This window comes from Spermophilus citellus, assembly GCF_964194105.1.
Source record: "Spermophilus citellus genome assembly, contig: SCAFFOLD_39, whole genome shotgun sequence".
Lineage (NCBI taxonomy): Eukaryota > Metazoa > Chordata > Mammalia > Rodentia > Sciuridae > Spermophilus > Spermophilus citellus.
In genome coordinates this window covers 1007915-1080003 of record NW_027672813.1, presented here as the reverse complement: position 1 = coordinate 1080003, position 72089 = coordinate 1007915, and the positions used below count along the sequence as shown (strand labels likewise).

The following is a 72089-nucleotide window of genomic DNA, read 5'->3' as shown; positions in this document are numbered from 1 at the left end:
ATTAGGCAACCTGGACAAGGATGTTTTTAGTAATCCATGCTCACTTTCCAATGAGGCTTTGGTACAATCACAAGTGTGACCTTTGCATTTTGTGTCCAGAATATCTCTGTGATAAAATGTATATGGAGATCAGGTGACATGAGTATTTCTTCCACCATTTCTGGGAGTAATATGTTGAAGACATATAAATTAGCCTTTGGGGGTACAAATAGGTGTACCCTGGGTCTATGAATATAGAGATAATGCATGAATAGACCCTACTGTGAATAAATATTATAACAGGTTCCAATTTAAATAATGGATTGAATTGATATCTGAAAATATATAGGAAATCTAATATTGATACACAACCATTCATTCCAACCAGTTATACATCTAATGGTGATATTAGGGTTATGGTTTACCATGAAGGGGGTGTGAGTTTTGCTTCACAAGGGATTATGGAAATGGAAAAGAATGTGTTTGGAAAGAAGTCTCATGAAAAGACCAGTCAAGAAACGTGGAGGAATACATGTGTTCTGAAGCAGGAAGTGATTGAAAGGGAACCAAATGCCTAGAAATTTGTGAACTTGAGGATGAAATACATATCCTATGATGTGCATCAACTGAAGAAATAGTAATGTACCAGTGTTGAATAAAAATGAACGTCAAAATACACATCATGTCCCATAGGAATCTGCTTGCATTGATGTTAAACTGGGTCAGTTACTGTAGAAATATTAGGATTTCAGCACTAGGAAACAAATATGTATTTCAGGTGGATGACTATTTCTGAGAATAATCTTGTGAAAGTTGATTATAAATCCACATATATGAACATGAATGAATTTGGGGAGTGTATAATAAGACACATACATTTCATATTTTGAAAAATCTGGAGAGTGTGTGTATGTGTGTGTATATATATATATATATATATATATATATATATATACATATACACACACACACACACACACACACACACACACAAAACACACACACAGACATTAAAGTGTAGAAATATATATGCCAATCGAAATTCACCATGAAATATTTATCATCCACAGATCCAAAAATATTTATTTTACTGAACGTGTATTTATGTATCATGTTGTTCAAGTAGGAAGCTCACCTGGAGGTTGAATTTTCAGTTCCAACAGCGTTTAGGGGGAGTGATCTCTTCTCACAATTTGTATCTGCCAAGTCAGCCACCTCACAAGAATGTACGTGGGATAGGAGGTAGGATTCTATATGTGCATGTAAAAATGCATGTTGCTGAATAGGCTACAGAGAAAGGGAGACAGGAATTCACATATTTGTTAACTTTCAAAACCCATGGAGAACTATTTCTATCAAATTGGACTAGATTTATAACACCTACCCTTTATAATGCAAAAGGCAAGTCCAACTATACACCAGGCCTCCTCTGAACTGCCTGTATTTCTATTCTGTTTGAGTTATTTTTCTCCATCCTATTAGTATTCGTAGTCACAATCTAGTAGGGTATGGGTTAGTGTCAGGGATTCAGTATTTCGAACGGAAAATAGGAAAATGAATCCAATGTGTAGGCAAATATGTGCTACACAAAAATCTTCCCACTGTCATCCAGAACAATGCCTTGACATTACCTTCGCAATAAGTAAGACACAATTTGAGGAGAAGAGTTAGAAAAGCTGTGAATACCTATGTGGATGGAAAATGCTCAGGAGTTCACAACCTTGGAGGTGGTAGAGGAGTTTCCATGAGTAAGGGACAGGGTAAACACTCCACAAACATGGAGCTCTGCTGGCCTAAAGACTTTGTGAGAAACTGCCTCTGAGGTTGGGCACTTGAAATATATGTTGTTGTCAGGAGCTTTAGCTTCCTTTGTAGTGAGACCATCAAACCTGGTCTGCATCTATGTGACCTGGAGGACATGGTTTCTGATTTTCCAATGAACATGAGGCAGAAGTGCTGAATTCTCTCTTTGCAGGTAAACTGTGGCCACTGGGGTCTAAGTGTCTCCCTGTGTGGACTGTGAAGCCATTTGGTCATCCTCCACTTTTCGTGGTGTTTCTTGCTGCTGCACTGGGAGTTTGGAATTTGCTTCAGGAAATACAAGGAGTTCAACTGGGACACAGTGCTGGAGGGAGTTCTGTCACGTGTGGTGGGTCAAGGTCCTAGGAGAATGCACCAGCCAGGCTTCTATCCCACAGAGCTTGCCCCCTTGACCATAGCAACCTGATTCTGAACATTGCCCTGAAACCTCTCCATATAACAAGATGCCTTTACATAGAAGGGTCTGCTCACTGCACCATGTCAGTCACAAGCCATTTGGAAGCCAATGGCAGATCCACATGGCCCCACCACAGATGTTTTATCACACACCTGCACACCACTGCTCTAGGCCCACTACTCAGCAGGCCCCAACTTACTGGCATCTCTGTTTTACACCATTTTCATGAAACCCAGTCAATCAAGGCACTGTCTGGTACACTCATGATCAGCAACAGGACATCCAAATGTTCTCCAGTGCCACCTGGTCATGGGAATTTCAAAAATTTCATGGTATTTATCTAGCTAGCCATTTTTAAAGGATGAAGTTGGAGGCACTGTGGGTTTTCATTCCTTCAAGAACCATTTATGTGGTGCTGAGGATTGGATCCAGTGCCACATGCAAGGTCAGCGCTTTACTACTGAGCTATAGCCCCAGCCCTCTATGTTTATTTATTTATTTATTCAATTTATTTATTTTTTTTAAATGACAGTCGAAAGCATTACAATTCTTATTACATATATACAGTATAATTTTTTTATATCTGGTTGTATATAAAGTATGCTGACACCAATTCATGTCTTTATACATGTACTTTGGATAATGATGTCCATCACATTCCACCATCCTTGCTATCTCCCTCAATGCTTATTTTTAATGGATTTTAATCCATGTATGATTTTGCAACATCATGACTTGGTCATTTGGAATATATTATTTCACTGAGTGTATTTTTTTTAATATTGGTATATTTTATTGAGTAATATGAAACATTTATATTAATTGATTTCTCATTAGAAAAATCTTTTTAAAGTTTTGAGAAGTTGTCAAGGTGGTGGTGGCAGACACTCATATTCCAAATTTCAAATTTCCATTTTAAAGTTTGAATTTTATCATTGGTAACAAATGTTATTACTGTTTTCTTGAAGTAAAGGTTTACTTAGTTCATTTTTCAGAAAATGTCTGCCAAATATCTAAATCTGAATAACGGCAGTTTGTCTGTTATTTTTTTTTTTTTTGTGGTACTGGTTATTGAACCCAGGGCCTTGTGCATGCAAGGCAAACACTCTACCAACTGAGCTATATTCCCAGCCCCTGTGAGTCATTCTTTGCAGTAAAAATGGAGTCCCACAAAACACGTAGCTAGTTCAAATGATAGCTCAACTGTACAAGTGCTTTTTCTTAAAGTAACCACAAAAAGTCAGCAACAGAATTGCTTTTCATCACATATATATATATATATATATATATATATATATATATATATATATTAAAAAGATATATATGCAAAGGTTGAGATTTAATAAAATTAACAAAGTTTGCTGCTTCATCAAGGACACTCTAAAGTGAGCCTGGTTTCTTTCTTTTTTGATTCCCTCTACAATGTGTGAAAGATTTCCTTGCCATCATTAGTTTGATGCCAAGCTACCAGCAGTTTCCTCATCACTGCCTTTCATGCCATCAGTACAAAAATTAACTGAGTAAAAAAGAAAGTGGTGTTAATATTATTATTAAAATAGTTATGACCTTGAAGATTCTTTGAAAGGGTATTGGGGACCATAATGATCCACTTTTTAAAGAGCTTATGAATAGGAGCTCTTATTGTATCAATTTATAGATGAAGAAACTAAAGCTAACAGAGGTTAAATAATTTGTTCCAAATCAAATTTCCAAAACGGTCTTTCCATTGTGAAAGTTACATGAGAATTCTGCAGTTCTAAAAATATATAGCAAATGTAAGCAGGATGCAAAAGAAAGTCAAATCAGCAACAATTCTTTATATTTATTGACATCTCATCTCCTCCAATAAAACTAAATTTCCTGCTATACCTCACATACTACTAACACATAAGAGGAATAAAATAAGTATTTTTGATTAAATTTACTTAATTTTCAATTTTAGATATCACATGATATTGAAAGCCAAATATAAGTCAACAGATGTTACTGACAAAGAGAAGATTAAAAACACCTTAATGTTAATATGGAAAATACATGTACTATTTTTTTAAAAAAAATTTCTGGATGGGGTTGAGAACTAGCTTCTGCCAATTTAGTCAAGAATAACATTATTTTATGTGACTTATGTTAAAATAATTCTGAAAACACATAGCAAATGTAGGTGTGGTATTGTATTGTCACTAAAAAGTACAAATAATCAGAGAGGCACCATAAACCTATATCCAAACAGGCTTCCAGGTGGTGTAAAGCAAGGTCACAGAAACTTGTGTGTACTCAAAATACTCTCTGTGGGCATTCTGTCTTAAGCTTTTAGATGGCTCTTCCAATCTCTTGTAATTCCATGAAACTTAAAATTCCTATGAATATTTGAATTGGCAGGGCTGGATGCATGAGTATGTATACAGATGGCTTACTCAATTATCAATTGCATTAGCTAAATCCCTAGCCCTGCATTTCATTTTCTATGGTTGAACAGTGGGTATTGACTGGCCTGGAAAGCTGATTTTTCTTGTCCAAAAGTGAAGTGACTAGCAATTGGTGCTTTGAAGAATGTTTCTTTCACACCCAATTCTTCTCGTTTCAATTCCAACACACATTTCAAATCCATCCCAATCATCTGATACTAGTGTAAGAGCTCTGGAGTTTCTGGTAAGTCTAAGTAATTCACTTCCATCATATGAGAATCACACTTTACAATTCTCAAATTACTTTAACAATAATTACCTCACTCTACATGTATAATTCCGTAGCCTTACCTACCTCATGGTTATCTCTATATCTATTCTGAGGAATAAAGAAGTGAAAAGTAATATAGTAGAAAGAATTAAGATTTTGAAGTTAGAAGACCATGGACGTAGGTCAAGTCCTTGCAAATAATAGCCTCTTTTGAGTTATGGATTATTATGAAGCTTATCTAAGACAAAATCTGAAGAAGTGGATAAATGAATGCTATGTTTGACATGACCTAAGGACTCAAAAATTTTTAGTTCTTATTCTTTCCCCTATCCTTTCTGAGTTCCAGTTTCTTTATTCATAAAACAAGGACAATTACTGTAAATCCCACAAGAGGTTTGTGAAATTTAATGGGATAATTTATCAATGTCTCTTGGGACCCCACACGAACTTGGTAAATGTTAACTTCTTATTAAAATGTTTAATAGTGCTCATTAAACATCTTTCTAAACAATATTAGAAAAGGAAATTAGCTTAGCCAAATACTAATTAGGAAATAACAAAAGGTTAATGTTTTAGTCAGCTTTTTTGTTGCTGTGATAAAAGTCCTGACAAGAAAAATTTTAGAGGAGAAAAAGATTATTTGGGGTTCATACTTCCAGAGGTCTCAGTCTATAGATAGCCAACTCCATTGCTCTGTGCCCAAAGTGAGGCAGAATATCATGGCATAAGTGTATAAAGGAAGAAAGCAGCAGAAAGAGAGAAAGCTTTGTCTTTGTATTGTCCCACACATGAGCTTGGGGTACACTTAATTCTAAATCATAAGAGTTAGAGATATTATTATGGTCTTGCCCAGTGACCTTCATTCTTTCCCATGAGGTATAATCTGATTAATGAACCATATATATGTGAGTGAATTCAGTGCTAAGGTGGGCTTCCATGTTTCTACAGAGAAAATACTCTATCTCCCTCTGATATGAATGAAGAGAAATTATCACAGAAAAAACAGAAAGAAAACTTTTATATAGTGAAGTTTTTACTAAAGAAAACATTTGGAATCAATGATAAAATAAAAAATAGAAGCTACTCCAACACCTGGAGACTAAATAATATGCTATTGAATGAACAATGGATTGCAGAAGAAAGCAGAGGAGATTAAAAAATTTTAGAGGTAAATGAGAACAATCATATAACATATCAAAACTTCTGGGACACTATGATGGCAGTACTAAGAGGAAAAAGTTCAATGCATGGAGTTTAATCCTTAAAAGAAGGAAAAGTCAACAAATAAATGACCTAAATCAACACCAAAAGTAGTAGAAGACAGGAAATAATTAAAATCAGAGCTGAAATCAATGAAACTGAAACACAAGAAATAATTGGAAAAATTAACCAAACAAAAAGTTGGTTCTTTGAAAAAATAAATAAAATTGATAGCCCCTTAGCCATGCTAACAAAGAAAAGGAGAGAGAAAACTCAAATTACTAAAATCAGTGATGAAAAAGGAAATATTATGATGAACAATACAGAAATACAGAAAATAATTAGAAATTATTTTGAAAATTTGTACTACAATAAAATAGAAAATATTAAAGACATCGACAAATTTCTAGAGTCACATGATTTACCCAAACTGAATCAGGACGATATACACAAGTTAAACAGATCAATTTCAAGCAATGAAATAAAAGACACTATCAAAAGTCTACCAATCGGGCTGGCATGCATGCCGCCGGGGTTCAAACCTCAGCACCACATACAAACAAAGATGTTGTGTTCGCCCGCCAAGAACTAAAATAAATAAATATTTAAAAAAAGTCTACCAATCAAGAAAAGCCCAGGACCAGTAGGATACACAGCTGAGTTCTACAAGACCTTTAAAGAAGAACTAATACCAATACTCTTCAATTTAGTTCATGAAATAGAAAAAGAGGGAGCACTTCCAAACTTATTCTATGAGGTCAATATCAACCTGATTCCAAAACCAGGCAAAGACACAAAAGAAAGAAACTTCAGATTAATATCTCTAATGAGCATAGATGCAAAAATTATCAATAAAATTCTGGCAAATTGAATACAAAAACATATCAGAAAGTTAGTGTAGGGGCTGGAGTTGTAGCTCAGTGGTAGAGCGTTTGCCTAGCGTATGTGAGGCACTGGGTTCAATTCTCAGCACCATAAATAAATAAATAAATAAATATCCATTGCCCAACTTTAAAAAGATATGTATACACATAAAGATAGTGCACTACAATCAAGTGGGGGTTCATCCAGGGATGCAAGGTTGGTTCAACATACGGAAATCAATAAATGTAATTCATCACATCAATAGACTTAAAGATAAAGATCATATGATCATCTCAATAGATACAGAAAAAGCATTTGACAAAATACAGCATCCATTCATGTTCAAAACACTAGAAAAACTAGGGATAAAAGGAACATATCTCAACATCATAAAGACTATCTATCCTAAGTCCCAGGCCAACATCATTCTAAATGGAGAAAAATTGAAAGCATTCCCTCTAAAAACTGGAATAAGACAGGGATGCCCTCTTTCACCACTTCTATTTAACATAGTTCTTGAAACACTGGCCAGAGCAATTAGACAGATGAAGGAAATTAAAGGGATATGGATAGGAAAAGAATTCAAACTATCACTATTTGCTGACAACGTGATTCTATACTTAGAGGATCCAAAAAATTCTACCAGAAAACTTCTAGAACTAATAAATAAATTCAGCAAAGTAGAAGATATAAAATCCATACCCATAAATCAAATTCATCTTTGTACATCCCAAACAAATCCTCTGAAAGAGAAAATAGGAAAACTACACCCATTTATATAATAGCCTCAAAAAATAAAATATTTGGGAATCAACAAAAAAGGTGAAAGACCTCTACAATGAAAACTACGAAACACTAAAGATAGAAATTAAGGAAGACCTTATAAGATGGAAAGATCTCCATTGTCCTTGGATAGGCAGAATTAATATTGTCAAAATGACCATACTACCAAAAACACTATACAGATTTAATGCAATTCGAATCAAAATCCCAATGACATTCCTCATAGAAATAGAAAAAGCAATCATGCAATTCATCTGGAAAAGTAAAAGAAACAGAATAGCCAAAGCAATCCTTAGCAAGAAAAGTGAAGCAGATGCCATCACAATACCAGACATTAAACAACACTACAGAGCAACAGTAACAAAAACAGCATGGTATTGGCACTAAAACAGACTTGTAGACCAATGGTGTGGGACAGAGGATGAAGAGACAAACCCACATAAATACAGTTATCTCATAGATAACTGCACTTAATAGAAGAAAAAGTAGGCCCAAATCTTCATCACGTCGGATTAGGCCCCTACTTCCTTAACAAGACTCCTAAAGTGCAAGAAATAAAATCAAGAATCAATAAATGGGATAGTTTCAAACTGAAAAGCTTCTTAGCAAAAGAAACAATCACTGACGTGAATAGAGAGCCTACAGAATGGGAGCAAAGTTTTACCATATCCACATCAGACAGAGCAGTAATCTCCAGGATATGTAAAAAACAAAACAAAACAAAACAAAAAACTTAACACTAAAACAAAACAAAAAACCCCCAAATAACCCAATCAATAAATGGGCTAAGGAACTGAACAGACACTTCTTAGAAGAAGATATACAGTCAATCAACAAAGATATGAAAAAAAAATATTCAACATCTCTAGCAATTAGACAAATGCAAATCAAAACTAAGATTTCATCTCACTATAGTCAGAATAGCAGTTATTAAGAATACAAGCAACTATGAGTTTTGGTGAGGATGTGGGGAAAAAGGCACATTTTTACATTGCTGGTGGGACTGCAAACTGATGCAACCAATCTGGAAAGCAGTATGGAGGTTCCTTAGAAAACTTGGAATGGAACCACCATTTGACTCAGCTATCCCACTCCTTAGTCTGTACCCAAAGGACTTACAATCAGCATATAACAGTGATGCAGCGACATCAATGTTTATAGCAGCACAATGCATAATAGCTAAACTGTGGAACCAACCTAGAGTTCTTCAATAGATGAGTGGATAAAGAAACTGTGGGATTTATACACAATGGAATATTACTCAGCATTAAAAGAAAATAAAATCATGGCATTTGCAGGTAAATGGATGGAGGTGGAAAATATCATGCTAAGTGAAGTAAGCCAATTCACAAAAAAGAAAGGTGGAATATTTTCTCTGAAAAATGGATGCTGATCCATAATGGGGGTGGAAGGAGGAGCATGGGAGGAATGGAGGAATTTTGGATAGGGCAAAGGAGAAGGAGAGAAAGGGAGGGGGCATTCAGGTAGGAAAGATGGTGGAACAAGATGGACATCATTACCCTAGGTACATGTATGAGACATGAATGGTGTACAGCCAGAGAAATGAAAAATTGTACTCCATTTGTGTACTATGAACGGAAATGCATTTTGCTGTCATGTCGAATAAATTAGAACATACAAACAAACAAACAAACAAATAAATAAATAAATAAAACATTTGGTTTACCAAACCAAGGTAGTGTGATAAAAGATAATTTAAAAAGTACTATCCAGGGATGGGGTTGTAGCTCAGTGGTAGATTGCTTGCCTGATATGTGTAAGGTACTGGGTTTGATCCTCAGAACCACATAAAAATGAAACAAAAGTGTATTGTGTCCATCTACAACTAAAAAAATAAAAAATAAATAAAAAAGAGCACTATCCAAATCTTGTAAATTATCATCCCTACCTGATAGTAGAAAATATAAAATCCTCTTATTTAACATGACTATCATACTCTAGAGTTTGGTTTAATTTCAATGGCTGGAGAAAAAAAGGGCCTGGAGGAACAAAATTATCAAACACTCTAAAAAGGTTTCAGGTGAAACAAGAAACAAATTAGAGCCAGAGAACAGATACTAGGGGAATGCATATTTTTATCTCCAAATTAAAAAATAGTATTTTACCCATTAGAGCTATCATAAATGGAAGATACTCCTTTTGGAAGGGTACAACCTCTCTCTTTGTGAGTAAGAATTCAAATGAGGGCAAATGAGCATTTGTAGGGTATGTTTTCAATGGGAATTAGGGAAAGGTTGAATTTGATGACCTCTGAGGTTCCTCTAACCCTGAGATTCTAGGTTCCACCAGTATATAGAGAGCTGAATTTCATATTCAATTTTAAGACAACCAGCTGCCTTAACCAAATAACTTCTAGGTGGGCAAGAATATGGTAAAGAGTGACTCTGAAGTCTTTATGCATTATAAAAATGTGAAATTCGAGGTGGATACAATTTTCCAAAATAATGTTTTTTATCTGAAAGCTTAATAAATTTATCATTGTCAGCATATACTTACAAGTTGTCCTTCTTGATGTGACCAGCTCATTTAATTTTGGAGAAAATGCCTGCCAAGTATTTAAGTCAGTTATTCTTTTAAGATAATGTTTGATTAAAAAAAATGTGGCTAGTTCACCTTGCGACTCAATCACAAAAGTGCTTTTTCCTGAGACAACCATCACACTTGGGTATTTCAAAATGGAGAAACCAAACTTGGAAGGAGCATGGGAGGAATGGGGGAATTTTGGATAGGGCAAAGGGGAGGGAGAGGAAGGGAGGGGGCATTCAGGTAGGAAAGATGGTGGAAGGAGTCTTAAAAGACTCGCCAAAGGCCACATGGCAGATACTAAGATTTGAATCTTTCAGTCTCCAAAGTCTATGTTCTTTCCACAATGTTATCAATTAAACCAACAGGTAAATGTGGGAAATGCATCCAAATAAATAAGATAAAAAAACTAAACATGCCTGATTATAATAATGAAGAACATTAAGACTCGGCTGCCTTCTCAGTTTCTCTAAATAATCCTTAGCTGTCAGTCTTGGCTGCTCCAAAGAATTCATCATCAAATTTATCCTCTCTGCAGCAACAATAGAGCATATGGAATTGGAAATGGAATCATAAAATGTATGACAGTCTAGTTTGTGAGGATATGTGTCTACATGACACAAAACATGGAAAAAACTATAGAAAAGAAAAAAAGAACAGGGGAAACCCAGTTCATTTACTGGTTTCCTGAACTGGAATATAATTTTCATTCATGGAAATCTCTCATGGGCCTTGGCATAGTAATTTAGAGGATGTGTTCTTTATTAGCTTTGCTCATCTTGGCTGGGTTCAGTTATATGCTGCCAGGTGGCCTGATGCCAAGGCTGAAACTCCACTCCTCTAAATTCCAGTTTGTTTAATAAAGTATATCTGCTTCCTGCTTCTAGCTAACTGACACATTTGGTATTCCACATCCAGCTTCCTTTCCCCCTCCCAAGTCTTATCCCTACAGTCTGTGGATCTGTAACTACATCTGTGACTACAAAGACATGTCACATTTTTTTCAAAGACTTTGGGCTGAGATATCTGTAGAGTGGGAAAACAGAAAGATAACTAAAATCATGCATGATGGGACCACAAGCCAACTTTAACAAAAGACTCATATTACTGAAACTCAAATGTGTGACTTAGTTGCCTAAAGCTAAAGGTAAAAGGAGCAATCTAGCAAATGGAAGGCTGTATCTTCTCAGAAGAGGTTCTGCAAATGTATCTGATCAAACCCACGCCACTCAGAGAGGTGACATAAAAGTACCCTGTGAGGTAGTATCTGCTAGTCAGTCACAGTCAAGTGGATGTGTTCCAGTTTTCCTAGTATAGGACCAATAAATTTTTAAATGATTTATATTTTATTATTTATCTATATTTACTCTCTTTTTTTTGTTATAAACACCACCAGGATACTTCCTGATATTATCACAAGAGCATGGAACACAACCTGCTCCAATTTAGTCCTAGCACTTCCCCATCCTACTCCCCTCCCTCCACTTCACTGATCCCTCTTCAATCTATTTACAGTTTCATTTCTTTAAAAAATTAGTGTCTGTGGATACAGATAATGATGGGACCCACCATGCCACATCAATGCATGCATATATGAAAGTTTGGTCAGATTCATTCCATTTTCCTGTCCCTTTTCCCCCCTCCTCAGTCCTCTTCATCTACTCTACTGATCTTTCCTCTATTTTGATGAAATCCTTCTTTTTTCCCCCTTTCTCTCCCTCTTTGTTTGGTTTTTAAATTTCTGCTCTCCCCCTCTTATTTTGGATTAGCTTCTGTATATTAGAGAAACATTTGACCTTTGTCGTATTGGGACTGGCTTATTTCACTTAGCATGATGTTCTCCAGTTCAATCCATGTAGCAGCAAATACCACAATGCCATTCTTCTTTATGGTTGAGTAGTATTCCACATCTTCTTTATTCATTCATTTGTTGAAGGGTACTTAGGTTGCTTGGATATTGTGAATTGTGCTTCTAAAACATTGATGTGGCTGTATCACTGTAGTATGCTGATTTTAAATATTTTAGATATATACTGAGGAATGGTAGCTGGGTCATATGGTAGTTCCATTCCTAGATTTTGATGAATCTCCATACTGTTTTTCAGAGTGGTTACAATAATTTGCAGTCCTATCAACAATGCGTCAGTATACCTTCCCCCCGCATCCTTGCCAATTTTTATTATCATTTGTATTCTTTTTTTTTTAAAGAGAGAGTGAGAGAGGAGAGAGAGAGAGAGAGATAGAGAGAGAGAGACAGAGAGAGAGAGAGAGAGAGAGAGAGAGAGAGAGAGAGAGAATTTTTAATATTTATTTTTTAGTTCTCGGCGGACACAACATCTTTGTTGGTATGTGGTGCTGAGGATCGAACCCGGGCCGCACGCATGCGAGGCGAGCACGCTACCGCTTGAGCCACATCCCCAGCCCCATTTGTATTCTTGATAATTGCCATTCTGATTGGAGATGAAATCTCAATGTAATTTTATTTTTTTTAAATATGTATTTTTTAGTTGTATATGGACACATTATCTTTATTTTATGTGGTGCTGAGGATCAAACCCAGGACCTCACACGTGCTAGGCGAGTGCTCTACTGCTGAGCCACAACCCCAGCCCCTCAATGTAATTTTCTTTTTTTGTAAATATTTTTTTAGCTGTTGATGGACCTTTATTATTTATTTATTTATTTATATGCAGTGCTGAGAACTGAACCCAGTGCCTCACAAATGCTAGGCAAGTACTCTACCACTGAGCCACAACCCCAGCCCTCAGTGTATATATTTCCCTAGTTGCTGAAGATATTGAACATTTTTTTTCATATTTTTATTGACCACTTATTTGTGTTTCTTCTTTTGAGGAATGTCTGTTTAGTTCTTTTGTCCATTTATTAATTTGGTTATTTGTTTTTTGGTGTTAAGTTTTTTGATTTCTTTGTATACTCTCGATATTATTGCCCCGTCTGAGAATCTGGTGGCAAAGATTTTCTCCCATTCTGTAGGTTCTCTTTACTCTCATTTCCTTTACTGTGTAGAAGCTTTTTAATTTGATGCCATCCCATTTATTTATTTTATTTTTTGCACTTTAAGAATCTTGTTAAGGAAGTTAGTTCCTGTGTTAACATGTTAGAGAATTGGTCCTACATTTTCTTCTAGCAGTTGCAGGATTTCTGGTCTAATTCCTAGGTCTTTGATCCATTTGAGTTCACTTTTGTGCAGGATGAAAGGTAGGGGGGTTAAATTTAATTTTTCTACATAGCACCAGTTTTCCTAGCACCATCTGTTAAAAAAGCTATCTTTTCTGCAAGGTATGTTTTTGGCACCTTTATCTAGTATCTGATAACTGTATATATGGGGCTTTGTCTCTGTGTCTTCTATTCTATTGGTCTTCATACCTGTTTTGGAGCTAGTATCATGGAGTTTTTGTTATTATAGCTCTGTAGTATAATATGAGGTTCAATATTGACATGCTTCCTGATTCTCTTCCCTTGCTAAGGATTGCTTTGGCTATTTGGGTCTTTTATTTCCCCAAATGAATCTGTATAGTGCTTAAGACAATGAGTTTTAAAAGTTACAATTTAACTCCTGCCTTCTTGTTATATCATCCTTATAACCTCCTGTGTGTCTCTGCTCCGTTTAAGAGTTGTGGACTCTGTGTGCAGTTCCAAGTTTCTTGGATACGTGAGCATCCAAATTCTATAATTTATATATTATATTGTATCTACAGATATAACTAACCTATATTAGCAACTATTATATATTACATAGTACTATGTATTTGCGCACCTATTTTTCATTTCAATAAATCAACCTGGAAGGTAGACACTCTCTATAATCTCTACTGAGCATAACACTGCTAACATGGGCTGCTCTAAAACTGTTGGAGAGATGCACGAGTAAAGGCCAGAGTTACCAGATATAATTAGATTACAAGGACAAAGCTAGAAGCTGGAATAAGGAGGGAGGGAGGGAAAGGAAGAGAGGGAGGGAGTAGGTGTGAAAATAAACTTTAAGAGCTTACTGTTCAGTTTCATTAACCAAGAGTAATGTGGCCCCAGTCTTATCTGTCCCACAACAATGTCACTGCTTTAGTTCCCTCTCTGACCTGGAGTGATACCAGCTGGCTAACTGATGCTTCTGGCCTCTGGACACCATTTATCCTTTTGTTGCTATTGGGATGGTTCAAAACAGAGCTCTGGCTTGTAATTCTACCACTTAAAATCCATTAAATGGCTCTCACTGCTCACCAGGTTAATACCCAGTTCCTGAAAAGAGCCCTCTAAGGAAAGCTGTGCCTTTCCTGTGCCTACCTCTCCAGACTTCTCCTTGTTTAGTTCTCTCCTTACAACTCATCATCTAGCCATTTAAACACATTTTGTGTTCTTAACTATACTTCTGTTTAAATTTTGGACTTCCACTAATCTGTTCCCACTGCTAGCTAGCGATCTGTCTCCCATCTCTGAAACCATCTTCAGGTTTCATTTTGAAGGCTTCTGTGATCTCCAACCTTCAATCTCTCCATCTAGATTAAAGGTATTCTGCACTTTGCTCTTCCAAAATTGTAATTCTCTATTGGTCTACACACTCAAAAAACTATGGTGTCCTTCTTGATCCATCCAATGACTAGTATTCAATCATGACTTGATGGTTAGAATTTCAATGATCTCAAGTCATGACCTACAAGCCTTAGTTGTGTCTACCCCAGTTTCCCTCTCTGTACTCTAGGATTACAGTTTGACCAATGCTTTTTTTATCCTAGAATCCAAAACTGAATGGAGCATATTTTCCTATTGTAGTTTTACAATGAAAGAGAATATTCTTAAAAGTGTAGAAAACACTTTCCATGGGGGGGGGGGCAGAGATATTCTAAAAGTTTAGGCTTTTAAACACCAAATTCTTACCCTACATACAGGCCAGGATAATATTCCATTACATTAGCCATAACATTGGGTCAGATTTTGAAGTTTTATCTTTGTAAAGTGAAATCTGTCCCAGACAAAAATAACAGACTGAGAGGGTAAAGAAGGCCCGATTGACTATATACTCCAACAGGTGTACTGAAGGGCAGCACCTGTACTGGACTCTCATATTTGAATAATATGTAGAAATCAGACAGATCCAGTTGATACCATTTAATACAAGCCTAACACTGTTTTACATCTTACAGGGGTAGTTAGTCATTAAATAAAGTCATATGAGACTGATATATAATTTGGAATAGCAATAAATTAATTTTAATAAAAATAGAAGTACAAAGTAGCATGGGTCTCAAGCTCACTTCTTCTTGTAAAAGTTCAGAGAAATATAAGCTATAATCTGAAACTGGCTTTCCCATCTGAAATCAGAGCAAGGGAAAGTTAAGTGCATAGCTATGATGGCTGAAGATCTCATTAGGATTATTATGCCATATGCACTGGATTCTTTATTTTGCTTTTTAGTTTAAAAAATAAACATGCATCTATTTCAATTACTTTTGCATATTTTCTCTCCCTATATAATTGTAATTTTAATATCTTTAATAACTAATTCTCAACCTATTCTATAACATTACTATCTGGATTAGAGGAACTGTAGAGAATATTATCAACAAGGTTTTGTTTTTCCTAAAGCTGGTTAGTATGTAGCTTTGCTCTGAAGTGATTGTAATAAATAGGGTTTAATATATTCTCTCAAAGTGGTGCTGATATTAGGAATAGCAGAGGACATACACTTAATGAAAGTATGAATACTTGGATATTTGCCTAGTCTGGGACTCTTAATAGAAATAAGTTCACCATATAGTCTCTTACATAAAAGCAGAAATGATAATCATACTAGCAGATGGATAGATATACAAGCAATATGAAAAAATCAAGGGACGAAATCACCCCAAATAACCCAAAAAACTTCAAAAACTGATCCCATTGATACCATAGTGGAGGAAATGTCAGAGAAAGAACTTAGAAAGTTAATAATTAAAATGTTCAATGAGCTGAAAGAAGATTAAGAATGCATTCAGAGAGAAAATATAGAAAGTGAAAGATCATTTCAATAAAGAGAGAGTCTGAAAAAGAACCATATGGAAATCCTAGAAATGAAAGATTCAGTAAGTCAAATTAAAAATTCAACGTACAGCTTGGGAGACTGAAGCAAAAGCATCGTGAGTTCAAAGCCAGTCTCAGCAACATAGTGAGGCCCTAGGCAACTCAGTGAGACCCTGTCTCTAAAGGAAATATAAAAAAAGGGGCTGGGGATGTGGCTTAGTGATTTAGCACCTTTGGGTTCAATCTCCAGTACCAAAAAAAAAAAAAAAAAAAGGAAAGGAAAAAAAAATCAATGGAAACTATCACCAATCAATTAGATCACTCTAAAGACAGAGTCTCAGGCCTTGGAGACAAACTATATAACCTTTAAAATAAAGTTGACAACAAAAATATTAAGAGACCATAACCAGAGTATCCAAGAAATCTGGGATAATATTAAAAGACCAAATTTAATGCCCTTCAATAAATGAATGGATAAAAAAAATGTGGCATTTATACACAATGGAGTATTACACAGCACTAAGAAATGACAAAATCATGGAATTTGCAGGGAAATGGATGGCATTACAGCAGATTATGCTAAGCGAAGCTAGCCAATTCTTAAAAAACAAATGCCAAATGTCTTCCTTGATATAAAGAGAGCAACTAAGAACAGAACAGGGAGGAAGAGCATGAGGAAAAGATTAACATTAAACAGAGACGAGTGGGGGGAAAGAAAGGGAGAGAGAAGGGAAATCACATGGAAATGGTAGGAGACCCTCAATGTTACACAAAATTACATATAAGAGGTTGTGAGGGGAAAGGGGGGGAAACAAGGGAGAGAACTGAACAACAGCAGATGAGGTAGACAGGGAAGATTGAGGGGAGGGGAGGGGGGATAGTAGGGGATAGGAAAGGTAGCAGAATACAACAGTCACTAATATGCCATTATGGAAAAATGTGAATGTGTAACTGATGTGATTCTGCAATTTGTATTTGGGGTAAAAATGGGAGTTCATAACCCACTTGAGTCAAATGTATGAAAGATGATATGTCATGAGCTTTGTAATGTTTTGAACAACCAATAAAAAATAATAATTTGATTAAAAAAAAGACCAAATTTAAGAATTGTTGGTACAGATGAAGGCTCTAAAATACAAAGTAAAGGAATGTAAGACCTTTTCAATGAAATGATATCAGAAAACTTTCCAAATCTTAGGAATAAGAGGGAAATCCAAAAATAAGATGTATATAAGACCTAAAGGGCTGAGGTTGTGGCTCAGTTAACATAGAGATAATGCCAATAAAATCTACCTCATAGAAATCAGATAGTATTCCCTAGCTCAAAGGGATACCTGTGCCATTATAAAAATTAAATGTTGTGCTTCTAGAAAATCTACTAATGTTTCTAAAGCCTTGAATGACCTCCACTCACAAGTAAATGAAGTGTCAGACCACACCCTAAGCTCTAATAAGTTACTATCTTCATAGTCTTCAGAAGCTGGCTGATAACACTGATTATTTTTGTGCTAACTACAGACAATAATGCTTTGCTGCATTGCTTATTGTTGTCCTAGCATGGTCTTTCCTCCATGTATACCTGGTCCAGCCACCTGCCAATTGCTATTATGGACCTCTGGACTGCCCTGATGCACAAGATGCCAGAGTTCATTAAGCTCCAGATGATGATGAAAATATGACCCTCCATGGAGCTGTCTCCTAGCTTCTCTTGAGGCAACTCCAGACAGATCCTCTAGAGGGATTCCTTGACTACCATAACCAATGCCCATCATCAGCTCAAAGACACTAGAGCAGTTACTGACCCTTTTCCCTGATAGCAGTCAAGGACCTCTTCAGAGAGGGGTTGAGGCAGGAGATATATCCTGTAGACAGACAGAAATGGGGACCTCAATGAATAAGATCCCACCACCCCAGATTAAAACCGTAGGCTAACATCATTTTTAATTTTTTTTTTAATTAATTATTATTTTTTTTTTTTTTAGGTTAAAGTCTTTTTGTGTGATTTTGGCTGCTTGACTGGAAGGCTCCACACACGCTTGATGCCCAACTCCTATCCTTGGCAAAGATATCTTAACCAAGTTTAATGTCTCTATTCATTTTAATTCCCACCATAGCTTCCCACACTCCTCTCCTTAATCCTTGTATACCAACAAAATGTCTTTCATTCCCCTCTAACATCCCGATCAGTGCTTCTCCCTGAGATATTAACCATAATATGGAATATCTCCAAACCCATCATGGTCACACACCACACTCCTGTTAAAATCTCCCTACAAGATCCCACCTCCAGCTAAAACAAGTTGCCTCCTATCATTGCTCTGATTGTCATGACTATAACCTGGGGATCTTCTTCCTATGTGGAAATAATACTTAAATCTGTTTACCCACCAATGAGACAAGAACTTGCCTAGCCACCTTTCTCTTCCCAATTCTCTGTTTAATTTTTGGCCTTGCCATTAGGACCTCCCTGTTTTGGCTATTCACCTCCTTTTCTACAGGGGGTCATAAATGCCATTATTGATCAGAGTCCAGAACATTCTCCTGCTAAGCTCCATTATAACTTCTCAATACCAACATCTACAGGCATCCTCAACTGATAGCACCTTTCAATGGGAATTAGTTTAAAATATATCACCACCCCTTCTCCCATCATCACTTTCTTATCAAAGAAAAAGGCAGGAATGTTATCAAAGAAAAAGGCAGGAATATTAGGTAGGACTTAACACAAGCATTGTCATTTTGAAACATATCCTCCACCTTAGAAAAGGAGTCACCTCAAGGTCACTCTGACTCAGCCCTGACCTAAATCCCAGACAATACTCCAACATCACACAAAGAAACCCCAAACACTCCAACAACATAAGAAAGGAAATTGTTATCTGGGACTAAAATCCTGAAAAACACCTGGTTCCTTATGAAGTTGACACCACAAGGACCCTTCCCTAACAACCCCTTAGCAATGCCTAACCACAAAAATTTCCCCCTCAATCCCCAGACTGTAAAGGTAAGGCGGTCTCAGTCTTCACTGGGTCCCCTTCTGATGGTTTGTCCAGAACAAAACTGTGTTACTGCTAAAAAACAAACAAACAAACTAAAAAAACCCCACCACCACCACCAACAAAAGAGAAATATGGAAGAAAATAAAAATCATATCTATATGACATCATTAAATGTATGTGGTCTAAATTCTCCAATTAAATTGGCAGACTTTATTAAAAAACAAGACCCAACCATATTTTAATAGAGATTCACCTTACCGGCAATGACATCCATAGACCATATGTCAAAGAATAGAAAAAGATATATCAAGCAAAAGAAAACAAAAGTAAACAGTAGCTACTCTCATATCAGTCTTCAAGTCAAAATTAACCAGAAGAGACAAAGATCACCTCATATAGGTTATCATCCAACAACAAGATATAATGATTGGGGGCTGGGGTTGTGGTTCAGCGGTACAGTGCTTGCCTGGCATGTGTGAGGCCCTGGGTTCAATCCTCAGCACCACATAAAAATAAATAAATAAAACAAAGGTATTGTGTCCAACTACAATTTAAAAATATTTAAAATAAAAGATAGAATTATTGTAAATATTTATGTTCCAAATAACAGTTCACCTAAATATATAAAACAAATCAATATAAAGAATCAAATAGAACACAATGAATAATACTGCATGATTTTAACACTTCTATCACCATTAAATAGGTAATACAGACATAAACTAAGTAGAGACTTTTCAGAATTAAAAAGTGCTATTAATCAAATGGGTCTAACACACATCTGTAGAATATCTCCTCCATCAACAACCGAATTTATTTTCTTCTCAGTAGCACATGGAACTTTCTCTAAAATAGATCATATTTTAAGGCACATAGCAAAAAAGCAAATACAAAAAATACAGAGATAATTCCTTGAATCCTAGGAGATCATAATAGAAGAAAATTAGAATTCAATGATAAGATAAAAAAGAGAATTCATTTTAACACCTGGAGATTAAACAATAAACTTTTAAATGAGGAATGGATTACAGAGGGAATCACGGAAAATTTTAAAAAAATTCTTAGAAACAAATGAGAATAGAAGTACAACATATTAAAATACCTGGGAAAGCATAAAGGTAGTTCTAGGAGGAAAGTTTATAGCATTGAGTTCCTGCATTAAAAAAAAATAGATACCAATGCTAAAGTTGTAGCTCAGTGGTACAGTGCTTGCGTAGAATGTATGAGGCGCTGGATTCCATCCACAGCACCACATAAAATTAATAAAGGTATTAGAAAAACAGATAGCAAATAAAAAACCTAATGTTACATCTCAAGGTCCTAGAAGAAGAACAAACTTGTTCCAAAATTAGAAGACAGGAAATAATCAAGATCAGAGCTGAAATTAATGAAATTGAGAATTAAAAAATACAAAGGATCAATGAAACAAAAAGATGGGTTCTTTGAAAAGATATACAAGATTGATAAATTTTTAGCCAAACTAACTAAAAGAGAGAGAAGACCCAAATAAAAAAATTAGAGACAAAAAGGAGATATCATAACAGACACTTCTGAAATCCAGAGGATCATTTAGAAACTATTTGGAAAATTTATACTTCAATAAACTGGAAAATCTAGAAGATACTGGCAAATTTCTAGACACATATGACTCATCTAAATTTAACCAGGAATATGTAGAAAACATAAACAGACCAATATCAAGTAATGAAATTGAAGCAGCAATGAAAAGCTTTCCAATGAAGAAAAGCTCAAGATCAGATGAATTCTCAGCTGAATTCTATCAGAACTTTAAAGAAGAATTAATGTCAATCCTCTTTAAATTATTCCATGAAATAGAAAAGGAGGTAACACAGCCAAATTCATTCCATGAAGCCAGTAGCACCTTGATACCAAAACCAGACAAAAACACATCAAGGAAAAAAAAATTTCAGACTAATATCCCTGATGAATATAGATGCAAAACTTCTCAGTAAAATATTAGCAAAGTGTATTAAAAACACATTAAGAAAATAGTACACCATGATCAAGTGGTTTTTATCCCAGGGATGCAAGGTTGTTCCAACATACATAAATCAACAAATGTAATTCATCACATAAATGGAGTCACATGATTATTTCAATAGAAGCAGAAAAAACATCTGACAAAGGCCAGCACCCAATTCATGTTTAAAACACTGGAGAAACTAGGAATAGAGGAACCTACCTCAACATTGTCATAGCTATATGTGACAAACCCAAGGCCAACATTATAATGAACAGAGAAAAACCGAAAGCATTTCCTCCAAAGTAAGGAACAAGACAAGGATGTTCAATCTCATCACTCTTATTTATCATAGACCTTGAAACTCTGGCCAGAGCAATCAGGTAAGAGAAGGAAATTAAAGGGATACAAATAGAGAAAGAACAAATCAAATTATCTTTGTTTTCTGATCCTATATTTAAAAGACCCGAAAAACTCCACCAGAAGACTTCCAGAGCTGATAAAATAACAGGCTACAAGATCAACTTACATTAATTAATTATTTTCTTATACTCTATTTTGAATATGCTGAGAAAGAAATCTGGGAAACTTGCAATAACCTCACAAAAAATTAAAATATTTGGGAATAAATCTAATCAAGGAAGTGAAAAACCTCTACAGTGATAATAACTATAGAACACTGAAGGAATAAATTGAAGACCTTAAAAGATGGAAAGTCAACCGATGTTCTTGGATAGGCAGAATTAATAGTATCAAAATGGCTATACTACCAAAAGTGTTATACAGATTAAATGCAATATCCATTAAAATATCAATGACATTCTTCACAGAACTAGAAAAAACAGTTCTGAAATTTATTTGGAAAAATAAGAGATCCAGGATAGCCAAAGAAATCCTGAGCTAGAAGAGTGAAGCTGGGGGCATCATAATACTGAACCACATGTAATAATACAGAGCTACAGTAACAAAAACAGCATAGTACTGGCACCAAAACAGACCCGAAGACCAATGAAATAGAAGACAGAAAAAAATCTACATAAACACAATCATCTGATACTTGATAAAGGTGCCAAAAAATACGTTGGAGAAAATGGTGCTAGGAAAACTGGATATCCACATGCAGAAGAATGAAACTAGATCCCTACCTCTCTCCATGCACAAAGGTCAATTCAAAGTAGATCAAAGACCCAGGAATTTGATCAGAAACTTTGTTGTAGGCTCAACACTCTAACATATTGGCACAGGAACCATCTTCCTTAACAAGACTCCTAAAGTGCAATTAATAAAATAAATTCAATAAGTGGGATGGCATCAAATTAAAAATTTTTAGCTTCTGCAAAGTGGAGGAAACAAATAAGAGCATGAAAAGAGAGTTTACAGAATAGGAGAAGATCTTTGCCCTCTGCTCTTCAGACAAGAGATTAATATCCAGAATACATAAAGAACTCAAAAAATATAACACACACACACAAACAACACAATCGATAACTGGACAAAAGAACTAAAAATGACACTTCTCAAAAGAAATACAAATGGCCAAAAAATATATGAAAAAATGTTCAACATCTCTAGCAAGCAGGGAAATACAAATCAAAACTGCATAAAGATTTCATCTCACTTCAGTTGGAATGGCAATTATCATGACTACAAATAAATACTAATGAGGATGTATTGGGGTGGGGAAAGGAACACTCGTACACTGTTGAGTGAAAATTAGTACAATCATGCTGGAAAACAATATGGAAATTCCTCAAAAAAAAAAAACTAGGAATGGAACCACCATATGATCCGTATACCACTCCATGGTATTTATCTAAAATTAGCATATGGCCACATCAGTTTATAGCAGTGCAATTCATAGTAGCCAAATTTTGGAACCAGTCCAGATTCCATAAACAGATGAATGGATTAAGGGAATGTGGTATATATACACAATGGGGTTTAACTCAGCTATAAAGAAGAATAAAATTATGGTATTTGTGGGTAAATGGATAGAACTGGAGAACATCATGCTAAAGGAAATAATCCAGACTCGGAGAATCAATGCTTTCTCGCATATGCAGAAGCTAGACCAAAATAAGAGGTGGAAAGGTGCATGGAGGGAATTTCCATGAAAATAGAAGAGAGATCAGTAGAGTAGAGGAAGGGATTGAGGGGTGGGAGGAGGGATGGAAAAAAAGAGGAGTGGTGGAATGAAACTTACCAAACCATCCTATGTACATATATGAATATACTACAGTGAAGTCCACCTTTATGTATATCTACAAAACATTACTTAAAAATATAAATAAATAGAAGACCACTAGAGATGGTGGAGAAAAATGATGGGGGAAAAGAGGAAGGAATGAAATGGGAAAATACTAGGGATTGAATTAGAGCAAATTACATTCCATGCTTGTATGATTATATCAAAATAAATCTCGATATTATGTATAACTATAAAGCATTAATAAAAAATAGAGCATGTGTCTATTTCAATTATAACTTTCAAAAAATGATCCAAAAAGTGCTTCTTCATTTTATAACCAAGTATCCTGGATTAGTTGAAATTTTGATAGCTTCTGCCCATCAGTTTAGGAGCTAAAGGGATACTACTGGTTTAGCAAAGAAGAAAAGGAGAGGCAGTGAACAGCTGGCATGCAGGACTCCCTTCATTAGATGGAGCTAGGTAGTAGGTAAGCTGATTGATCTAGAATCAAGTAGGAGACAAGGTCACAAAAGTCATTTGCTACCTATTCTCCAAATCATTAAACTACATGTATTACAGGAGTAGAAGGTCCTTCAAAGACCAAGTTCAGCCTCTCGTGTATATAATGACGTTTTCAAAGGCAAAACAAGTGTGTTGGCTCCACTGCTACTAGAATCCAGATAAGTGCTCTGATATATTACCACACTACATCTTTTCTACTTCCTACCAGGATCTGGGAGCCAAAATCCAGGATCTCAAATGAAGCTTTGAAAGGAGGTCAGTGGAGAATAGGGAGAGTATGAGGATGATGTGTGAAGGCAACACAGCTCAAACTGTACTGGACCTGACACTGTTCCATGAAGAAATCTCCAGAGTCTCTCCCTCTAGACTCATATCAATAGAGTTGTCATTTAATTATCTAAGTTTCAGTTTTCTCATAAATAAAATGTATCTAAAAATAATTTCACCTAGTTCAGAGTACCAAGAAGATAATATGAAACAGCATGTAAAAAAATATTAAATGAACATTGGGTTTTTTTTCTACTTACAAGCATCAGATATTTCACCTTACTTTGAATTTTTAAACAATTTAAACACTAATGGCCAGAAGGCAGAAAGAATGGGGGAGATGGCATGATTAGAAAGAACAGGCTTATGTACAGAGAACATCTTGTTTTGTGAAATGAATTGTGTAATCACATTCTTTCCACATTGCATCACTTGTTCTTCAGCCAGGATACTAAGATGGCTGAGCCTCTGCTATTATGAAAAGCTTCACTCTAGGACCTACTGAGAATGAGGTCAGGGAGAAAAGAGTTAGTAAAGGGAACAATGGAATGATAAATGCTGGAATTATAACCAAAGGACCTATCTGGAAATATCATATAGAAGAAGGTCTATTGGCCTTCTGAGCTTGTCCTTCTGGCCATCTTCCATGAAAAATTTAAGGTCTTCAGAGAAATGCAGAAGAGAATAATCAGAAAACTCCTCTGGAAGCCTCAACTGCATTGTGAGTCACTTCTTATCAGTGTGAGTGCAGTCAGATAGGAATGCATGCCCAGTAATTCCTGGATACAAACTCCCAGCTCTGGTTGGGTAGGACTGCCTAATGTCTCTAGGAGATTTTCCAATAAAACAACATAATTTTCCAGGCAAGAAACTGAGAAAATTGACCTATTTACTGAATGAAACTTGAATTACCAGAGCCCATCCTGTTTTGACCTCAAAAAAAATAAAAACGACTGCAGTACCAGTTCCAAGGCACCTCTCTTGCTGCTTCTCAGAGCATGAAGAGGATTGGCAACAGATTTCTCATACTGACTCCTGGGCACATATTTCTTGTACCATATAGAGGAGTGGCACTTTCCTGATCACCTTACTTCTAGTTCCCCCTATCTCAGCACCACTATCCTAATCCAAGCCACCCTCATCTCTTCCTCATTCACAATAACCACTGCACAATCCATTCTCCACAGAGCAACCCAAGTGATTTTTTAGGTAACATCTTTATTGACATATAATTCACATGCCATAAAATTCACACAATTCAGTGTTTAAGTATATTCACAAAGTTTGTGCAAACATCACCCCAATCTAATTTTAGAACATTTTCATCATATAAAATAAAAATAAAATAAAATAAAACCTCATATCCATTAGCAGTCACTTCTAATATCTCCCGTGACCCCTGGCAACCACAAATCCACTTTTGCCTCTATGTATTTACATGCTCTAGACATTCCATATAAATGCAATCAGACAGTACTTTTTTTCCACTTATAATATTTTTATGATATAACTATGCTATAACACTATCAGTAAACCATTCCTTTTTTATTGCCAAATAGTATTTTATTACATGGCTATACCACATTCTATTTATCCATTCATTGGCTATTGGGCTATTATAAATAACACTGCCAAGAATATTCATAATGTGTTTCATGTGAACATATATATGTTTTCTATTTTCTTAAGTATATATCTATGAGTGGAACTTCTGGGTCACATAATAAGTATGTGTAACTTCAAAATTGTTTTCAAATGTTGCTGCAGTACTTTATGATTTCACCACAATTTATGAGAGTTCTAATTTTTCTAATCTTCCATAATATTGTAATTGTTCATCTTTTGATTACAGCAATACCCATGGGTGTGAAGTGGTTATCTCACTTGATTTTGGTTTACATTCCCTTAATGATTAATGATGCTGAGAAGCTTTTCAAGTGCTATTAGTCATTTGTATATATACTTAGAGAAATATCCATCTAAATCCTTTGCCTATTTGGTTTATTTATGTTTTCTTACTGCTGAGCCATAAGTGTTCTTTTATATTTTGGATATGAATTCAAGTGATTTTCAAAAAGTACATCAGATCTTGTCACTTGTTACTCTCTTGCTTAGCACCCTTTAATGGTTCTCTAATAAGTATAGAATAAAGTTCAAAATTCTAATTCTGGTTACAAAGCCCTATATCTTCTGACATCAGTTTGCTTTCCCAGCATCAACTTGTACTACCTTCTCACTCAGGCTGTGTATTCTAGTAAGAGCAATCTGCTTTCTGCCCTGGAAACAGACTGAGCTCATTCACATTTCAGGACAACAGCATTAGCTGTCTCATTTGTATGCTTGGCACTCTTTCCTTGATGGTTCCTTCTTATCATTCAGGTCTTAATTCAAACATTGACTTTTCAGACAAATTTTCCTGAAAAGAAATTCTATCTAGAAGTTACCCTTCCATAAAGAAACTTGGGGATGGTAGATGCATTCATTATTTTGATTGGGGTAATGATTTCATGGATATATGTTTATTCAAAGTTTTTCATATTAAATATTTTCATATTAAAGTTTTTAACTTTAAATATATGTGATAAATTTTACATCAACTATACTTCAATAAAGCTATTAAACATATAGTTTCCATTATTACTATAGTTTCACTGTCACTAGCTTATCAGACTTTGTTTTCTTAGGAGAAATTATCTCATTTCCCTTTAGAAATTATCTACTGGAAATGACTTTCTTCTTTTTTCATTTTTCTCTTTTGGTGCTGGAGATTAAACCCAGGCCCAAACTTAGGAAAAGCATGAGCTCTACTACTAAGCTATATCCTTAGCACTTGAAATGGTCTTATTTCTTGATTTAAACATCTGCTCTCTGTCTTACCCCACTAGAACAAAAGTGTTATGAAGGCAGAATTATTGTTCATCTTTGTCACTAAAGCATCCTCAGCTTGGCTTACAATGATGTGCTCAATAAATATTTGGCTAATTGAATTAAAGAACAGAAGTTTAGAAAAGAGACTGTGAGACAATAGGAAGAGTGAATTTTTCTTTCCTCAGGTTTACCAGTACCTTTTAGACTTAAGAGGATGGAAGTATTATTATTTTCCTTATTAAAAGCAGTCATCTCTAAATCTATCCTGGATGATCTCTATCATTATGACCATCATCATCAACAATCATCATCATCATCATCATCATCATCAAAAGTATAATTTATGATTCATTTAGTCTGTGGCACTATTATAATATTTCTCACATTATTAGTGGTTAATTTTATAATAGTATAATAATAATATAACATTATGTAGTAATTGTAACAAATATAGCATAACTATAATAATAGCATTAATACAATAACAATTTATTTTAGCCCCTTCTATTTGCCAGATATAATTTCATTTATTCCTCACAATAACTTTATGAAGTAGGTATTCTTTTAAAGATGTGGAATCAGAAGTTTAGAGAGGTGAATTAACTGCTCAAACCACACAGCTTGTATGGCGGAGATAGATCCCATTTTGCTGTAACAATTCTGAAATATTTTTACAACACAGTGCTACCCTAGCTCATTATTTGCCTTGAGAATTTTATTTGCCTTGAGAATGTTACTACCTATACTTTGAAAGGGGTTAGAGGTAAAGGTAAGATAAACGAGAAGTTAGTTCTCTGATAATAAATCAGGATACTTACAGGGAGGAATTTGTACTTCATCCCAAATTCCATGTCTGGCTTCATTTGACACTTAATTCTTTACTGTTAATGGCTATTCTCTGAAGGCCTTGGTATGTACCTAAGCTGCTGGTCCTTTTCCTTCCCTGCCTATTAGTGAAGTGTTCTGGTGAGAACAGATTGACTGTGACAGAGATAGGTAATCTCCCCCATCATCTGCATCTTGGTTTCAGGAGCCTTTACCTTTGGTGCCAGGAGGCTGTAGGTTGTCTCCAGTCAAAGAACACCAGCCCACAGGAAAGATGTCCCGGGAGTCGAAGCGGCACCAGTAATCAAAGGCTCCTCGCCACCCATCAAAAGTGACAAGCACCTCTGAGCCCCGAACCTCCCCTATAGTGGCTGGACAAATGAAATGAGGATTCTTCCTGTCTACAGCTTCCAGCTTCATTCCCATTTTGAAGAAGTTGTGGGAAGGTGATGGTGGCTCCTAGATGGAAACAGAAATAATCAGACCTAGACACAAAGAAAAGGACTGGATACATCAATAGACTGTTGTCTCATCTGGATGATTAAAACATGACTGCTATGCAAGATTTACCAAGGAGATTTAGTCTTTATTTTAAATGGATTTCAAAGTACACCAAAATATTACTTTATTAATTCTAATATTTTGACATCTTTGATTCAGTTCTTTTTAAATAAAAGGTCACAGGTAAAGCTGAATCTCCCTTTGTTCCCTTCCTTGACCCATTCTTATTTCACCTACCACAGAGGTTAACAATTACCCATGCCTGTTTTTATACTTTACTATATGTGTACATATCTATCTGCACATTTTAAGGTTTTACACAAATGGTATTGTACTGATCACATCATTCTACAACTTGCCTGTTTGTTCAACATCATTTATGAAGTTTACCCATGTTGAAAAATTTAGCTCCAGTCATTTTAACTGCTACTAGCATTCTGTAATATGTATGTATCACACTCTATTCATTCTCTTTAAATGGACATTTAAGGTTGTTTCTAATTGCTTACTATTTCAAAAGTGTTTTAGTAATATTCTTGCACTGTTACTTTACATACATGTGGTAGGGTTTCTTCAGAATATATACCTAGGAGTAGAATTGCTGAGATATAAGATAGACATATACATCTTCTGCTTTATTAAATATTGCTAAATTGTACTACAAAGTGTTTGCAAAATTGTACACACTCACCAGCAGTGTGTAAAATCTTAATGCTGATTTGTAGTCACATGGATCAAGTTTCAAAAAAATGTGTTGTACACTCTGTTCTTGCCCTATATCTTATTGTTTCATCCTGTACCAACAACATAGTCCTATTAAACTAGCAGCTGGTAGGAAATGTCCCCCTACTTTGTGATTCTTTAATATTGTCTTGGCTGCTCTTTCTCCTTCACCTTTCAATGAATTTTAACTCCATTAAGATTTTGACTTCAATGAGTTTATATATTAATCTGGGAAGAAATAACCTTTGTTATGTATGATATTGAGCGTTCTCATCTATGAACATGACAGTCCTTTCTATTTGTTAAGACTTCTTCAATAAAGACTTTAAATTTCCTCTATAAATATCTTGTGATTTCTTACTAACATCTTTTCTAGGCATATTGTGATTCTATTGTTATCATAAATGGTTTTAAAAAAATTATTCTCAAACCATTTGTTGCTGTTAGGTAGAAATGAACTTGTTTTTAAAAAGCCATCAACTAATTTCATACTGCATGATATATTAATTTTTATCTACATTATTTATCCATTATTGAGAGATGTGCATTCAGACACTCCTTAGTGGTTGTGAATTTTCCAATCTTCTCATGCAATTGTCAAATTTTTATAAATCTTGAGGCTATGTCTTTCAGGACTATGGATGCTTATAAATGCTTTAATATTCTTGACAAAATGTACTTTTTAATGATTAAGTGGTAAGCTTTAAATGCTTTTTAGCATTAGAGTCTCCTTTGATTTCGGTATAGTTTATACCAGCTTTATTTTGATAAAAGTTTACCTAGTATGTTGTTTGTTTTCTTTTACTTTTAACAGTTTTATGTCATTATGTTTAAGCAACATCCATAGTGAATAGCATATAGAATTTAAAAGGGTTAATTTCTATATGATTAAACTGATAAATTTAGCTTCATTTCTTATGATAACTGGGATTTTTGAAATATTTTAATTTTTTGTGGTGGTGGGGGTCTGTTTCCTAGGCACCATGTCTTGAACTCATGGGCTCCAGTGGTCCTCCTGCCTCAGCCACCCAAGTAGCTATCTGGGTGTGTGCTACTATGCCCAGCTGAATTTATTACAGTTATTTTATTGTCTATGTTTCTATTTAACTTGATTTTTCAAGGCACTTTTACTTCTTTTTCATCAACTAAGTTTTCATACCCTTCTTTCCCTCCATTGATTTAGAAATTTAAGTCTATTTATAATCTTTTCATGGATCCCTTTAAGATTTTAACTATATAGTTGAATAACAAAGACTAAAACTCATCTTTTATTTATAGTCCCAAACAATAAAAGAACATTAGAATACTGCAACTACTCCTAAGTTGTATAGTGTAGACAATTTAGTTCTACTTTATTATACTGCCAAGTATTTCCTTTTGTTATTATAATTGCTTTATACCGTAAGTGACAAGCAAACAATATATTTCCTCACCATTATTTCTTCCCTCTCATTCTTACTTTATGGTTAAATTACCTTCTTCCTGAAATAAAATCTTAAGTTGTTCATTCAGGTGTTACATCAATTTCCTTTGGTTTATTTGATAAATCTGATTTTTTACTTTCATTCTACAATGACATAGAATTCTAGGTGGATGACTATTTTCTCTCAGTACTTTGAAAATATTATCCCATTTCCTTCTGGCTTATACTGCTGCTGTCAAGAAACATGTCAGCTGATCCCTTTGAAGACATTCTGTTTAATTACTTTCTCAGATCTTCTCTGTCAACTTTTAGTTTCCTAGAGTTATGATATTTTAAGCTATATATGTTTTTATTACATGTTCTGGAAAACTCTCAGTTATTATATTTTTTAATATTATCTGTTCCTATCCTTTCTAATTAATCTTCCTGGATTTCATGTTCAGCATCTGTCAGTCCTTCTAATAGTATTCTTGCTTTTTTTGTTTGTGTGATTCAAAAGTTGATTTATTGAATTTCTGTTGTAAATAAAAGAACATTAATATTTTGTTTATATTACTTTCTAGGGTATGTTCATTTAATTGGTGAAAAACACAATTCATCAGTCTTAAATAGGTGATAATTTGCCCGTGGTTAAGAATTCTTGCTTTTTACCTTTCATGTTTCCATTCTTTTTTCTCTGTGTGCTACAATCTAGGGAAAGTCTTCAACATGTTTTCCAGGTAATTCTTCAGATGTATGTGTTTAAGTTACATATAAACCTATTAATTTTTCTTTAAGTATCATCTTTAGATGTTTCATTTGGTCTTTTTCTTCCAAATCTGTCTTTTAAAAATTGTGTCTTATGCTTTTTCTCACTTTTTTATTCCTTCTTTTAGTTCTTCAATTATTTTCAAATACTTAAGTTATAATCTCTAGGTGACATTTTTATTGGTTGAAAGTCCTTGGGGTTATGTTACTGTTTGTTCTGTTTAATGATTCCCCCTCATGGCAGATTTGTTTTGAAAGCTTTTCAGGGCTAATTTGAGATTAAGTGCTTATCTTCAGTGGTATTTCACTTCTGGGATTTTGGTGACATCAAACCCTCTAGATAGATTTTAGATTTGCTTCTTCTAGGCACTCAGAAATATCCATACAACTGTAGAATTCCTAAACAACATAGGGAGTTTATGTGAACCTGGGACAACAAGGGTAAACGCTCTGTTAATCAGAGGAGATGACTCCATTCCCATCCCTACACATTGTGCAGCAGAGACTCTTACTTAACAATGCAATCATTTTCTCACTTGGGATAAACACTTCAGAGGCATTCTCTGGTTTTTATATGGCATGCAGGTACATTTCCCTGTCTTGAATGGGCCCTAGGCATGTGTGTGTGTGTGTGTGTGTGTGTGTGTGTGTGTATTTTTATATATAAAAAGACACAATTCTTGAAAAGTAAGACTGGCAAAACCCCTAAGGAAACTATAGGGATAGGGTCAGTATAAACATTTAATACCATCATTTTTCTTCCATCATTTTTGGCCTACCAAAAGTAAAATTTTTCTTACTTTCTGGTAAGCTCAGCAGAGAATTGAAAAGAATATTTGTTAGGTCTCTCTCCCCATGCCTGACAGCATTTTTAGGTATTTTGTAGTAAAAGTGTTTTCCAGTTTCCTGTACACTGAATTTTGAGAACCAGAAGGCTCTGGGGGTTTAGATTTAACTAGTAATATAGGCTAACCTAATTCAGTTCCCCTTACAATAACTCTCATCCTAATAGAGAATTCACCTAACAGCAGCCTGTCTGCCTCTCCTCTTGAGAAATAAGGAAGAATGAATATAGGTTTTGGATTCCCATTCCACCACTTAGCCATGTGATCTTGAGCAAGTGTTTTGTTCAAAAGTATGTTTCCTTAACTATTAAGTGGAATTACTAATTCTTTTTTTATATGTAAATTTTTTATTTATATACGACAGCAGAATGCATTATAGTTCTTATTACATATATAGAGCACAATTTTTCATATTTCTGGTTGTATACATAGTATATTCACACCAATTCATGTCTTCATACATGTACTTTGGATAGTAATGATCATTAATTACCCCATGTCCCCTCCTTCCCCTCCAACCCCTCTGCTCTATCTAGAGTTCGTCTATTCCTCCCATGCTCCCGCTCCCTATCCCACTATGAATCAACCTCCTGATATCAAAGAAAACATTCAGCATTTGGTTTTTTGGGATTGACTAACTTCACTTAGCATTATCTTCTCTAACTCCATCCATTTACCTGCAAATGCCATGATTTTATTCTCTTTTATTGCTGAGTAATATTCAATTATATATATATGCCACATTTTTTTATCCATTCATCTATTGAAGGGCATCTAAGTTGGTTCCATAGTTTAGCTATTGTGAATTGTGCTGCTAAACATTGATATGGGTGTGTCCCTGTAATATGCTGATTTTAAGTCCTTTGGGTATAGACCAAAGAGAGGGAGCCTGAATTGGTGGTTCCATTCCCAATTTTCCAAGAAATCACCATACTGCTTTCCACATTGGCTGTACCAATTTGCAGTCCCACCAGCAGAGTATGAGTGTACCTTTTTCCCCACATCCTCGCCAACACTTATTGTTGTTTGTATGCGTAATAGCTGCCATTCTAATTGGAGTGAGATGAAATCTTAGATTGGTTTTGATCTGCATTTCTCTAATTGCTAGTGATGATGAACATTTTTTCATGTATTTGTTGACTGATTGTACATCATCTTCTGAGAAGTGACTCTTCAGGTCCTTGGCTCATTTATTGATTGAGTTATTTGTTTTGTTTTTATGTTTAGCTTTTTGAGTTCTTTATATACCCTAGTGCTCTATCTGATGTGTGAGGGGTAAAGATTTTCTCCCAAGATATAGGGGGAGGGGGGGAAAAGGAGAGAGAATTGAACAACAGCAGAGCAGGTAGAGAGGGAAGATGGGAGGGGAGGGGAGGGGGAATAGTAGGGGATAGGAAAGGAAGCAGGATACAACAGTCACTAATATGCCATTATGTAATATTGCGAGTATGTAACAGTTGTGATTCTGCAATCTGTATCTGGGGGTAAAAATGGGAGTTCAAAACCCAATTGAGTCTAATGTATGAAAGACGATATATCATGAGCTCTGTAATGTTTTGAACAATCAATAAAAAAATACTTATAAGCAAAAAAAAAAGATATAGGCTTTTTATTCACCCCAGTGATTGTTTTTTTTTTGCTGAGAATAAGCTTTTTAGTTTGAGTCCATCTCATTCTTGATATTAATTCTTGTGCCACAGGAGTCTTATTAAGGAAGTTGGGGCCTAATTCTACATGATGGAGATTAGGGCCTAATTTTTCTTCTATTAGATGAAGGGTCTCTGGTTGTATTCCTAAGTCCTTGATCCATTTTGAGTTGAGTTTTGTGTATGGTGAGAGATAGGGGTTTAATCTCATTTTGTTGCATATGGGTTTCTAGTTTTCCCAATACCATTTGTTGAAGAGGCTATCTTTCCCCAATGCATGTTCTTGGCACCTTTGTCTAATATAAGAGAACTGTAGTTTTGTGGGTTAGTCTCTGTATCCTCTATTCTGTACCACTGGTCTACCGGTCTGTTTTGGTGCCAATACCATGCTGTTGTTGTTACCATTGCTCTGCTGTATAGTTTTTTTTTTTTTTTTTTAATTAAAAAATGTTTTAAAGCCCTGAGTTCATAGACTGGTTTTAGGATTTTTAGGAAACACGGGATTCTATTTTAATAAGCAGCTCATAGATTTTGGCAAACCATATTTCCTACGACAGTGGGGTCTCATACAGGTCTGCAGTTCAAAATCCAAGTTTGAAATCTGGGACGGAAGGCATTCTGGAAAATGGAGATCTGATAAAATCAATGACGTCTCATGTTGGATGCTGGCTGTCACAGAGGGCTGGGCGTCTGTTGGTCTGAGTGAGGCTGGTCTCGTGTGAATCCAACTTGGTGCACAATCGCTGGACACTAGACACGTCAAGCAAAGTACATGGTGCGCAGCATGTCCTGATGGACCTGGACCGCCTTGGCCAGGGCCTGGTGGTCTCGCCCGTTGCTCTGCCCCGAGGTATGGCTCCCCTCAGCACTATCGTGTTCTTTGTCTACCAGGTGGTACCTGGCCCGCAAGGCCATCAGGTGGGCATAGTAGGCTGGCGCTGGGATGGACACCGAGCGTGTGCAGCGCACGTAGGTGTGACACAGCTGGTAGGTGAGAATCTGTAGCTGGTCAGAAGAGAAACGATTGTCATCCCAGAGGACATGGTAGTGGGACTGCCTGCTTGTCCCCTGGATGCCGGCATGACTACACAGGTAGAAGTCAAACTCCGTTGGGTGGGTGATCTTCGTGTCTACAGTTGTGCCTGCTGGAATGTTCCCACTCTTCCCAACCCGCTAGTTCTTGTCAGTGCAGAAGAGCCGTGTGTGGTGCCTCTTCTGCACCACAATGAACATAATCCCCGGCTGGTAGTCCTTTTCCAGCTTAATACAGGCCTCACGGATGGCCAGTAGCTCGTGGTGAAGGACCTGCTGGAACTGGCCTTCGGAGACACCATCGCGGTAGAAGATGATGCGGGTGGGTTTGAAGCGTGTGGACTTGTAGAACTGGATGAGCAGCTCACGCACCATGGCCGCCAGGTCCTGAATGATCTCTTGCCGGTGCTGCTGCACACGCACAGTGGCACAGTAGCGGTTGGGGTGCGCATCCATGCTGCCCACGACTGCGGCAATCGAAGGCTTCTTCCCGTCCCCCCAAGGTGGGTGAGTGACATCTGCTCCCAGAAAGATCACAGGCTGCTGGAACACTGGAGGCCTGCCCTGGGGCAGCAGGATGTTGTTGACGCCTCCCAGCTTGACACTGATCTTCAGGCAGAGGTTGGACAGGGTCTGTGGTGTGGTTCTCTGCACGTTTTTCATCTGCACGCACTGTGTGGCCATCCCAAGCACTGTGTCGCCCACGCGCTTGACCTCAGCATAGACTGGGGTCTTGCCAGGCAGGATGACCACCACCAGCTGCAGGCCAGCGTATGTATTCTTCAGGTGCCGGAACATAGGCTCCACACTGTCCGCCCCCTGGGCATATTTGCAGAAGCACAGCTGGCCCTGGATGGGCATTCCAGCATCTCTTGAGATCTTTCGAAGTTGCTCTGTGAAGGACTTAAGATGGACTTCCGGTGCACCGGCGCTGGGGGGCAAAGCAGGCAATGGCCCACACCTTGATCTCGATGCCTGTGTGGAACTGCTTGTTCCTCATGTCCCAGACACCCTGGACAGGGGTGGCAATTGCTTTGTTCCGGCCTCCATAGAGGATGGAGGGTGGCTGTAGGACCCGCCCCGTCACATCAGTCATCTCGTCTTTCACCATGATTCCAAACTCACGGACATATGGGTCTGTGTTGAAACTTGCAGTTCGCATCAATTTGCTGATCTCTTCTTGCCTATCGGGCGCTGACCGGGCAGTCGCTCTGATCATAGTTGAGGTCTGATTGTCGGTCAATTTTTTTATACATCTCTGTCCTGCTACTATGTTACAGACCTCCAAGGGAAGGTAGGTGTGTTTCTGCTCCTGTCCGACTTGTAAACACGGGAGGTGGGGGTAGCGCAGAACCAGCTTGTGCCTGTCCTTGAAGTACTGGGCCACTGTGCATTCCACGGTCTGCCCACTCTCCTGCTGTAGGGGGAACGTTTGGTGGCTGGCAGGCTGCCTGGTCACGTTGCAGACCCAGTACTTCCTCTTCATCTGCCCACAGTGCATTATCTCCACCTTTAGACCTTTAATTTCTTTGGTAAACTTTACCCTTTGGGAATCTGTCAGAGGTTTTTGTTGTTCTTCAATACTTTTAAAATCCAAAACTTCACAAACGAACTCAATTACTGGCTGTGCCTTGTAAAACGCTGTTGCCGACACATCTATATTCAGCATCATTTTCCAAAGAGAAGGTCAGAGGGATTGATGGAAGCCAGACCACACTTCTCGGCCCCCACGAAGAGGATTGGAGGAGCCCTCAGAGGCAGTGAAAAAAGAGCAACCCACAGGGGTATACCTCATGGATGGCAGATGCCTCATGACCACATCCAGGGCCTGGATCATCTCAAAAGGGACACTGGGCAGACGCCCTGAAAGTGCGTCATGCAAGGCCTGCAGGCTCACACAGGACACCCACTTGATGGATACCTTGAAGATTCGATCTTTGCCTTCTCCTGGCAGTGTGACCTCCAGCTCCACCTTATCCCTCCCAATTGGAAGGGACATAGCTGTGTAAAGATTCTTCCTTCCATCAAACACTGGCTTCCGATCCCCAAAGATCTGTGTTTTAAAGTGCTGGACCATATGTTCCACTATTTCCCTGTTAACTCTCCTTGGACACTTCTCTGGCTTGATATCCAATTCGTAGTGATAGATGTCAATTTTGGGGATGTCCATTTCGAAGAAGTTGGCCTGTAGTTTGATTGTTCTTCCCGAGGTCCCAAAGTCAGGTCGAGGTGGAGGCTTGAAGGCATATCCTTGGATGGGTGGTGCGGGGGGTGGGGACGGGGGTGGGGCCAGGAGGCACAAGCACGGGGCCGGCTCCCGAGTACATGGTGGTCCAGGGCCGGCCGCCGCGCTAGGGGCCCCCACGCCCCGAGCCGCCGGCCGCAGGATCCACCCTGGTGCGGTCGCGTCGCCAAACAGGTTTTCTGCTGTATAGTTTAAAGTCTGGTCTAGTGATGCCACCTGCTTCACTCTTCCTACTAAGGATTGATTTAGCTATTCTGGGTCTCTTATTTTTCCAGATGAATTTCACTGATTACTTTTTCTATTTCTATGAGGAATGTCATTGGGATTTTGATTGGAATTGCATTAAATCTGTATAGGGCTTTTGGAAGTATTGTCATTTTGATAATATTAATTCTGCCTATCCAAGAGCAAGATAGATCTTTCCATCTTCTAAGATCTTTGATTTCTTTCTTTAGGGTTCTGTAATTTTCATTATATAGATCTTTCACCTCTTTCATTAAGTTGATTCCCAAGCATTTTTTTTTTGAGGCTATTGAGAATAGGGTAGTTTTCCTCATTCCCCTTTCTGAAGATTTGTCACTAATATACAGAAATTCCTTTGATTTATGAGTGTTGATTTTATATCCTGCTACTTTGCTGAACTCATTTACTAGTTCTGGGAGTTTTTCTGGTGGAACTTTTAGGGTCTTCCGGGTATGAATCATATCATCTGCAAATAGTGTCAATTTGAGTTCTTCTTTTCCTATGTGTATCCCTTTAATTTCTTTCATCTAATTTCTCTGGCCAGTGTTTCAAGAATATGTTAAATAGAAGTGGTGAAAGAGGGCATCCCTTGTTCAATTTTTAGAAGGAATGCTTTTAATTTTTCTCCATTTAGAATGATGTTGGCCTGGGGCTTAGCATAGAGAGCCTTTATGATGTTGAGATATATGCCTTTTATCCCAATTTTTCTAGTGTTTTGAACATAAAGGGGTACTGTACTTTGTCAAATGCTTTTTCTGCATCTATTGAGATGATCATATGATTCTTATCTTTAAGTTTACTGATGTGATGAATTACATTTATTGATTTCCATATGTTGACCCAACCTTGCATCCCTGGAATGAATTCCACTTGTTCATGGTGCACTATCTTTTTGATATATTTTTGCATTTGATTTGCCAGAATTTTATTGAGAATTTTTCCATCTATGTTCATTAGAGATATTGGTCTGAAGTTTTCTTTCTTTCTTTTTTTTTTCCATGTGTCTTTGCCTGGTTTTGGAATCAGGGTGATATTGGCCTCATAGAATGAGTTTGGAAGTATTCCCTCTTTTTATATTTCCTGGGATAAATTGAAGAGTATTTGTATTAATTCTTCTTTAAAGGTCTTGTAGAACTCAGCTGTATATCCATCCGGTCCTGGGCTTTTCTTGGTTGGTAGACTTCTGATGGTATCTTCTTTTTCATTGCTTGAAATTGATTGGTTTAAATTCTGTATATCATCCTGATTCAATTTGGGCAAATTATATGACTAGAAATTTGTCAATGCTTTCAATATTTTCTATTTTATTGGAGTTTTCAAAATAATTTCTAATTATCTTCTGTATTTCTGTAGTGTCTGTTGTGATATTTCCTTTTCATCACATATGTTAGTGATTTGAGTTTTCTCTCTCCTTCTCTTCGTTAGCATGGCTAAGGGTCTGTCAATTTTATTTATTTTTTCAAAGAACCAGCAGTTCTGTCAATTTTTTCAATTGTTTCTTTCGTTTCAATTTCATTAATTTAAGCTCTGATTTTAATTATTTCCTGTCTTCTGATACTTTTGGTGTTGATTTGTTCTTCATTCTCTAGGGCTTTAAAGAGGTAGTATTAAGTCATTTATTTGTTGACTTTTTCTTCTTTTAAGGAATGAACTCCATGCAATGAACACTGCTTTCATAGTGTCCCAGAGATTTCGATATATCTGTGTTCTAAAAACTTTTTTAAATCTAAAGTTCTAAAAACTTTTTAATCTCCTCCTTGATGTCTTCTATAACCCATTGTTCATTCAGTAGCATATTATTTAGTCTCCAGGTGTTGAAGTGGATTTTATTTCTTATTTTTTCATTGATTCCTAATTTCATTCCATTATGATCTGATAGAATGCAGGGTAGTATCTCTACTTTTTAATATTTGCTTAGAATTGCTTTGTGGCATAGTATATGGTGTATTTTAGAGAAGGATCCATGTGCTGCTGAGAAGAAAATATATTCTCTTGTTGAAGGTTGGAATAGTCTATATGTCAGTTAAGTCTAAGTTATTGATTGTATTATTGCATTCTATAGTTTCTTTGTTCAGCTTTTGTTTGGAAGATCTATCTAGTGGTAGAAAAGGTGTGTTAAAGTCATCCAAAATTACTGTGTTGTGATCTATTTGAATCTTGAACTTGGAAAGAGTTTGTTTGACGCTCCGTTGTTTGGGGCATATATATTTATAATTGTTAAGTCTTGTTGGTGTATGGTTCCTTTGAGCAGTATGTAGTGTCCTTCTTTATCCTTTTTGATTGACTTTAGTTTGAAGTCTATTTTATTTGATATGAGGATGGAAACCCCTGCTTGCTTCTGCAGTCCATGTGAGTGGTATGATTTTTCCTAACCTTTCACCTTCAATCTGTGAATGTCTTTTTCTATGAGATGTGTCTCTTGGAGGCAGCATATTGTTGGGTCTTTTTTTTTTTTATCAAATCTGCTAGTCTATGTCTTTTGATTGGTAGTTTAGGCCATTAACATCCAGGGACATTATTGCGACATGATTTGTATTCTCAGTCATTTTTGTTTATTTTTGGTATTTAACGTGACTTGGTTTCTTCTGATTAGATTTTCCTTTAGTGTAATCCCTCCCTCTGCTGATTTTCATCATTGTCTTTTATTTCTCTTGTGGAATATTTTGCTGAGGATGTTCTGTAATGCATGCTTTCTAGTTGTAAATACTTTTAACTTTTGTTTATCATGGAAGATTTTTATTTCATCATCAAATCTAAAGCTAATTTTGCTGGATATAAGATTCTTGGTTGGCATCCATTTTCTTTCAGAGCTTGGTATATGTTGTTCCACGACCTTCCGGCTTTGAGGGTCTGGATTGAAAAATCTGCTGAGATATGAATTGGTCTCCCCTGGTATGTGATCTGATTCCTCTCTCTTGTGGCTTTTAAGATTCTATCCTTATTCTGTATGCTAGGCATTTTCATTATAATGTGCCTTGGTGTAGATCTGTTGTAATTTTGTACATTTGGTGTCCTGTAAGCCTCTTGTATTTGGTTTTACAATTCATTCTTCATGCTTGGGAAATTTTCTGCTATTATCTCATTGAAGAGATTGTGCATTCCTTTGGTTTGAAACTCTGCCTTCCTATATCCCAACAACTCTTAGTTTTGGTCTTTTGATGCTGTCCCATAATTCTTGGATGTTCTGTCATGGTTTCTAACTTTCTTCACTGTGTGATCAACTTTAGTTTCCAGATTGAATACTTTGTCTTCATTATCTGACATTCTCTTTCTTCCAAGTGATCTAGTCTGTTGGATATGCCTTCTATTGAGTTTTTTATTTGATTTATTGTATCCTTCATTTCAAGAATTTCTGACTGGCTTTTTTTCAGAGTCTCTCTTTCTCTCTTGAAGTAATCTTTTGCTACCTGTATTTGCTCTCTTATCTCATTGTCAGAGTGATCAATTTTTGCTAGTATTTGCTTATTTAGGTCATTCTTTAATTCACATATCATTTTAATTATGAACCTTCTGAACTCCTTCTCTGACATTTCATCAACTTCTCTGTCCATTGGTTCTGTTATTATAGTGTACTGGTTTCTTTGGGGCACTTTCCTCCCTTGTTTTTTTCATGTTGTTTATGTATCTTCCTTTCTTGAAGTGTGGATCTGAGATATTACAGTTTCTTCCCTATATTCTTGTAGTACATGTTCAAATTGTCTGTACCTCACCTTGATATTGAGCTTTCCAGACCCTGCTGGTGTCCCTCAATGGATGCTGGGACTGGGACCTGTGTAAATTGGAGTGGGTGGATCTGGGCCACTGGACTTGACCTCCCATGATAGTCTGCTGGTAGGAAGGGGTGGTCCTGTAAAAAAGGCTAGGCTCTGGCAGTGTCTGACCTGCTGGGGGAGGGGTGAACCGGGCCTACTGAAATCCTGGATCCTGTACAGGCTGTGTGACCCTCTGGTTGGATCTTGGCTCTTGCAGCAGTGCACTGGTCAGAAGGGGCAGTCCTGCACCAGAGGCTAGGCTCTGGCGTGTGTCTGCCTTGTTGGGAAAGGAGTGGACCCGCTGTGTGCCTGGGCCCTACAGAACTTGGTTTGGGTGGATCTCGAACTACTAATTCTTAATCCATAAAGTTAGCTGTGGGTATTAAATAATAATAGTATATATATAAATACCCAAACTTATTGTAGGAACTCAAAAAGTCTCCTTTCTTCCTCTCTATTTAGAACATAGACTCTACAGAACTCCATTTAAGATTTGTTCCTTTACATTTATATTACATTTTATAGTTCTATTAATAAACACATTATAGCTTCTTAACAACCCAATAAGGTTGTTAAGTTCTATTTTATAGGTAAGGTAAGTTCTATTTTATAGGTAAGAATGAAAAGGATCTTATTAACTTATTATTGATAACTGAAACCAAAAACCAGGAATCCTATTTTACTGTAGCCTTAATACACTTCTCTGAGAATAACGGGTATCTCATAAGTACTAAAATAGTCTTCTACTGAACCAGGTTCTGAGAAGGCATCTTCAGGGCATAAACAGAAGGCAGATGCCAGAGCCTCAGTAACTGAAAGGAGGTAAGTATTTGAACTGAAGCTCCTTGGAACTGGTGATAGCTGAAGGACGGCCTACCTTGTGGAAAATCCTGATGGGAGCCATCTCTGCTCCATTTAGCATCTTCAAAAGGAACATGGGCCAAGAGGAGGCATTCAGCCGAAATCCTATAGCAAACACAACAAAGAGAAGATTAAGAAATTCCAGCTACTCCTCCCATAATACATGCTGTGACAGTCATAGAATCATAGGCTATTAGGAATAGACTTAAAAGTTAAATAAAAGAAATGCCTCATTAGACAAGATGAGGAAAAGGAGGCACATTGGAGGAAATGTAACTTGTCCCAGGTAATGCTACAAAGTAAATAGTAAGACGGATTTCCACTAGGGACTGGGATTGTGGCTTAGCGGTCCAGCGCACACCTAGCACATGCGAGACTCTGGGTTCGATCCTCAGCACCACATAAAAATAAATAAAATATAGGTATTGTGTCCAACTACAAGTAAAAAATATTTTTTTTAAAAAATCACACACTATATATCATAATGCCTACAAGACTTTCCTTGAAAATTTCAAAAAAGTTGTAAGACAGGATTAACAAATACTTAGAAATAACCTGGAAAGTAGAGCATAAAAGAGGATCTAATAGTCTTAAGAGGTAAATAAACATGCCAACTAGTAAGATCAACATATAAGCAAATCACTTTGTCTCAATATAAATTAATTCAATATTTTTCTCTCTCTCTCTTATACATACACATGTAAAAACACAAACCAAGTACAAATTACTTTTTTATATTCCTTGTTTATTTTAACATCTAAGAATCTGGAATGATGAGGTCAGAGGGGATCATCTTACCCTCAAACTTTTATTTTCTGAAAGAGTAATAAGGGGCCTAGAGGGGTTAATTGTCCATTGTTATCCATCAAGTAAATGTGAATAATTTAATTAATGAATTATATACCTGAGACCATTATTGTTGTCATATTGTTTAATACGAGCCCCAAATGCTTCTTATAATTTGCCTTCAATTCTTCATCCTGAGACCAAAATAAAATGCTTCTCAACAGTCTCTAGCCCCACCTCAGTCTTCTCAATCCATTCAAAATCTATTCAGCATCAAAGCTGCAGACTTGGAAATAACAACAATATTTTTGTTCTTAAGTATTTACTGTGTGCTGTTACTTTACACCGAATCTAATTTAGCCCTTAAGTCAGCCCTAGGAGACCAGTATTATTATCTATATATTACAGAGGAGGAAAGAAGCACAAAGTTAACTAAGTTGCTTACAATTTCAAAGTGTGCAAATGATATAAACAGGATCGAATCCTAAGTAATCTTGAGTCCTAAGCCTATGCTTTTACCCACAACACTAATCTTACACATATTAATGCAGGTAAAATGAAGAATTGGCATTTGGGATTAACTATTAATAACTACAAGTTAACATCAGGGGGAGGAAATGAGAAGAGGAAATGGGAATAAATGCCCCATACAACTTAATATTTTCCATTCTAGATGGAACTGTTGCTTTCTAGGAGTGATTTTGGTTGTGCTAGATTTCCAATGCTTTTTCTCTGTTTTTTTTTAAATGTATATCCTATCTGCATAAAAATTTTCATTCTGGTTCAGGTCTGGTACTGTCTCTGCTGGCTTTAGATCTTTATATCCCCACTAAAATATAATTGAAATTTTTGGTATTCTTAACTCCTAGTTAAATTTAGGCATGCTTATGAATGGTTTGTTTTCCTTTTTCATCTGTATGTTTCTATAGAATTTTTGGAAAGATTTTGATTTAGATGGCCACTATATTATCCTTGGGAGCTCATATTTTTTTTAATTGCATCACAATGCATTTTTAAATAATGATTTATAAAATAGCATGAGAATAATATACTTTTACAATGCAGTTGTAAAAAGAAATGAGAAATATCTCCACACTATTCTGAAGCCATCTTTAGAACATATCAATAAATGAAAAAAGCAAGGTTGAGAAAAGTAGGTAAAGTATGCAATCATTTCTGTCAGTATTTATAGGCAAGTATGTGTGTATATACACCTAGAAATATATATTGATATGTATACATTGTGTATTTATACACACATAAATTTCAAAATATGTTTTTGAAATTTGCCTCTTTCAAATCTGTTTGCCTCTTTCAAAATGTAAGGATAAATAATAAAATTGAGCAGTTATATATGGAAAAAGGAAAGAAATGGGTGAAGGGGATTTATTCTCTTGTTTTATAAAATTTGCTTTTAAAATGAATATATTTAATGTATTTATAAAGTGAAATTAATTTTTAAAATGCAATTCCTCAAAAAATAAATAAATAAAACAAATGAATCTGAATTATCAAGTTGGTGGCAGAACCATCCAGAAAAAAAGGTAATCCATAAGATCTTATGTTATTTGCTATATTTCCTTTGAAGGTAAGAAAAAAATGCAAATAACTCAAACACTACCAATAATCATAATGGTGATAGTGTTGATAACTAGCCTGAAACTGTTATGTGTGTATTGTGGAATGAAGCAAATGAGTTAATTTGTTCACGTGGAGAATGAGGGTTTGTTGTGGTATAAAGGAGATTCAGATTCAAGATGGTAGAGATGAAATAGGCATAAATAACACTGTTCTGAATTTTAGTGGGAAGTATTAATATGAAATCGCATTGCCCTGCCCCTCTTTAACAAAAAAAAAACGAAGAAAGAGTGACCACCCTAGTAGTACTGTGTGCTATAGTGCTCAGATTATAATCACTAAATCCCACTTATCACTGAAAAAAATTTAGATACCTAGAAGAAATATCTCCTTCTATCCCAGGGTGGAAAATGTACAAGATGAATGTGGAACATTTTGAAATTTCAAAAGTTCACAATAGCTACAAATATTACTAATATATGTAAGAATAAGGAGACAATCTGTTGAGGCTTCTACTGTCCCCAAATGGGACAATTCAAGTATCAATACGGACTTTTAGTATGATGAATCAAAATATCACAATTTTATGATAAACAACAACAACTACATTTATTAAATACTTTTGGAGTGTGCTAGTAAATCAATTCATAATTTAAAAATAGATATAGAAAATAATCCTGTATGAATTATATCATTGCAAGATAACCAAAGAATTGATAAAAAATTATTTTATTTTCCTAATTTATGTCAATTTTGTTAGCTCCCTATATAAGAACAAATATAACATGCTTTGGAATCAGCCCTCCCAAGCCCTGTAATCCATGTATAACCTTGATTTATATATTTGTAAAACTTGGCACCCATTTTCCTTTGTAAGTCTTAATGAGCTACAGGAACTGCAGGCAGTGAGAAAGTCCAGATGAAAGTTTATTTACTTTTTAAAACATTTATTTAGTTGTAGGTAGACACAACACCTTTATCTTTTATTTTTATGTGGTGCTGAGGATCAAACCCAGTGCCGCACACATGATAAGCAAGCACTCCACCTCTGAGCCACAAGCCTAGCCCACGGATGAAAGTTTATTTTAATAGATATATTTCATTTTATTTGTGTAGAATATGGCAGGATTAAAGTTTTCCACTTTGCAACCATAATGAATTTATATATCTAAACTAGGGGGTTATCAAATATAGTCAGCGGGCTTGATAACAGCCCTGCCTATTAATTTATTTTGTATTATTCATGGATGCTTTCACACTTAAAAGGACAAAGAATAGTAGCTATAAAAGATCTACAAGCCTGAAATATTTACTATTTAACCCACTGAGAAAATCTGTTAACTCCTGATCTAAACCATGAACATCAATGGCTGCTACATGATAAAAAAAAGAGACAATCAGACCACACATGCTTCCGCATAGAAATAAACACCACCATCAGTGAAATATTCTTACAGAAAAATAAAACATAAATCTGAGAAAATCTCTAGCACCAATCTAGGAAATAGAGGAGAGAGAACCATGTTAAATGATATGGACATTTATTGTATTATTTACTTTTGCATATATTTGAAACTTTATATTATAAATAATTTTTTTAAATGGGAGAAAATGTTAAACAAGCACATGGGGAGCTCAAGTTAATCTAATCAGACAGAATAATATAATTCGACTAGATTAAGCTAGTTCAGCTTCTTGAGGACAACAGGTTCTAAAGTCCATCTCTCTCCAAAACTTGGTGCAGTAATGATTGATAATATGATAGTAATTGATGAGCTGAGCTGAATCTTTCATATATATTGAAGCAAAAAAGTAAATTCAATCTGGAAGAGAAAAATTTGGTGGGGTTATTAATTTAAATGAAGCAATGGATTTTCTTAATAATGGATTCAAAATGAGAAAATTCAAAGTACCAAGTGAAAACCTGGAGGAGAGGAAATAAGGGACCCTTATAGTAGTCATCAATTCTACTAGAGATTTTTCTTTCACTACTTGTCATAGGATTTGGTGAAATCTTCATGGTGTGTGCATGTGCGTGTGTGTGTTTGTGTGTGTGTGTACGTGTGCATGTGTGTGTGTATGTGTGTAACTTTTTGTTTTTTTGTTTTTTTTTTTTTTGGAGAAGATTAAATGGAAAAACTGCCTTTCACTTTCTCTCTTGGAATGAAGGGCACTGACAAAAAAGGATGAAGAATGTGGTTTCTTGTTAGGAAAAGGAAGAATTTGAGAGAAGCTTGGCTATCATAAACTAATGTAGAGAACAAAATGTCCAGATTTGCAGACTGTTTCATTTTGGATGGGCCTTTTGAGGAGACCATGTGAAAAAGAAGGGATAGGAGGAGATTGTAAGCTTTCCATGATAAGAGTACAATTTCTGGAACCTAACTGATGGGCTAGGGAAATCCTGTGTTCTAGTTACTCACCCAGAGGTGGCTGTAGCATACCCCCATTCTTCTCACAGTTCCCAACAGGCTGGATTTCAGCTGAGTCAACCAGCCGCCAGAAGTCATTCTTGTTGTCACTACCATCAAGGCGCAGGCGGAGGCGGGCACCTGTCAGTCCAACTACTGTGGCAATACATGTGGATGTGGTGTTCCTGGGGTCCTGTGTTTCCAATTTCATGCTGATCTTGAACTCGTTGCTTGGAGGTGTGTAGGACTGAGGAGAACAAGTCATGAGGATTAAGAAGACTAAAAGTAAGCCGCATTTTCAATAAGGATGTTAAGAAATGGAACCTGAAAATATATGCTTTGGACTCAAATTGCTTATAACTGGCCCAGGGACAACTTGTCTGAGTTATTCTCTAACACTTAGGAAAGGTTTCATACAAAGAAACACAAAGAAAGAAGGTGAAGGGGAAAATTACTTTCCTATTAAGCATCAAATATTAATTTATAGTAGTGAAAAAAGGACAAGAATGTTTCATATAGTCCAGTTATTTAAATATTTTCTCATTCTACCTTTTCCAACACCCTACCCCTTCTGGTATAACACTTTCTTTTCAAGACCACTAAATCACATTAAACTACTATATCCTTAATGTCTCTTCATGGAATATTCAGTATAGTGGTCTATACATCTACTACACAGACTACTGGGAATTAATATTTTTTAAAAAATTGAAATTAAGTTATAAATCAACTCATAATTTACATACAACAAACTATATACTTTATAAGTCTTGACATTGTGTACATACCTACGACACCATATACACCCATGAAAGTATTACCACAATCAAAGTAATGCACAAGGCCATCACCGTCAGGATCTCATATGCTCCTTTGTAACACCTTTTCCTGGGTCTTTCCAGATTCCCATGCCTAGCAACCACTGATCTACTTTCTATCACTATAGATTGATTTGCATCTTTTATTAGATAGAATCATACAGGAAATACACTTTTTGTCTAGCTTCTTTCACTCAGCACAGCTATTCTGACATTTACCCATATTGTTGAATATATCAATACAGGTTGAGTATCCCTAATTGGAAAGTCTGAAATCCAAAATTCTATAAAATCTGAAACTTTTGGAGCACTGACATGATGATACAAATGGAAAATTCCACACCTGGCCTCATGTGATGGGTTGCAGTTAAAACACAGGTGCACTAAAAATACTGTATTAAATTACCTTTAGGACATGGGTATAAAGTACATATTAGATAAATGAACTTTGGGTTTAGATTTGAGTCATATCCCTAAGATATCTCATTATATAATATGCAAATATTCCAAAATCTGTTACTCAATCTGAAATTCATTTCTTTTTATTGGTAAGTGGTATACCATGATGCTGGTCATTTAGTTTGTTGCCAGTTTTTGTCAATTACAAATGAAGCTGCTATATAAACATTTATATACAAATCTTTATATGAAAATGTACTGTTGTTGATTGGTATCTGTGGAGTATTAATTCTAGGATGCCCTCGAAATTCCAAAATCTGCAGATGCTTAATTCCGCAAAATGGACTTGATATAAAGTGGTGTAGTATTTGCATAAAAATAATGCATATCTTCCTGTATACTTTAAACTATCTCTGGATTACTTATAGTACCTAATAAAACATAAATTCTATGTAAATAATTATTGTACTGTATTGTATAGGAAATAATGATAAGGAAAAAAACTGTACGTGTTCAGCAGAGACACATTTTTCCCCAAATATTTTTGATTTGGGGTTGGTTGAATCCACAGATATGCAACTCACAGATGGAGGGTCAACTGACTTTCTTTTCTTTTGCATAATAATCTAAGAGCAGAATGGCTGGATCATATGTTAGGTATATGTTTAACTCACACATGAGAAAATGAATACTTTTCAGGTATGTATTCAACAATTTTTAATATAGTCACAGACTCATACAAACATTATACCTATCTAATTTTATAACAAGTTCATCAATGTCCAAAAGATACCCTGTACTCATTTTAGGAGGTACTCTCTATTCCCCTCTCATTTTAGTCCCTAGAAACTATGAATATGATTTTTGTTACAGTAGATTTGTCTATTCTGGAAGTTTATACAGATGGAATTACATAATATGTGAACAATATATGAATGGTTTCTTTCACTTAGCAAGATTCATTCATGTTATAGGATATAACAGTACTGCATTCCTTTTCACTGCTGAATAATATTCCATTGTATGGATATACTACGCTACTAATTTATCAGCTGATGAACATTTGGATTGTTCCCCTTTTTGGTTATTATAATAATGTGGTGAACACTTATGATACATTTTGAGTAGACCTGTATTTTCCATTCTCTTAGGTATATACTTATGAGTGGGACTGCTAGGTAATGTGGTAACTCTACATTTAACATTTTGAGTAAACTCTTAACTGTTTTCTAAGGTGGCTATAGGATTTTATAATTTCTGCACCAATGAACAAGCATTCCAATATCTTTAGATCTTTACCAACCTTGTTATTGTCTGTTTTAAAATTTTTTGTCATCTAGTGGATGTGAAGTGGTATCACTACAATTCTGATTTACATTTCTCTAGAGATAATGACATTGAATTTCTGTCATGTGCTTATTGGTCATTTTATATGAAGAAATATACATTCAAACTCCTTGCCCATTTAAAAATTGTGTTGTATTTTTATTGATGAGTTTTTAAAAAAGATTTTTAAAATATTTGTGATACAAGTCACTTATGAGATATAGGATTTGTAAATATTTTCTCCCATTTTGTGTTACCTTTTCATTTTCCCAATGGTGTCCTTGGAATCCATGTATCTATTTTCTCTTTTGTTATTTGTGTTTTGGGTGCCATATCTAAGGAACTATAACCTAAGCCAAGGTCATGAAGATTTACTCTGATGTGTTCTAAGAGTTTTTTAGTTTTAGATTTTACATTTAGGTTTGTGATCCATTTGGAGTTCATTTTTTTTAATATGGTACAGAAGGGGAAAGGGGATTTCTAGCTGTTCTTGTGCTGGTTTTTGAAAATTTGAAAGAACTATGTTGGCACCCTTATTGAAAATCAATTGACAATAAACTGATGGGTCCATTTCTTGACTCTAAATTCTAGTCCAAAAATTTATATGTCTCTCTTTATGTCAGAACCACAATGTCTTGAGAACTGCAGCCTTGTAGTAAGTTTTGAAATCAGGAAATATGAGTTCTCCACTTGTTTCCCCTCTTCAAGACTGTTTGGCTATTCTGGGTCTCCTGTATTTCTACTTGAATTTTAGGATCACTTTGTTAATTTGTGCCCACCCTGCTGCAAAAAAAGCACCTGTGATTATGACAGAATCTATAAATCAATCTGGGGAGAATTGTTGTCAGCTATGTGATTTACAAGTATATTCTCCTAGGCTGTGACCTGTATTTTTAATTCTCTTACAAGTGTCTTTTTGGAGATCAGAAGTCTTTAATTCTGAAAAAGTCCACTCCATTAATTTTTAATTTTTTTATGGATTATACCTTTGGAAAGGTATAAAGCTAAAGCTCTCTCTGTGTAAGTTTTGCATATTTGTTAGTTCTCTTCCTTCCCTCTTTGGCTACTATTATAAATGGTAGTTTTTCTTCTGTTATATATTCTATTGGATTATTTTAAACAATAGAGTAGAATGCTGGCTTTATCTTTGAGATATAATTTTTTAAAGCTAAGAATGTATTATTATCCAATTCCCAGTTTTTTAGTACATTCTTTAGCTCAGTAGTGTGATGATGCTTTTCTGCCAAACTATTTTCCAAAGTAGGTAAACCATTTTACATTTTCATTAGCAGTACATGAAAATTCCATTTGCTTTACAATCTTTCCACTATTTGCCATTTAAATAAACCCATAGGGATAGTATATTAATCACTTTTATTTTCATTTCCCTAATAAAATAATGGAATTGAGCATTTCTATTCATGTGCTTATTTGCCCTCTATATATTTTCTTTTGTGTTTGTCCTAATCTTTTAACCCATTTATTTCTTCTTCTGAACTATGTGCTTTGGTAAGATAATACTGAATAGAAGTGGCAAAAGTAGACAGCCTTGTCTTGATCTTAAGGTAAAAACATTTATCCTTATCATTGAGTCTGATGTCATTTGTAGATTGTTCATAAATGCCCTTTAACTTAGGAAATTCCCTTCTGTTTCTAGTTTGTTGAGAATTTTTATTAGTAACTGACATTGGATTTTTGTCTAAAGCTGTTAATGCATCTATTGAAATGACTATATATTTTCTTCTTCCTTAGTGTGTTCATATGACAAATTACATTGATTTTTGAAATTTAAACCAACCTTGTATTCCTAGGATCCCACTTGGTCATGATGAGTTATTATTTTTATATACTGTTATATTCTTTTTCCTAAAATTTTGTTTAGGATTTTTGCTTGTATTCATGGGATATTGCTGTATAGTTTTCTTTCCATGCTATTTTATGGTTTGGGCAGCAGAAATGTTCATCTCATAGAGTTGAAGGTATCCCCTTGCCATAAATCTTCTGAGACAGTCTGTGTAGACTTTGTAATATTTTTTCCTTAAATATTTGAAACAAGTCACCAGAGAAGTCACTGATGCCTGGAATCTTCTTTGTGAGAAAGCCTTTAACCACAAATTCAATTTCTATAGCAGAAATTCAGGTTTTCTATGATCTTGACTGAGATTTGGTAATTTGTGTCATTCATGGAAATTATCCATTTCACTTTAGTTATTAATTTAAAGGCATTATTTTTTGTTTTGAATACCTTTAACTTCACAGCAATATAACTTCTCTAATTTCATATAGTAGTTATTTGCATCATCTTTCCTTTACTCTTGGTAACTCTGGCTAGAGGTTTATCAGTGTTATTAATCTTTGCAAAGCACCAGCTTTGGTTTTGATGATTTTATTATTTAAAAAATGTTCTGTCTTTTGTTGATTTATACTCTAATAGTTAATGTTTCCTGTCCTTTGCTTACTTCAGAGTTAACTTGCTCTTTTTTCCCCCTAATTTTCTGAAGTGGAAGAGGGGGTCATTAATTAAAACCTTTCTTTTTTCAAATAAAAGAACTCGGTGCTATAAAATTTCCCAAGTACTGCTTTAGTAGCATTCCACAAATTCTGAAATGTTCTGTTTTCATTTTCATTCATTTAAAAATACTTTTTAATGTACCTTTTGGCTTCTCAGCACTCATAAGGTATTCAGAAATGTGTTATTTAGGGTCCAAATGTTTGGAGATTTTCCACGTAATTTTCTGCTTTGGCTTAAAAAAATTAATCCAACTATAATCATAGAACATACTTTGTACTGCTTAAATCCTTTAACATTTCTCAAGCTTTATTTTATGGCTCATAATATGGCCTAATCTGATAAAGGATCTGCATGCACTTGACAATTAAGTGTGCTATATTAATGTTGGAGAGTATGTGAGTCAAGTGGGTCAAATTAATCAATAGTAATGTTCAAAATTACTATATGCTCACTTTTTTGTCAACTTGTTCTTTTATTATAAAAAAGAGTATTAAAGTCTAAGTATAGATATGTTTTGGATTTATCCATTTCTCCTTATATTCCATCAATTTTTGCTTCATGTAAGTAGTGTAAGACCCCTTTATCACTATGAAATTACCTTATTTGTCTTGGTAATATTTTCTCTGAACTATACTTTGAGATTAATATACTCATTTCAGCTATATTAAGGTCATACATTATGGCTAATATTAGCATGATATATCATCTTTTATCCTTTTACTTTTAATCTATTGTCTTTATATTTGAAGTATAATTTTTCTTGAAGGCAGTATACAAATAAATTGTCAATGTGCCAATCTTAGCCTTTTAATGGAATGTTTAGACCTTTTATATTTCATTTGATTCCTGATAAGTCTGGGCTCAAATATACTATATTGCTATTTGTTTTAAATTATTTTAATATTTTTTCTAGGGTTTATAGTAAATAACTTTATATAGATTATCTTTAAGTAATATTATACTGCTTTTATATATTAGAAACTTATGGTATATCTACACTTAGATTTCTCCTTTCCTGCCCTTATACTATTGCTACATACATTTTACACATATATGTAATTCCCAAAATAAATAGTTATAATTGTTTACACACCAAATACTTTTTATAGACATTTAAATATTAAGAAAAAATATTTACTTTTTTTTTGGTACCAGGGATTGAATTCAGGGGCACTCATCTGCTAAGCCACATCCCCAGCCCTATTTTGTATTTTATTTAGAGACAGGGTCTCTCTGAGTTGCTTAATGCTTTATTTTTGCTGAGGCTAGCTTTGAACTCATGATCCTCATGCCCCAGCCTCCTGAGCTGTTGAGATTACAGGCATGTACTAACCCCACCTGGCTATTTATTCTTGTTATTATAATTTCCAGTGACCTTCATTCCTTTGCATATATCTGTTATTCCATCTGGTATGACTTTCCTTTTGGATTTTTCCTTTAACATTTCTGGTAATGTGAGTCTGCTAGTGATTAATTTTTTTCAGCTTTTGTTTATCTGAAAATATCTTCTTTTTTTTTGCTGGGCATAGTATTCTAGGTTGATGGTGCTTCCTCCAGTATTTTGAGAATGCTACTCAACTTTGTTCTTGCTTGCATTATTTCTAACAAGAAATTCAATGTTATCCTCATATTAGTTATATGGAAAATATCTTTTTTCTCTGGATACTTTTAGGTCTTCCATATCAATGACTTTGTATAATGTAATTATGACATGCTTTCGTGTATTTTTTTTTCTTGTTTCTTATTTTTGGGATTCATTGAGCTTCTTGAATTTGTACAATTACAATTTTCCTCATTTTTTGAAAAATACCTTCTTCTTTGGAAACTCCAATTACATGTCTATTTGGCCTCTTGAAGTTATCCCGCCATTCACTGGTCTTTCTTTTTATTTCTCCATTTTATTTTTGCATTTCAGTTTGGATTATTTCAAATTTACTAATCTTTATTCTGCCATTAATATTACCCAGTATATTTTTTCCTTCACATAGAGCAGTATAATTTAAGTATTTTTTATATCTTCTATTTTTCTGCTTAAATTATGTATGTCAATAAATTAGAATAATTAGTGTGTTTGTTTTCTATTCTATGATCGGTGTAGGTCCTGAGTTAGTTCCAATCAATTGATTATTCTCTTTAGTATTGATTGCATTTTCCTGCCTCTTTGCATGCCTTGTAATCTACGAATGGATGCCAGGTATTATAATGGATATTTTTGCATTTCTTTAAATTTGCTTGTGCTTTGTTCCCAGATGCTGCTACATGAGAATAACTTAATCCTTTTGAGTGTTAATTTTATAATTTATTAGGCAAGTCTGCAACAGTGCTCAGGCTATGGCTCATTATCAACACAATTGCTACTAAGCAAGATTTCCTGGGCATTCTAACTCAATACCCAATGAATTAAGAATTTTTTTTCCAGTAGAGTAGATGGAATCAGAAATGATTCCAGGGCTGGGGCTGTAGCTCATTGGTAAAGCATCTGCCTTGCACTTGTAAGGCACTGGACAACACCACATATAAATAAATAAAGATATTGTGTCCAACTACAACTAAAAAAAATATTAAAAAAAGAGAAATTATTCCAAGTCCTGTTAGGCTGTATTCCTTCTAATTCTGTCAGATAGATTTTCCTTTGACTTTAAGTAGTTTCCTCATATGTATGTACTGGACAGTAGAACTTTCCAGAGTAGTTGAAAAGGACTCTCTGTAGATTTTTGTAGTTTTCTTCCTGTGAAGTTCTCTCTTCTTGGGTACTTTGATCTGCAAATTCTAGACAATTTGCTGTTCCTTCACTCCCAGTTCCATCTCCTCAAATTAGGAAATCTGCTGTATCAACCTGGGCTCCTCTTCTTGAGCCATGATCTGGAAACTCTCTTAACACAGTAAGCTGGGATATCACACAGGGCTCAATTCATGTGTTGTCCATCTCTCAAAGATCACTGTTTATTGCCCTTTCTGCAGTGACTTGAAAACTATTGTTTACAGTATGACTTTAAGAAAATGTTTCAGGTAAAAATAAGAATTCAGCTCCTATTATTTTAAATAAGCAGGTCCTAAATTTATATTTTCACTTAGAAAATAAAACTCAAAACTTAAAAGTGAAATGTTGACAGAGAAAAATAACCATTGAGTACTAAAGAAAGACAGATGTAAATAACTTCCTGATGTTAAGATCTGTTTAGCATAAGTACACCTTTTCATTTATCAACTTTATCCATACTGACACACTCAACATCACATGTGTGCTTTCTCCAGCATTTAATTCTATGGCGGAAGCTCTGGATGACCTCTTATCAGTTCCCGAATGTCTCCCAGTGGGACTCAGTGTCAACATTGTTAAAGGAAGATAAGATTGTGACAAAGTTATTGAGTACAGAGAAAGGAATACTGGTCCTCTTTCAAGAACTGTCTAACGGCTATAAGTCTCCTTCTTATCTGTTTGAATTGAAAGCTACAGTAAAAAATAACAAATTTTTTCAGTAACACAGAATGTCCTCAAGGAGGTGAAGAAGAAGGAAAGGGTGTTACTTGGGATGAAGTTGGGGAAAATGTCTACTGCTAAAACTCATAGTGACCGAATTTTACTTCTTGAGTTGTGGTCCTCCCATACTAGTTTACTCTGGGGACCTCAGGTGAACAGTCAAAGGGCTTCTGCCTCAAGTTTTGTTTATTTAGGAACCAGAAAAGAAAAAACAAAAGCAAACTACCTGCCTCCCACCTACTAATGATGTTGAGAATTAATTACCTGCTTGAAGCAATGGACAGGCGCTGGGACTGAACATGTTTCTTTTAGGTATTTGTCCCAGGTAAAATGACCTGTAAAGGAAATAGAAATCTCTATCACAGTCAACTTCCTAAAAAATGCTTTTGGGATATAATCTATGCTAAACATTAAGCCACTTGCAAACTTCTTTTGAGCATAAAGATTTTTTTTCCTGTTTGGGCTACAAGGAGTATTAGGGAGAAGGATTTAGTTGACATAAATGGATCATTTATTAGATTAATGTTTTAATAAAATCATGGTTTCAAGATGTCCCAAAGTGTTCTCCATGTTAGTCTCTAAAGTAATCCAAAATTCCAAAGCAAGATATACAACTATCTTAAAGAAGTGCCCAGGAAGCTCATGGAAAACAGAACAAAAGAAACAGAAAGGGAGTGGGGAGATTCCTTCTGAACAATCTGATTCCTGGAATGGCCCTTTATTACAGCCAATGACAGATTTTAACAACCAATGTGGTTGGATTCTACCTTCTTGGCTTAGAAAGAATATGAAAGAAAGGCATCTGGACACATGAGGTGAAAGGATTTGAGGGGAGGGGAAGCCAGAGGAGTGAGATGATACTTCAGTCCTCACTCTTTAAACTGGCTTTCTCTCACCTATCCCTACCCCACTCCCATCCCAGTCACAGCTGTATTGCTTTGAGGTACAAAATGACAAAGGTCTGGTAATCTAGAGAAAGTAGGACCTGGGAAGCATTTATGATGACAGTAAATAAGAATATGTCTTTCAAAGTTTAAAGAACACTGCCCTAGAGAAATAATCTCTAAGGTGACATCATGCTGGGGTCAGAAAAACATGGTAAGGGACAGGCTATTAAATACAGATTTCACTGGACCAAAAAAGATTACCAAGTTATTTATTTAAAGGTTAAACCAATTACCAATCTCCTCCTAATACCCACCTAGAGGTGACCCCATGATGGAGCAGGGAAGGTCCCAGAGACTCTCACAAGCTAAAACACTGTAGCAAACCAGCATTTCTTGAAGTTTCCTCTGTAGTGGAGCAGCACAGGGCCCCTTTGGGCCATGCAAAAAGCACTAGATGCTGGGAATAAAAACGAGTCACTGAATGATGAAAACTAAAGCACTCCAAAGAAGATGCCAAGACTTTATACTCTATTGATTTTATAGCTTCTGTTTAAAATTGGTTCCTTTCCCACCATCATCCTTAACTAAGCCAAATAGATTTGGCCAGAAATTAGTCAGTTCTGAAACATTTCATGAATTAGTCAATGATTAATCATCATGACCAGACATAGTCCATGGGTAAATAAGTTGATATTTCCTGACGTCAAGATTTAAAGAGGTTATCAGAATTTAATAAAGAATTTGCTCTTAGCTGAGAGGGTCCTAAATCAAGAACTGAATACATGTCATAACTGTTCACTATTAGAAAAAGAAATCATACAAATAATTATTCTATCCTTATAAATTAAAAATTAAATTAAATAGTATGTCTTGAATTTCACTGAATTGAAACTCTTAAACTCTTTTATTTAGAGCAGCATGTCCAATATAACTTTCTGTGCTGATAGAAATGTTCTGTATCTGTGCTGTCTAGTAAATTAGCAATAGATACATGTAATTTCTGAACAGTTGAAATGTAGTTAGTATGGATAAGAAACTGAGTTTTAAATTTTATTTGATTTTAAATAATTTTAATTTAAATACCTATATGTGGTTAAGAGCTAATGAATTGGGCAACACATGCCTAGAGGTTTGATGAGTTCTGGTTAATTGCTTATATTGGCTTGAATTCTGACTAGAAGAACCCAAGAGACTTTCGTTTTAAGAATTACCACATCATTAGTGATACCACAATAATTAGAATATTAATTATAGTTCTCTATTACCGAAGCACATGGAATCAATTCCTGTGCTATTGGTATACAAGCCAGAAACCTCAGACATTACACCACTTAGGAAACATCCTATTAGAAACTAAATGAAAAAGAATTTCTTTATTAAAAGCAGTCTATCCACAATGATACCTAGACTGATATTTTTCTTATACTTGACTGCTCAAGCTTAGTCCCTTAATCAGATGTTATGGTTTAGATATTAAGTGTCTCCCCAAATCTCATGTGTTGAAACAATGCAAAGAAAGTACAGAGGTGAAAAGATTGGCTTATGAGAGCCTTAACCTAATCAATACATTAATCCACTTGAATGGATTAACTGGGTGATAATTATAGCTAGAGGCAGTAGGTCACTGGGGGCTTGTATTTAAGGTTTATATTTTGTCTGTGGTAAAGGAAGCTCTCTTTCTGCTTCTTGGTGTTCATGTCCTGAACTGCCTTCCTCCACCATACTCGTCGGCCATGATATTTTGCCTCATCTTGGGCCCAGAACAATGGAGTTGGCCATCTATGAACTGAGAGCTCTGAAACCATGGGCCCCAAACAAAAATTTTCCTCCTTTAATTATTCTTGTCAGGTCTTTTGGTCACAGAGGCAAGAAAGCTAAGTAAAACATCAGGTAAACTGCAAATTAAGATAGTTCTTATTGACTCAATAAGAATACTTGAAAACACTTACTACCAATGCCTACCACAAATATTTGCAAGCACTATGTTATAGACAGCAAGGTATAAACCAGGAGTTGGTGAAAACAAAATAATAAAAATTTTATGTTTTGCAGGTCTTATAATCTATGTCACAACTACTATGCTATTGTGTGCAATAGTAGCCATAAGCAATATGTGAATGAATGAGCATGGCTATGTTCTATTAAAACTTTACTGACAAAAAAAGGCAGTGGGCTGGATTTGGCCGCAAACAATAGTTTGATAATCCATGGTCTAAACAATTGATACCAAAACCATAATCATAGATTTTTTTCACTCACTTGAACAAAGTTTAGGACCCTGTCTTCAGAAGTTCTCAATGAACAGGGTTCAAGTGTGGCATGAGAACATGTATTTTGAAAGGCTCATTAGGTAATTCTAATTAAAACCTGTGTATAGAAATTATTGGTGTAGCTGAAAGAACGTGATATTTGAAGTCAGAAGATGTTGGTTTAAGTCTTGTTTCTATAGCTAACAATCTTGGGGGAAATTACTTAATCCTTCCACACCTCACTTTACTTATCTGAAAAACAAAGATAATACCTATCTCGTATGATTGCACATACATTTTTCACTTAATAATATTTAAATTCCTTCCAAGTACAAAGAACTGTGTTAAATCTTATGGGAACAAGATGGATAAAGTTCCTAAATTTATAGAGATTTCAGCCGAGAGATAAGCAGATATAGTAAAAAAGTAATAACAAATATTCTGTTACAATTAAGACAAATTTAAGTTAATGAGGTAATACAGATTGCCTTGAGAATGTAGTACAGGGAAATTTGTTCCATACTTGAGGTCTGAGATCATTGTGAAAATAAATATTAACTAATTTTGTATAATGCTTTGTGAACACACATAATTTGAGTGTTTTCAATTATTCTAACATTATAATTCAAAGCATTCAATATTATCACTTGATCATTTTCAATAATTTATTCAATAGATGTTTGTTGAACATCCGCCATGAGTGAGGCAATATAGCTTGGGGTCCCTACCTTCATGGAATTTACATTCTATTATATAATGAGACACCATTAACACATAAATAAATAAAATAATAAATATTTGAAAGGAATAAAATGAGGCAATGGGATGAACTAGGAGATATCTTAGTGAAGGTTATGGACATATGCTCTACAGAGGAACTCTCTAAGCTGAGACATTACAGATAAGAAAAAGCCAGTCGTCTTATTTATATCACTGAATAATGCTTATGAAATTGTTTTCTAAATTCTAACACAGTGTGAGGAGTAAGATTTGTTCCCAGGACGTAGGCTCCCTATTTACCTCTCTTATTGTTTCTTTTGCTGAGAAAAAACTTTTTAGTTTGGGTAAGTCCCATTTGTTGATTCTAGTTATTAACTCTTGTGCAGTGGGTGTCCTATTGAGGAATTTGGGGCCCGACCCCACTTCAGATAGAGCCCTAATATCCAGAGTATACAAAGAACTCAAAAAAATTAGACAATAAGATAACAAATAACCCAATCAACAAATGGGCCAAGGACCTGAACAGACAATTCTCAGAGGAGGACATACTATCAATCAACAAGCACATGAAAAAATGCTCAGCATCGCTAGCAGTCAGAGAAATGAAAATAAAAATCACCCTAAGATACCATCTCACTCCAGTAAGATTGGCAGCCATTAGGAAGTCAAATAACAACAAGTGCTGGTGAGGATGTGGGGAAAAGGGTACACTTGCTCATTGTTGGTGGGACTGCAAATTGGTGCAGCCAATTTGGAAAGCAGTATGGAGATTTCTTGGAAAGCTGGGAATGGAACCACCATTTGACCCAGCTATTCCCCTTCTATTCCCTAACGACCTAAAAAGAGCATGCTACAGGGACACTGCTACATCGATATTCATAGCAGCACAATTCACAATAGCAAGACTGTGGAACCAACCTAGATGCCCTTCAATAGATGAATGGATAAAAAAAATGTGACTGTACTCTATGCTATTAAACTGTACACTTAAAAACAATTAAACTGGTAAATTTTATGTTGTCTATATTTTATAATTAAAAATTATATAAGCAATATTAAGATAAATGGAAAGTATATGAAGAGGTAAGGAAAAATGTATCAGACTTCAAAAATTTAAAAAGTTAACCCTAAAGCAACATGGAAAATAGATAACAGGAAAACCAAAGCAGTAGTAGGCAGAGCAGTTAGAATACAACTGTAGTGATCCAGGGGAGAGATGATGGTGGCAAGGAAGATTCATTCATTCACTCAATAACAACAAAGTGAATGCCATCATATGCTAAACACTATGACAGGAGAGTTAAAAATAACAGTAAGACAGGCAAGAACCCCTTCCCTATGGAACTTGTAAACAAAAATAAATAGATTGTGTGATTAAGTGCTAACACACAAATAAACAGAATGACTATGGAAGACCAGTTGGGATACCTCCATAAGGAGGAGATTTTTAAGCTGAAAAAACTAACCAAGAGTCAGGGGAAAACCTTCCCGGGCAAGCAAACAGTATGTACAAAATCTAAGAGATAGGTAAGAACTTTGTATATTCAAGAGACAAAAAGGCACCTCCTTATGGAGGTATCCCAACTGGTCTTCCATAGTCATTCTGAAAGGGGTGAGACAAGATCTGTGGCAACATCACTGCTGGGGAATGAGGTGCAGAAGTGCAAGCATGAAAAACATTTAGGGGGTTGATACAATGGTCCAAAAGAAGAACTATGATGAGCATAGAAAAAGGAAAAGAGGATGGAAAGATTCATTAGATATTTAGGATACAGCCCTCATGGGTACTAACAATGAACTGAAAATAAGAAAAGTTAATCTCAGAAATGACTCCCAGTTTTCACACCTAAGAAAACAAATGAATTAGAAAGCCATTCACTGAAACTGACAACAAAGAGAAAGTATCAGAATCACTTTGCAAGCTTCTTCTTGCGCCCTCACTCTGGCATGGTGCTAGGGACTGAATCCAGGGCCTTGCTCACAGTAAACACTGCTCTACCACTGAGTTGCATTCCCAGCTCACCTAAAGAGCTTTTTTTTTTTGAGAGAGAGAGAATTTTTTAATATTTATTTTTTAGTTTTCGGCGGACACAACATCTTTGTTTGTATGTGGTGCTGAGGATCGAACCCGGGCCACACGCATGCTAGGCGAGCGCACTACCGCTTGAGCCACATCCCCAGCCCCTAAAGAGCTTTTTTAAAATACTAATTCCTATATTCCATCTCTTAGAGAACCCAATACAATGGATTTTTTAAAAAATATTTTATTTTGTTACAGGGATTTTTAATTTTAAACAATCTTTTCCAGTGACTCTGACAATCACCAATGTAGACTAAGTTAACCAGAGTTAGTTTCCATTACTTGCAACCAAAAGAACCCAGAATTTGGTATGTGGAAGAAGACTGGTACAAACGACAGGATTAACTCGATCAAAGTTGCAACAGAGCAGTGTAGACTTCTCTATTCTGAGAGGTTGGCTCATCATACTTATAATGTGGTATGAGATAGTTGTTCAAACTGTGGTCTGTTTTGTACTGAGATTCAGTGTATTGAAGTACACTCCAAAAAGAGACTTGGTAGGAAAAACAAAGGATCTGATGTGCACTGACCATTCATGTGACCTTCATATATGTGGCTTACTATGAAATAGGGCAGATATCAAAGGATTTAATAACTAAAACAGTCTACACATCATCCAATTTAGAAAGACTATATATATTACCCAATTCAAATAAAAGCCAGCTATAACAATCTGGCTATACCAATGCATATTGGAGAACATGAGCCTTGAGGTAAACTGGTCAGTGTGAAAGCATTGGGAAGGAAATGTGGCTTTTCTTTTTTTTAAAAAAAAGAAAAGTTCATTTTGACTACAGTCTGCACTGAATCTTGCTAAGTTTGAAAACTGACAGTATAAGACAGAAAGGTAGAACCTAATTGGGAGTGAAATTGATACTTCATAGTATCTTCCCAAATACCTCACTTGCATATTTCTTGCCTGATAAAGATGAGATACATCCAGAAGCAACGTGAATATTACTAATACCTTCCCTATTTCATATTAAGTAAATTTCTTTTTTGCCCCAATCCATTTAGGTTTGGTTTCTGTCCTTTGCAACTAAACAGTGTTAATAGACTATCAATATTTAAAAACTAGAATTGCTTTTTTTTTCCCAAAAAAATAATTACCAGGGGCAATACCCTAAAACTACTGAAACAAAATTTCCAGGTCAGGTATCTGTTATTTCTTTCTAAATATTCCAAATGATCCACATAATCAGGCCACCAAGGGAAATACTAGCTTAGACTAAATTTTTAACATTCAATACAATTCTGGTTGTTTCCTCCCATAGATTATAAAATAGTAGCTCTGTTCTTCCCTAGGAACACAGAACGAGGACATTATAACAATATCTACTTTGAATAAATTATAAGCCAAGCAATATATCAGAAACCATGAAAGCATATAATGATCACACAAAGTTGAATATGCCTTGCCTTCCAAGATCTTGGGTTCTTTAATGCATAGAAAAAAAAAATACTTATAAATACAGCAGGGACTATCAAACCAGTCTCTGAAATCTAAGGATCTTTTTAGTAGATTAGGGGTGGCAAATATGGGATTTAAAATTATGTCAATCATAATACAACAAAGTTATTTCTAATCTATTATCAGAATAAAATACTGTTCCCTCTCAATATAAGGTAAAGACGACACACATGAAAAAATTAGGTAGGATGCAAATAGTCCATTAATTCAAATTTGGATTTAACTAATATGCATTGAGAACTTAATATGTAAACATTTACTATATTAGGTAACTAAATATAGATTTTCATTAGTAACTATCAGTAATACCAGCAAATTACTAAATTTCACAAACTGACACTGTTTCGGCATAATTGTTTATTTAAATGTCATCATTCAGGGATATAAACAAAAGAAAATTCTGTTAGTGTTGAGAATACAGAAGTCAACAAAATCACTAACATTTCACTGAAAGGATAGAATATGATATTGTAAGTAAAGTGAGCAGGAGTAGCTATTCTTAGACAAAATAGATTTAAAGATAAAAACTGTAAAAAGAGACAAAGAAGATCATGATGATGAAAAGAATCAACTCAACAAGAGATATAACATGTGTACCTAGTGTTCTAAAGCACTCAGTTTTAGAAAACAAACATTAGATATAAAGGGAGAGAAAGGATCCAATATAATAATTGTGGGAGATTTTGATGCCATACTTCCACAAATGGATAAATCATCAAAACAAAAAGAAACACCAGAGTTAAACTATGCTATAGATCAAATGGATCCAAGAGACATTTACAGAACATTTCAATCAACAACTTCAGAATACACATTCTTTTCTTCAGCACTTTCTCTAGAAGAAACTTTCTCTAGAAGAAACCATATAATAGACCACAAAACAAATCTCAACAAATTAAAAAAAAAATATATATATATATATACATATATATATATGTATATATACATATATATATATACATACATATATATATGTATATATACATATATATATATGTATGTATATATATATATATCTCAATCATGTATCTTCTCTGACCACAATGAAAGAAAGCTACAAATTAACTACATGAGAAACTATACAAATTCAGAGACTTAACAAAATGCTACAGAACAAACAATGGGAAATTGAAGAAATCAAAAGGGAACTTAAAATATCTTGGAACAAATTACAATAGAAACAACATTACCAAAACTTATGGAATACAGTAAAAGCACTATGAGGCAAACTTGTAGCAATAAATACCTACATCAAAAACAAAATTGATTTCAAATAACAACCTAACTGAGAATCTAGAAAAGAAAGACCAAATTAAACCCAATATTAGAAGAAATAAATAGCAAAGATCATAGCAAAAATAGAGACTGAAAAATAAAAGGATCAGAGAAACAAAAGAATTGTTTTAGAAAAGACAAAATGACATAAACTGTTAGCTAAACTAACCAAGAGAAGACCCAAATAAAATTAGAGATAAGAAGACAATATACTTATAGTACAGAAATACTAGGTATCATTAGAGACTATTATGAACAACTGCATGCCAACAAATTGGAAAATCTCAAAGAACTAGATGAACTTCTGGACACACACTACCTGCCAAAACTGAACTATGAAGGCATAGAAAACCTGAACAGACTGATAATGAGTAGTGAGCTTGAATCAGTAATAAAAGTCTACCAAAAAAGAAAAGTCCAAGACCAGAAGGCTTCATCGCTCTATCAAATTTTCAAAGAAGTACTACCACGAATTCTTCTCAAATTATTCCAAAGAATTGAAAAGAAGGGAATCTTTCCACTAATTTTTACAAGGCCAGCATTACCTTGATATCAAAACCAGAAAGGGACATAACAAAAAAAAAACATTATAGACCAATATATCTGATGATCACAGAAGCAACTATTCTTAACAAAATAGTAAATGAAACCCAAAATCACATTTAAAAGATCATTCATGGGCTGGGGCTGGGGCTCAGTGGTAGAGTGCTCACCTCACACACATGAGACCCTGGGGTCAATCCTCAGCACCACATAAAAATAAATAAGTGAAATAAAGGTATGTCCAACTACAACTAAAAAAAATAAAAATAAAAACCCAAAGAGATCATTCACCATGATGAAGCTGTATTGATCCCAGGGATTCAAGGATAATTCAACATACACAAATAAATGTGATATACCAAATCAAAGCATGAAAGATAAAAATAATATGATCATCTCAACAGATAAAGAAAAGGCCTTTGATAAAATTAAACATCCCTTCATGATAAAAACCCTGAGCAAATAAGGTATAGAAGGATTGTACCTAAACATAAAAGACTATATATGACAAACCCCAGCCAACATTATACTAAAACTTTCAGCTTTTCCTCATTCCTTATTGACATCTAAAACAAGACTAGAGTGTCCACTCTCTCTATTCTTATATTCAATATAATATGGAAAGTTTTAGCCAGAACAATTAGGCAAGAGAAAGAAAAAAAGATAAACAACGAGTAAGGGAGGAATTCAAATCATCACGTTTTGTAGATGATTTGATTCGATATACAAAAAAAAAAACTAAAGATTTCACTAAAAACCTATTAAACTGATAAACTCAGTAATGTTGCAAAACACAAAATCAACATTCAAAAATCAGTAGTAGTTTTATATAGCAATAGTAAATTTGCTGAGAAAGAAACCCTGAAAGCAACCCATTCACAATCACTACAAAAAAATTTTTAAATACCTAGGAATAAACTTAAGGAAGTGAAACACCTCTACAGTCAAAACTATAAAACACTGATGAAAGAAATTGATAAACCACCCCAACCCCCACACACTAGACTTTCCATTTTCATGTATTATAAATATAAATGTTTCTAAAATGTTAATACTACCCAAAGCGACCTAGAGATTTAATGTAATCACCATCAAAATGCCAATGATACTCTTCACAGAGCTAGAAAAAATTCCTTAAAAACTCACAAGGAAGAAGAAAAAAAAAAACATGAATATTCAAATCAATCTAGAGCAAAAAAACAAAAAAACAAAACTAGAGGCTTTACAATACCTGATTTCAAAATACACTTCAGAGCCATGGTAACCAAAACAGCAGGGTATTTGCATAAAAACAGACTCATAGACCAACAGAATAGAACAGAGAATCCAGAAATAAACCCACATATCTACATCCAAGTGATTATCAACAAAGGTGCCAAAAACACTGGAAAAAGAACAGACTCTTTAACAAATGGTGCTGGAAAAACTGATATCTACATGCAGAAGAATGAAACTTGACTCCTCCCCCCTACCCCCCCATAACTAAATCAAATAAAAATGGATCAAAGACCTACATGTAAGATCTGAACTACTAGAAAACATAGGGGAAACATTTCAAGAAGTTGGTATAGGTAATGAATTCTTGGATATGATCCCCAAAGCACAGAAAACAAAAGCCAAAATAGACAAGTGGGGTTAAATCAAACTAAAAAGCATCTACACAGCAAAGAAACAATTGACAGATTAAAGAGACAATCTACAGAAGGGAGAAAAATATTTGACAACTATCCATCTGACAAAGAATTAATATCCAGAATTTATAAAAAGACTAAAAAACTTAACACAAAAGTAATCCAATTTAAAAAAAAATAGTCAAGTTATCTGAATATATACTTCTCAAAAGGAGAAGCTCAAATTGTCAATACATATATGAAAAATGTTCAATATTATTAGCCATCAGGGAAATGCAAATCAAAACTGTAATGAGATCCCATCACCCTAGTTATTTAAAAAAAAATGCTGGCAAGGACATAGAGAAAAAGGAACTCTCATACACTGTTGATGAGAATGTAAACTGACACAAACTACAATATGAAGGTTCCTCAAAACACTAAAAATAGATCTATCATATTATATATGATAGAGCTATCCCAATTCTGGATATATATCAAAAGGAAATTTAATCAGCCTCCCAAAGAGATACCTGCATACCCATATTCCCATATTTATTGTGGCTCTGTGTATAATAGCTAAGATATGGAATCAAACTAGGTGCCCTTCAATGGATGAGTGGATAAAGAAAATGTGGTGCTGTATATTCATAATGGAATATTATTTAGCTATAAAGTGGATGGAACTAGAGGATATTATGTTAAGTAAAATAAGCCATATACAGTAAAACAAGTACCATGTGTCCTCTCTCACATATGGAAATTTTTTAAAAAAAAAGTAGCCTTGAACATAGAATAGTGATTATTAGAGGATAGGAAGCGGGATGGGTAGTGGATAAAAGGAGGCTAGATTTGATTGGCACTTATTATATGTATGTATTGAAATACATTGAACCCTATTAAATATATAATACATGTTAAACAAAATAAAATGAAACCAATTCTTTTATATGAACTTCAAAATAAATTCATAAACAAAAGCTTTCATTGAATTTAAAAGAAAGAAAATGTATTAACTTAAATATCTTTGCTGCATTCTCTTTTAATTCAATCGAGTTTACCGTATCTGCTTACTTATCTACTTTTGTGGTTCTGGGCATTGAACCCAGGGGCTTGCACATACTAGGCAAGTGCTCTACCACTGAGTTATATTTACAACCCTTGTCTACTTTTAAATTAATAAATGAAATAAAATAAGTTAAGATGAGGGGGCAAACAAAACCCCACATCATTTCACCAAATTAAACTAGCAATTCTCAAGAAGATAGTTGTAACACCCAAGTGTCAAGGTCAGCATAAAAACAACCCTACTTTTATTGATTGAGACAGTTGATATGATTTAGCCCAAATAACAAATCCTTGCTTTGCCATTAAGTAAAGCTGCCTTACATAATTAAGTTGGAGTTGTGACAGAAATCTGAGAGTTCAGAGTTAGGGAGTTTGGAGAGTAGGTTCTGGAGTGAGAAACAAGACAATTGCCAGTTCTACTGATATTTGTTTAGCAATATTTTCAAATCTTTCTGTAGAGAGAGCTCCTAAGATCATTTGATAAGTTTTTACAGAATGTGTTCTTGAAGATAGATTTTTTTCTTTATGTATAGGTATAACTATAACTGATGATAAGATACTCAGTAGAACTATAAACTTGGTGATTAAGAGATTTCTTTTAAAGTTTTGTTCTTAAAACTAAATCCAAGGGCTGGCCATACAGCTCAGTGGTACAGCACTTGCCTTTCATACACAAGACTCCAAGACTTACAAATAATTTTGTAAGTCTTGGAGTCTTGTGTATGAAAGTCATAAGAGTATGACTTTGGTCATTCCTCTTAAAAAAGAGAGTATGTCTTGTGTATGACTTTGGTCATTCCTCTTAAGTATATGACAAAAGTCATACTAATAAAGCATTTGCAGAAAAAAAATATTCAACTCACATTCATAGATAGCAGTAATAGGTATTAAATACTTTTTTTGGTGTCAAACAACTTACATAAAAAAGCATTCCAATATGAACTGAATCATTTTTGTTCACACATTAGGGTGAGGATTTATCCACACTTGTTCCAAATAATGGTACTGTCTTTTCAATTATCAAGCAATAATATGTGGTAAGAATTTTTGCATCTATCTCAATGCTCTCTGTTGAAAAGCACTTAGCATATTTTTTGGCACCTACATGTATGATACTGAAGTGGAAAAATTTTATGAGACATCCACTTAGCATACACTTTGGTACATAAATCAGTAGACCACAATTTGTCCACTTCATGAAAATACTCTACCATATTAGAAGTGTCATTTTATGAAGAAATATATTTTAACTAAATCCCAAAGAAATAGCATATAATTTCTATTAGAACAGTTTTATATTTATAGAAAACTATACAGATAGTTCAGAGTTCCCATATGCCCTGCACCCAGTTTTCCTTAATACCTTACATTTGTATGGAACATTACATTAGTTTCAGTTAATGAACTAATACTGCTACATTATTATCTAAAGTCCACACTTTATTCAGACTTCCTTAGTTTTTTCCTAACTTGTTGTTGTTGTTGTTGTTCCAGGATCATATCCAGGGCATTATAATACATTTAGTTGTCATGTCTTTGGCTCTTGTTGGCTGACAGTTTCTCAGACTTTCCTTGTTTGATGACCTGTATAGTTTTTGAGGAGTACTGTTCAGTTACTTTGTAGAATTGTTCCTTGGCCAGGATTTGTCTGATGTTAGACTAGGGTTGTCTCCTGATTAGACTAGGGTTACAGTTTCGGTAAGGAAGAGCACTGAAGTCAAATTATAATACTTTCACTTGGGTAATAAACTGAAGGAAAAAAACCTATCTTATACTCCTTTGTATCATTAGTAAGCAGTTGGTAAATGTTTGTTGGTTGAGAATGGGAAAGTAGAGGCAGGCAAAGATTGAAAGTGTATATATATTTTGCAATTTATTAACATATGGGCACCAACCATAACAAGGAAGCTATTTCATATATTTGCTCAAATTAAAACAAAAAACTTGACTCTGATTCACTAAAGCATTTCATTCTTCTATTCAGCTTACATGAGATAACTAGTTTAACAAAAAGGAAAGTTTTATTTTGACTCACAGTTTGGGTGGTTTCAGCCATGATCAATTGGCCCTGTTTTGGGACTATGGTGTGGCAGGACATCACGGTGGTAGAACAAAGTTACTTCATAACCAGGAAGTGGGGTGTCAAGGTCTCACTATCCCCTTTTGAGGCACACCCCCAGATAACCCAAAGACCTTCCTCTAGGCTTCACCTCTGAAAGGTTCTAACACCTCCCAATAACACCAACCTGAGGACCAAAACTTCAACACATAGGCCTTTGGGGGACATTTTAATATCCAACTACAATATCAGGGATCTTTCTAGTTTGCCTAAAAAACCGTTTGGTCAGATAGAATATATTCAGTCAAAAAATACATATGACAATTCTCCTAAGTAAACCTTGCTGCCTGCACTGATACTCTCAAAATTATATAACACTGCTGAGGAAATGTACATGGTGAAATAGAAAGAACATTGTGGTTGAATCAGACTGGTCCAGGTGTGAATCTGAGACTTATCACTTATAAACTGCATAATCTTGCAAGACATTTCTCAGTCCTAGTTTCTTCATGTATAGAACAGAATAATGCCTAGTCTGTAGGCAAATAGAAGAAAATAATATGGTTTGCTTATTTCAATATATCTAACAGATTCTCAAAACAGGTTACTCTTTGTGTTGCATATAGTACCTTACATAGAATAGGTGTGCTTTAAAAACTTTCTGGAATAAGACAAAATATGTATAAACAGGGTTAGGGCTGTAGCTCAGTGGTAGAGCACTTGCCTAGCATGTGTGAGGCATTGGGTTCCATCCTCAGCACCACATATTAATAAATAAAATAAAGGCCCATTGACAACTAAAAAAAAATTATATGTACAAACAAACACAGAAGATGCTGGTTGTCTAATTCATGCCTGATATATAGCAGCCACTCAAATATTTGCTGATTCTGCCATCATGTTTCCTTATCAAGAGTCAAGAGAACAGATCCCAATTTTATGACCCTTGCCAAACCACTCCTTTCTTTGAACCTCAGTTTCTTCACTGAACAATTGGCCTAATTGTCACAAAATTTGAGAGTTGGGAAAGATCTTAGAAATCACCTTATTGCAACCCCTTTGCCCTAAGTGAGTAGTAAACTGGGTCTTAAATTGGACTCCTAACCATCAAGCCAGGTAGTAATCTCTGAAAACTGTGCTACTTATAAGATCTCTTTCACCTTATGAAATACTTGGGCTCAAACTGATTTTTAGAATATCATTCTATTCTGCAAATCCACTAAATCAATAAACAGGATAAGTTATACCTTTATTAAAACCAGAAGGTATAGTAGAATAAACAAATTGTCACTATTAATTCTAGTTAGCTAAGAGAAACTATGACTATACTCTGCAAAGGATCAAAATTATTTCACAAATATACTGTTCTATTTAATAGTCCTCAATTCAATCTTCTTTGTAATTAAATGGAATTATAATCACTGGTCTATGGAACAAATAGGTTGAATAACTAGTATTCTCAGATTTCCACATCTCTGTTCTTGGTATCCCTTACTGTACCTTAGAGAACATTTTTTTTTTTTAATAATCAGTGCCCTCTTTTAAAAAAATATTTCTATTTATCTTCCTAGGGCCTTTCAAACTGCTAACTATTCTTTTCTTTTTGAAATTTACTGCTGTTCCCCTTGGCATTCAAAACATCACTTTCCCCTGATTTTGCTTATAGTATAAGTTTATTGGTCAAGAATACATATCTGGATCTACCACTTGCAAGTTCTGTGAACTTGGACAGGTGACTTAACTTCTATGTGCCTGTTTAGTAAGTGCTATACATATATATGCCGCTGTTGTTATTCCTCTTCTTAGTCATTGCTGCATTTCTTTGACCTCCATGATTCCATATGGCTGATTCCATTCAATCAAAGGAATCTTTAACCCTTCCTATCTGAAAGGCCATTGTTCTTCTTCTCAATACCTTCATCTGAACATTTAAGATCCAGTTCAAATGTCATCCTCCTTTCTCTAGGGATCCAAAGATCACCTTCCTCCTCTGTCTTAGAATCAACCATTCTTGCTCTTATTCTCATAATACTTTGAATATATTTCAGAGCACTTGTTATATTAGACTGAATGAGGATACCCATATTAGGCCATTTTAAATTTATAAAACCAGAAATTTTATATGATTTATCCTAATAATATCTTACATCCCCCTTCCTCCTTGTATTACACTTGTAAAAAGGGCAATAAGCTATTATTCTCTTTAAATACTATTTAATTAAATAGTTCAGATTCATTAAAAAAGTAAAAAGAATAATAAGTAGACAACTGTATATTCATAATTCAGTTGAAATGCAATTTAAGCTTTATATAAGTGTGTTCTGCCATTAATTTATGCAATTAATATATATTAATAACTATAAGCTTAAAAAATAAAATAAAATTGTAGTATTCATCTTTGTTACAGTACACTGTGTATGGCAGCAATTAGATACATCAATAACTGTTGAATGAATGAACAAATGAAAACCTGAACAAATACAAAGAAATTAGACAATGTTTCTAAACTCCTATATTCCCTTAATGTGGAACTATAAACCTGTTAGAATTATGCCTTTTAGATTTTATAAATTTTTATTCTCCCAAATTTATTAATTTTTAAAGAAACTAATTGATTTTATTTATTTGGAGATTTTCATTGTCCCTTAAGGTAACTAAACACACATCAGGGCACCACATAATCAGGACTGGAGTCTAAAATTCTAAATCATCTGACCTCTTCTTAAATATTTTCAAAAACAAGTATGCAAATTCATGTTTTCTATTATACTTAACAAAGGCATAGTGGCTAAAATAGCTTTATTTCCATCATGTTTGAATGTCCCAGATGAAAAATCTACATAAGCATGATGTGAAGCAATTATAATAA

At 35.0% G+C, this 72089-nt stretch overlaps 2 protein-coding genes across 2 annotated transcripts; both read right to left on the bottom strand.

The window, feature by feature from the left end:
- Positions 1-22422: 22422 nt before the first annotated feature.
- On the bottom strand, positions 22423-56687 carry LOC308640581 (polycomb protein SCMH1-like). The gene is made up of 6 exons (XM_081312436.1): positions 56460-56687; positions 55523-55593; positions 46735-46969; positions 41964-42052; positions 28145-28388; positions 22423-22527 (listed from the first exon to the last, which is right to left on the bottom strand). Exons 1-6 carry the CDS (start codon positions 56533-56535, stop codon positions 22487-22489), a joined length of 756 nt encoding a protein of 251 aa, XP_081168562.1. The 5' UTR covers positions 56536-56687; the 3' UTR covers positions 22423-22486.
- On the bottom strand, positions 34259-37173 carry LOC308640580 (protein argonaute-2-like; the record flags this gene model as incomplete). The annotated part of the gene is given in 5 exon segments (XM_081312435.1): positions 34259-34987; positions 34991-35764; positions 35766-36533; positions 36537-37133; positions 37135-37173. Coding segments are annotated over 5 exon segments (2592 nt in total). The 3' UTR covers positions 34259-34573.
- Positions 56688-72089: the final 15402 nt, after the last annotated feature.

What these genes read in the sequence shown, in the direction of transcription:
- LOC308640581 (XM_081312436.1), bottom strand. Translation starts at nt 56,535, where the DNA reads ATGCTGGTTTGCTACAGTGTTTTAGCTTGTGAGAGTCTCTGGGACCTT. An exon ending in CTGTCCATTGCTTCAAGCAG is followed by an intron (nt 46,970 to 55,522) that starts GTAATTAATTCT and finishes TGTTCTCCTCAG; the next exon opens with TCCTACACACCTCCAAGCAA. An exon ending in CCATCAGGATTTTCCACAAG is followed by an intron (nt 28,389 to 41,963) that starts GTAGGCCGTCCT and finishes GTTTCCATCTAG; the next exon opens with GAGCCACCATCACCTTCCCA.